General features: G+C 35.9%; 1 protein-coding gene across 2 annotated transcripts; it reads right to left on the reverse strand.

Moving 5' to 3' along the window:
* Positions 1-13,539: 13,539 nt before the first annotated feature.
* On the reverse strand, positions 13,540-57,399 carry LOC108971583 (LIM/homeobox protein Awh). 2 transcript variants are annotated; one of them, XM_018937753.1, is made up of 6 exons: positions 56,991-57,399; positions 25,715-25,896; positions 21,614-21,831; positions 17,796-18,017; positions 16,243-16,368; positions 13,540-15,145 (listed from the first exon to the last, which is right to left on the reverse strand). In XM_018937753.1, the coding sequence occupies exons 1-6, from the start codon at positions 56,994-56,996 to the stop codon at positions 15,084-15,086; spliced, it is 816 nt and encodes a 271-aa protein (XP_018793298.1). In that variant the 5' UTR covers positions 56,997-57,399; the 3' UTR covers positions 13,540-15,083. The 2 variants fall into 2 exon arrangements, with proteins under 2 accessions (XP_018793298.1, XP_018793297.1); XM_018937752.1 differs by having other exon boundaries at positions 17,784-18,017.
* Between the last annotated feature and the right edge of the window lie 14,690 nt (positions 57,400-72,089).

A 72,089-nucleotide genomic window follows, 5' to 3' on the forward strand; every position in this document is an offset into this window, starting at 1 on the left:
CCTGAGATATTTATGACTTGAGACCCAGCAGTTTATCAAGCCTACAAATTAATTCTGACAAACTAAGAATGGCGCAGTGCTTCCACGTGCAACATTTGTGAAGACATGCAGCAGTACGGTAATAAATGCGCACAAGTAGTATTTATTTTGTTGCAACAACAACTGAATTATAGGCTTTTTGCATTTAGCAAGTGTCGAATTTACAACGACTCTTGCATACCGAATGAGTGGGCGCACCACAAGCAATACGGACAGACAAATAACTAGCAACAGCATGACCACCGCCGAACAGGCGAAAAACGCGGGGAAGAGGGAGACAGAGTTGGATGAGGGGTCAGCTGAGCGGTTGGGTAGCTGGATCGTGTCAAAAAGGTGTAACACTGGCAGAAATCGAATTGTAATGTCTGCAGCCGTTTGTTTAACTGTTTAACTGGATGAGCAGCTCCGCAACTGACATGTTGCAATCGCCAGCAGCAGCGGCAACAGCTACGACAGGTTCAGCTTCCTTGGGCTGGTGGGGCACGCATACTCGCATGAGTGCGGCCTTGGTGTTGATGTTGCCTGCTGTGCCGCTTCAGCTGTCGATTGCACCGGGTCATGGTAATCGAAGTGGTTGCAGGCGCACACATACACACGAGCAGGCCTTTCTGCTTTATTGCAAGCAATGATTCTTTTCGGACATCTCTTGTTATTGTTTTTGTAAGTATGTGTTTGGATGAGTGATATTTGCGAATCATTCGCATGCATGTCGTTCGCACTTGGTGCGCGCGATGACACGCACGCTGTGGCAGCCACACCATAAAACAACGACAACAACACAAACAGAAACAGAAACAGAAACAGCAACACTTTAGTCAACAACTTTCCAGCTTTTGATTTCTGTTCGCCAACTTTTGGTCATCACTGTGCCTGCCCGGTAGACGCCACTGCGTTCACATCCATGCCTCGACCAGCAGCGCCTCCACAACCCCAAACACCGGCAGCAGCAGCACCAACATTTGCATAATACTCACATGTTGGGGGTGGCTGAGGTGGAGAGCGAGCGCAGTGCGCTGGTAAACACGGCAGAAAACAGCGTGCAAATAAAGCAACACTACTTTATACATAAACCAACAACAACAACAACAATCAGCAACTGCTTGTACGGAAACAGCAACAACCTATACGCATGTTGGAGTGAATGTACGACAGCAACAGTAGCTGTGATCACTGGAAGTACAAAACATAAACAGCGACGCTTTGAAAGTACATCGTGCGCAATGGCTGGAACAGCGGGTCTGCTGAAGACACTCAAAAAGTGTGGTAGTCCTCGCAACACGTTACTGTAGTACTCAATGATGAGAGCCCAGCTTTATTGGCATCAAGGATGTTTAGAGTTACCAGCCTATAGGACATGTTCCTGTATAGCATTTACGAATGGGGATGGCGTGATTTTGATAGCTTGTGGCGTCCATATTTGTTTAAGGATTAACGGGATTCCTACTCAACGAGCTGTTTCGCCGGTTTCGGACCATAGGAATAAAGAGGTTAAGGGGGGTGTTATGGTAGCATGTGGATCAGCAGAAATCTGTAATGGGCAGGGGTACGGTATTTTGGCAGGTTTGTATCTTCCTCATTTGCGCCCTACTGCATCCAGGCGACCATATAGGGGCGTGTTTTTTAGCCTGCTGCCGTCTCTTTGTCTTTACCCCAAGTGCTACCGGCCACATTTTGAGCGTCTTGTTGCGGTTCTGTACTGTCTAAACTAAGAAATGACAATTTTCATTAATTTACTTTATGTTATTTTAATTTATTGCAATTGGCGATGCAACAATTGTTGCAGGCTGCAGTATGCTGCTGTCCTTCGCAGCCACACGAGTATTGCTGACGTCTGCCACATTTTTACCTAAACTTCCGACAGCAAATTTTCCTCCTGCACTGCTTGTCTGTTGCCGTATTGACGCCCCGCAAGCATTTGTTTCAACACGAGCTCGCAAATGAGACGACATGTGGCGAAGAATTAACAACGTGTTGTTGTAATGCAACTGCAATGCCAACAGCAACAAATAGTCAGTTGCTATATTGCAGCGTATTTTGCTTAACATTTTGTAATATTTTTCGCAGAGAGTGGCCCTGCAGGAAATGACGCGAAATTGAAGCATCCCAAAAATATATAATGCGACTTCGATAGCCTGAGTTGCGTAACAGGAAGTTTATAATACCCGGAATCAAACTCCGATACCCACAATGTTCAGCATAATGAGATCAGTCGATTTCCATTTTCCATCTGACTGTCTGTCTGTACGCTAACTTAAATTTTGTAAATGTCATTTTCCCAGGCTACTCTCCACCTCATTTGTAGGGGAGGCCAATAGTTGCTATGCAAACTGATCAATCAAATGAAAGTCCTTGTACGCAAAACTTTTTTATTTGACACGATATGTATATTAACAACGCTACAATTTTATAAGAAATTGTTTGCAACGGCCTACTATGGCATATAGCTGTCATACATACGGACCGATAAAAATCTAGACAAAGACCTCGTTACATCTTCTAATACAATACGAAATGCACCTGCGAAGGGTATTAAAGATTTTGTGTAGCCCAAGTTAAAGGCCGCATTCAGACACTTTTCCGTCTTAAGAGGTTAGTTGATCAACCTCAAAGTCGCAACATGCAGACGTGTTTCCTGTTGGGCCACACTATGTACCTGGGTGTTTAAGTTTTGAGTTAGTGTCTGCTGCAAAACTCCTTGACATCACAACAACAACAACAAAGAAGGACAGAATGTTTGGCTATTAAATTAATCATGCCGTGGCAAGTACTTACTTCATACGCACCACATCAGCATGCGTGTGTATGTGTATTTGTTGCAATAATCTCGAGCATGTGGCACAACCGAAAATTTGTTTGCTTATAGGATATTACAGCAGCCAACAATATGGTTAGCAGCAACAACAACAACAAAATTGCCAAGCGCGTTCTAGACTACATTTATCGCATTTTTATGGGCAATATTATTACGTTTTGTTTTTTAGTTTTTATTTATATTATTTACAGTTTTTCCCCAGTTTGTGGCCAATAAAGCACGTCGCGCCTGGCGACTGAACGCCAACGTCTGCTGCAACACGTACGCATGCGGCAATTTAATTTTAATTAACGCGTCCAATAACACTCTACGCTAAGCGCGCATGCACACAAAAATACACTCAAACGCACACGTTCATACAGGCATGCAAATTGAAGGTATTTGGGAGGCGCAGGAAAAATGCGCGAAACATGTTGCAAGGTGTTAATTGGCGAAATTTCCATGTTGCAAACCGCAGTGAGCAGTCAGCAGCCGGCGGTAGCCAGCAGTCAGTGGTCAATAAAGTATCGGCTGAGAGAAATAAAAATAAAATTTAACAACATTAAGATATGCCGATGCAATAACCAAAAGCTTACTGGAGTATTGCGGCTATGTTAGTTGTTGTTACGTTTTACATTTCCTTTTAATGCTCGTTTTTTATTGTTGTTGTTACTTTTTATTGACTTCACTGCATGTCTGCTGCCGCCGCTGTTTGTCGCCTTGAAGGTTGTCAACAAGATTTGCTTTATTAGCCTCTTTCGGGTGGCTCCACATGTTTCATATGCAGATGCGTCTCCCACAAATACAAGGCGAAAACGAATATATTCCGGCTACACCTACAAAACATTAAAGTTTTTGCGTTGTGTTTGTGTTGTTTCTGCCTTTAATGCCACCTCTGCTGTTGTTTGGCATCTTGACACTTTGGTTCGCCCTTGTTTCTCTTTAGTTGGTGTTGTTGTGGTATTTTGTAAACACTGCCACTTCGATTGGTGTTTTGGTTGCGGACACTTTTAATGAGTGCCAAAGTTAAGCTCCTTTTTGGCAGTTGCAACAAGCTGCCACACATCGCCACGCAGCGCCCCTTAATTGGGTAATTAAGCATTCGAGCAATTGGTTTGAGCTTCTAGCGTTTTGTTGTTGCTGCTAGTGGCTAAATCGAAGCATAAACACACAATTAGGTATAAACATTTACCATTTATAAATATTATTTTGGCGGTTGATGTGGTTGAAGATGGATTTAAAATTTAATATCGCATATTGCTAAATTTCTAAGCTTTCTCAGTGTTTTGACCATTTATGATTTATAGTATATGGTTTGTTGATAAGGGTTCTTACCTTAATTTTACTGTGAACTTTACATTTTCGGTCGGCAAGAATGATCAACGTCACAAGCTGAGTCGATTTACTCATGTGAGGTTCGTAATCCCGTACCTAGTTATATGCTTGCTCTAGATTATTAGTCTATTGAGATATGGATCAGATATCGGACTACTATTGACTATAGCTGCCGTACGAATTGATCGATCAAAATTAAGTCCTTACACCGTACACTCGAGGTCCAGAAGGAATCACTTTTTCAACAATTGCTACTTTTGAACTGGAAGTACGGGTTTTTTACCACTGAAACTAATACTTTTTTCATCTCTAACTATATTCAGAGTTAATGACTAAATTTGGCCAGTTAGCTCTTCTTTGAGGTATTTGAAAATAATAAATATTCTAAGAAACATTTCGAAATTGGGAATACCATACCTAATAAGGCAAGAAAAGGTTTGGCTCGGTTTGTGTGCTACCTCATCACGTCGAGGAAGCGACGATTACATGAAAATATTTTCAGATCGCCCAGACCAGTCTTTGATGCGGTGATGTAAGCTTATGGCTTTTAGAAAAAAAGCTCTTCAAACAGTCTTAGATATCTTTCTAGTCTAAAAACATATTTGATCCATTTAACTCGTTAATACAAAATAAACCCATTCAAATTGAAATCGCCTATTCAGTATAAATTAAATTGCTTCATTTTGTAAACGGTTTTGTAATAAGCAGCTAACATGGAGTCTTTTTCAAAAGCTATGATAAAAATTAATCCAAAAGACACGCGTGCAATATGTAACTCCACGTTTTGCGTCCATTACTCATGTCCATATTAACGTCTAAAAAAGCTTTAGAAATTCATACACATATACATGCGTATGTATGCCATCTTAAACGCATGCGTGAACGCTTCTCCCTTTTTAAGTGGTACATAATCATTAAAGTATTAAAAGTAGGTTCGATTAATTTGACATAAATCACTTCTGACAAAGGACCGACCACGCCGTAATGCAAGCCAGCCATCAGGGTACATACATATATTATATATATACTTACATAAATGTATAGCAATGGACGAAGCGTGCGCAGCAAAAACAACAAATGATTAAAAGAGCCGAAGCAACAACCCACACACACGTGAGAATCAATAACGTTTTTCTGACTTTGTTTTTTGTGTTTGCTGCGCCGCCTTCCTACGGCGAGTATTATTCGTGCGCATGCGCTTCGGTCTTGCCTTAAACTGTTTGATCGATTCTTATGGTTTAGTTAGCTGATTGAGATTCCATACAAATGGAATGCGTTAAAATGCTGCGTGCGATTCGTGTGCCGTCATCCTCAAATCACTTAAAATTGTGTGAATATTTCTGCGTATGCGTGTTGTTGGGAGTGTTTGCAAGCCAACCTCAGCGCATGCCTGTCGAAAATTCAATAAATTTTCTTTCAACAAATTTTGCATGCCACACATGCGGATGATGGTCGTATCGACGTCTGTGCAAATCTGCAAATGAGTGAATTCCTGCAAAGTGCAAAGGTAAAATCCGTTGGCTCCGCTTTGTCTTCTGCAATTCGGCTCTTCTGCTTTGGTGTGTGCGCGCCTTATATGTTGAAAGCATATTTTCACACCGTTGACCTTATTTATGAAGCTTTTGTTGGCAATATTTGTTGTTGTTGCCTTTTTGTTGCATTTTTGCCTTTCAGTTTTTCTGTAATCGATCATTATCCACACAAAGCCATTCAATAAATTTTTCAGTTTCGTTTTCGGTGTTTGTGGGTAGGGTGTTAAGATGCATACATATGTACATATGTATATATACACATATGTGAATATTTGATTCGATTCCGCAGTGAATTGTTGCATGTCAAAGCAGGCGCGGCGGTTTATGATGAATTTATGACGTCACTTTGAAAAATCAAAAATGTCTTGCATGAAAAGTTTTGATTTAAGAAAGATATTTGGCAGATTCAAACTCTTGCCTGTCAGCTCTCAATATAAATTATTATATCATCGCTAATTAGCGCATCAATTGAGACTATTGTAAAAACTTGTACTATGAAATGATCGTCTATTTGAACTAATGTATATATCTTAAAATTGTATGATACTGGGTTGAAGAGAAAATACGAAGGATTGAAGATTTTATTTAAATTGTGATGAGTTGTTCGTTTAGTTTATGTAAAACGAATAAGTAGATGTTGCAAAATTCCTTGAATAAAATTAAATATACTATTTGATCAAATTTGACCCGGACGGTCCGGTTTTCAAACAATTTTTTCCTAGATTGGTTCTGTCATTGGAGGTTTAATCTTCATATCTCATTTAGTTTATGTTTGGCTACTGTTTGCTTACAATGCGAAAAGTTTGTCTGATGATCGTTTGGGCGGCAACACAAAGATAGCAGCGAATATCAGAATCTACTATGGATCGCCTTAACATATTTCGTTTAATATTTTAGGTATGAAGCGTGTCAGTGCCAAACCCGTGCCAAAAGAATTGAGTCTTTTGCAAAAACGACGACGAAGAGAATGGTAGCAAGGGAATGCTCATTAATTTTTTTTACAGCTGTATGGTATGTATGTATTTGCCACCGTATTTTGGGCACTGAAGGCCATCCATGTTTGACCCTTTAGACTTAATATTATTTTTTTTCTAAAATATTGTAAAAATATTCTTCAATAGCAACTCTTGTCGGTCTTAAGATTTCAACAGTTTAAGAAGATACGCAAGAATAACGAAAGAAATGAAAATGGCAGCCTTCATAAGCTCAGGAATAATAACTTTGTATATTCTAAGAGCTGTGAGTTACAAAGACACGTCTTTCGACACTCATTACTGAGCGCATCACTCATACCACTAGGCAAGCACATATTCACAAATTAACTGACTCGCAGTGACGGCGGTCATACTGTTCGTCAGTCGGTCAGTTAAGCATGCGGACGGGCACTCACTTGGCCAGCCAGCCAGTCAGTCCGATGAATTGAACACAAATCATGAATTATGAATCATTGCGTTGATGCAAAGTGTCGATGATTAAACATACAAATAAGCAATCGGACACAGATGCGTGGATGTGTGTGAAGCTGCTGCCAAAGCTGCAACAAATCGTTGTGAGCAGCATATTCACATACGCATATCAATAATAATCAACAACTTCATCGGCAACTTCAACTTCAACTTCAACATCGACAACAGCTTTGTGCATCTGCATATCCATTTCCATCTTCATATCGTCATATCTTCATTTGCCTCAGTTCGCAATCGCAGCATTTTGATATTGATCGTTTGTAGCGTGCGCAGCAGGGCCAATAAAAACACCAATGCTACATACTTATGGACCACGATGTATGTATGTACAACATGTACAACAATAACACATACAATTGAGGCAACAAAAACACTGTCAGCGACAGTTGCAGCGCTGGTAGCAGCAGTTTGTCTATGTGCAGCATGCTTAAACACTGGCATGCACAGCGATATTTTACTTATTTTTGTTGTTGCTCTTGCTGTTGCTGTTATGGACGGCATATAAATATTTTCGCTGTATTGTGAATACATCTCAATCGGTTAAGAAAATATTTAACAAGTGTTTGAATGATTTTGAAAAATTATGCACTTCGCCCTTTCACTCTTATTCACGCTTTATTTAGTTTCGACGAACGGTGGGCTGAAGACGACGAAAAGTAAGTTCTCGAAACTCAATAGGTTATTTATTTCCTAATTTTTACTAATCAGACATGGTTTTGAACCGAGTTAGCGGAAAAAAATAAAATTATGCCATAACACAGGAATGTTAAGTACTGACCTTTGAGATCATGGAATCACCAAACCTTGACTTTAATTTCGCAAGCCGCAAAACTATGAGAGAGACATGCGTTAGCAAAAGCTGCCACGGGAGAGTGCCATTGATCTTATGTATGGTGGCTCAGGGTTTGCAGGGAATGTTACTGGAGATTCTTACGGTCAGCACTAAACCTGCGTTCAATACTAGTTAAGGAGCTGCTAATGGCATCGTGTCACATTGTGATGAGTGGGATTCAAGACCATAAGGGAATCGCAGATCGCTTCGAGAGAGCTTGGCCAGTGCTACCATTAGTACAAACAGACCTACTTGCCCTTAAAGTCGACTTATAAGATCTGATTAATGCTTGAGATTATAATTTTTTTTTTATAATTTTTCAACTCCTTATTTAAATCGATATTTCCGCAGTAAACACATCTACTTACTATATAATTATGGGTTCTGTCAATAACTCACCAAGTCCTCTCTGAGTTTTTCGATTATAGAAGTCGAATGATGAAACCAAACTCATCCCACTGTCCCGCCAATGTCCGTGATCACTCATTTTTGAAAACGAAAACATAAAAAATAACAATCAAAAAGGGCGGACAGGTCTTCTCGCCAAGAAGTGAAGAAAATGTATGTACGTCTGTGTGTACAAAGAAGTAGTAGAAGAGCAAGCAGTTGATATGAAGCGCTTTGACATGTAAATAAAAAAGCAGATGAAGATGTTGATAGGAAGATGTGGACAATGTCGCATTCCCGTGACCGTAAACACACATCCGATTGGCAAATATAACACATCATTCATAATTCTCCAGCACATTCAGCAGGCACCATATGCGAGAATTTTATAAATTAACGCATACTGCCAGTGCAACAACAAAGTGATCAGTACAAACATAGCGCGATCGGTAAACGTAATAATTTTTAACTAAGTGGAAGCCGAGAAGTAACAACATCAGACACTTTTCTAAGCAAGTCATTTCCAATGAAATATTGCAAATATCTGTGGCGGAGATTTCAGAAATACATACACACATACTCACACTCTCAAATAAGACGAATGATCGTGTCTGTGGCTGCTAGTGAGAAGATCGTCATATCTTGCTGGCGATCATTATTAATGACGGCGATTTGTTTGGTGTGCTTACGAAGCTTGGAAGCGATTGCAATGCACGCAGATAGTTTACTTTTATGAAATGTCTTGCTTTGCAAGAATACAAGTTTTTGTTTTTGAAATCATCAAATAAAATATAAGATATTCGAGAGATATTTCTCTAGAAAGGAAAACCCGAAAAACAAATGATATCATATTGTGTAGTCGAATAAGTCTTTTCGTATTTCTAATCAAACTTCAACTTATTTTCTCTGTGGAAAACTGCGTCAAGTACTTTTCACATGCTTCCCTTGAAGCCAACCTTACTCTATATAGGGAGTTATGTATTGACCAAAACAAATGGTAGTCCGATGGTGCAAGGTCAGGGCAAGGGTAGATTCATCAAAAATTCCCAGCCAAGCTCTCCCAGTTTTTGCCGATTCATTAAAGATGTGTGTCCTGATGGAAGATGAAGTCCTTTCTGTTCATCAGTTTTGGTCGTTTTTTAGATTGCTTGCTGTAGTTGACAGTAAAATGTAGAATCAATCGATCGACCAGGCTGGTGCAGCTCATAGTGGATGATTTCTTTCCAATAACATTTTTAGGCGTCAATACTAGCTTTGCGATCATTTGTTGAGCTTCACCAGGCTTGGACCATGATTTTTTTCGTACATTACATTCGCTTCAGAAATGTTTAAATTTTTGGCAAACAATTCATGTGGTACCCAATCATCGAACGACTATGTTTGACGGAAAGGGGAATTGAGTCGATGAAGCTACAAAAAGTTACAATTTCCCTTCCATTTGTTGGTATTTACAGCCAGTAAGGTTGTCGGGGCGGTCAGTCAGGCGAACACTTCGCCTAGTAAGCTGCTCGCTTGGTTAAGCATCAGATTATATCAAGCGCATGTCCTGTCCGCCACGGTTGCAACTGTGTTGTACTGTGTCACGCGATGTGAGCACGAGGTAGCACAGCAAACATGGATATTGCTACTTAACGCTGGCACAGTGCCGGCACTTTATACCCTTTAGAACCTTTTTACTTGCGGAGATTTCAGACATACATTAAAAGAGGAGGTCGTGCCAAATTTCAAGTCGATCGGTCAAATCGTTTTGAAGAAATTTTCCTTCGATTAATTAGGTTAAGAGCCTATCACAAATTGTTGAGCCGGCTAATGTCACTTTCGGCTAAATATTCTGGTTCACCGAGGGTAAAACTAGCGAGATGTTTCAGCAACGGTCTTGCAAAGGCTGAACAATGCAGGCAATAGTGCCTGGATATTTACATCTCATCCTCCTCTATACAATTTGCCAATTTGCGTTCGATTGTGTCAAGTAAGAGCTCCGACAATTGCGTGTGGTAGTAAGTGCTGTTGCTGGTGTAGCCCGTACTGCAACTTCAGTGAGAATCTCCTCCATTTCCCTATAAGGTCGAAAAAAAGCAACCGATGATTTCTTTAGCTTTCTATCAAGGATAAGCTCTTTTTATTACTGCCTTTAAAACAGCGTTTCAAGACAAACACATTTGAAGTTTTGGGTTAAGATACATGATGTCAACAGGTTTTGTAAATTACCAGATTAACTCGTTCAATATATCGCCTGTTGGGGTATCCTGTTCGGGTAGTTGTAGGAGGTAATACTCAAGGTCGCTGTGTACAATCATAACACAACTGCAAATGTACAAGACCATATTAAGGATATTAAAGGCATCATATTCATATAGGGCATAAGCTCAGCGATCATTTGTGCTGTTTACACAACTCGAATAATCATTGGATCATTGATGTCGCAAACAGTTGACGGTCGTAGCAGTCGAGCTCATCGTCGTTATTGGACGCAATGATCATTGATCAATAATATTGAAGTTTATGATTGTGCTTTTCACAAATTGATTCACATGCCCGTTCGGCTATATCCAAACCAACAAAACAAGACTACACACAAACCTTTCCGTCACACATATGTATTTGCTTACTCACGACCAGAGGTACGCAGAGCTTTGCCGCAATTGCCAGCCCCATAAAGTTGCTGTTATTGAAAATCACTTGGCGCAACGCGCAGCGTTTGAGTTTACCGTGTAACACTCTTCTCACTGCTTCTACATCTTCTGGCCCATCTACTCATTCGTGAGTAAGCGTGCAGTTTGCCGGTGATCGCACAACCAGTTGGACACACAGCAGGAAATCTTCGCATAATCTAGGCTTATAATTCAATTAAAATAAAATAAATACCGACCGCCGTTGTTGCTTTAACGCGCCGCATTGAATGCGGGAACATCGTAGTTGATCGTGTTGTTGAGTACATTAGAATTCGTCCGCATGACTTGCAACCTAAGAGATACTTTTATTTAACCATTTTTATAAGCTGAGAATGAAGACACCAAGTCTACGTTGTTTAAAGGCTACAACGAGTGCAGTTGGTCATTGCATTTGTTGTTGTTTGTTGTAACCGACATAAAGTAATGATGACTCAATAAAAAATAAATGCTATAAAAAATTATGTTGTACGCAAGCAATGTTACCAATATTCGTGCGCACCTTCGACCGGAAATGAACTGAATTTTATTCGAAATGTCAAATCGACGAACAAAAGTTGTCTATTTAGGGCAATTCCTTTACAGGCAATCTATCAATGAAGTCGGTAAAAAAAATGAAAAAAAATTCTTTCTGTGAGAAAAACTGAGTTTCAGATATAAATGAATGATGAAATAAAAGTACAAATGTTAAATCGAAAATTTATAAAAATAAACTTTATATAAAGTTCAGTTCTTCGTTCCCAGCTTACATAGTAAATATTTCAGGAATTGGATTGGAACAAGGATCTAAGCCAAATACATTCTGACAAGAAAGTATCGGAAATTTTTATTTACCTGTCTTCAACGATTGGAATTTAAGTGTGCTTTGAATAATCCACAAATATTGGGATAAACCTTCTCGACAAAGCCCACCGTCAACAAACTGATTGAATTTTATCAGTTTGGCTTTAGACTTGGGAAATCTGCAACTGACCAGATTTTCACAAGGAAAGGACCTTTCCGAGCCGTTCGATACCCAACGAGGTTTCAGACAAGGCGACTTCTTCAACCTACTTTTGGAGGAAACCATTCGAGCTGCAGAACTAAATAGAGAAGGTACCATCTTCTAGAAGCTGCTGGCGAAGCAACAGTGTCTGGTGGTGAACGAGGCCAAGACGACAGTCATAACTTCAAAGTCGTAGAAAATTTCGTGTATCTTGGAACCAGCATCAACACACCAACGTCAGCCTCGAACGCATAATATCTCTAGAAAACAGGTGCCAGTTTATTATTCCCGTCCTGCTAAATGGTGCAGAGTCATGGACGATTACAACATCTGATAAGTCGACGTTGCAAGTTTTCGAAAGAAAAGTTCTGCGAAGGATTTGTGGCCTTTGCGCGTTGGCCACGGTGAATATTGCATTCGATGGAACGATGTGCTGCATGAGATATACGACGACATTGACATAGTTCAGCGGATGAAAAGGCAGCAGCTACGCTGGCTAGGTCATGTCATCCGAATGGACGAAAGCGGAGGGAATGCAGAGGAAGAGGAGACCTCCACTCTTGGAAACACCAGGTGGAGAAAGACCTGGCTTCGCCTGGAATCTCCAATTGGCGACACCTTGCGAAAATAAGAAACGACTGGTGCGCTGTTATTAACGCTCATAAACCGAGTAAGCGGTTTCGACGATAGTAAAGCAGAAGAAGAAGATTAGATATATGGGGGCTAATGGAAGTATTGACCCTGTCTCTTATACACATCTAGATGTGTATAAGAGACAGGTTATTAACGCTCATAAACCGAGTAAGCGGTTTCGACGATAGTAAAGCAGAAGAAGAAGATTAGATATATGGGGGCTAATGGAAGTATTGACCTGTTCATCCATATGAATTGGGGTCCACATATTAGGAATGTGGGGCTTGAACAGGTGTGGTCCGATTTTGGCAATGTTTAGACTCGTGCTGGTGTACCTCAAAGGCACAATTTGTGTCGCTTGATTTCGTGTTTATTCATCCGCATATATTCACTGCCCCATGATTTATGTAATGGAAAGTGAAAACAAAAAACAGATGGAATTTAAAGTTGTGTTATATGGAGAGTAGGCGTTGTTATATGTCAGGATAGTGTTATGTGAATTTGGTTTAAATTGGTTGAGTAGGTCAGGAGATATATTAGTTCAGTTAAATGTCGGCAGTGTCGCGCCCATCGTCCATTGTTAACCCCGACATATATGTGAAATTAAATGCCTCTGAAGTATTTATTTATTGATTTATCGCCCTCTTAAAAGAGTTAGTAATATGAAGCAAACAGTAGCTACAACACCAAAAGTATAGTGCCTAGGTGCCTCTACCTCTCACATTTGACAGCTTGAGGTTATGCCGGATTTGAGATTAATACCAACAACAAAACCTAGAATAATCCACGAAAAAATATATCTTTATAAATTAATGAAATCACATGTGTTAAATTTTTCTTTTAAAAATTCTTTTAATATTTTTTCTGTATTTAATTTCATATTTTATAATTTGTGTTAACTAGCTGTTAGATTCCTTATAATTTGTTTAGTTTTAATATTGGCAAGTATACTCAATTTACAATTTATGCTTCTTTTTTACATTTCTGTAATTTAGTTCCACTGCAAGAAATATAAGTTAGAGTGTATATTTATTTGTTTACAAATTTAAAAAACAAGAAATAAACAATAACAATTCCTAATAATACAATATAAGCAATTAACATACACGTCTAAGTAAGTAGAGTATGTATGTATGTACATTAAATATTTTACAATAGCTTAAGTTATATTTCAGAAAGGCGATACAAAGCTTCAATACATTCAAACGTACAAGAGTAGGATGTGTGAGTCAAAGTGATTATGCATAAGGTACATACACAGATTTAATACATACACATACATAAATAAATGTAAAACATTTTATTGAGGAAATATTGATTTCTTTTTATTAACTAATATTAGGCGTTTTAACTAATACTAGCTCAAATTTATATACAAACCTAAACGTACGCCGGTGATAATTGTGTTTGTGTGTGTGAATATTTTTTTAAATTTTTTTATGATTTTTTTCAGGTGCAAACGAGGTCTTATATACAGGACTTTAGTTATTAATATGTACATATGCAATTCTATATACTTGTATGTGTTTACTCTTTGTTGGCTTGTTTGTTTTGCTAAACTTAACAGTTATAATTGATTTAAAGTAAATGCTAGTGAAATCTTAAATTACAATTAAGGAATGTTAGAGTTAATGCAAGTTAACTTTTTTACATGGAAATGACAACGCTGCGCCGGCGCGAGTATGCGAGTATACACTGGCACGCTTTGAGCGTGCACGCAGCGCCGACAGGAGTGGCCTTCAATTGAACTTGTTTCGTCACAATAATTACTAGTTTTATCTTTTTGATTTATAAATATTTAGTGTTTTTGCTAAGCCTAAAGTTAGTATTGATTTGCGTTGCTCTTCAAGGTTGACATTCACGATTTTTGAATTTTCGAAACTAATGTGAAATTGTATTTAAATATTTTTTGTCCCAAGTGTTGACTATTTTAAATACATTTTTTGCACCAAATTTGAATTTTAATAAATGTGAATTTTTTATTATAGTGAAAAAGTCCAAACTCATTTACTGCTAGTTTCGAAAAAATAATGAAATATATTCACGTTTAATACTGGCCGCTGGGCAGAAGAGCTGCTTGGCGTAGATTTTTGCTGTTTGTTCGCCATTTGCTTTTATCCATTTTTTTGGACGTTTTTCGATTGCCGCATTTAATTTGTTTGCAATAACATTTTGTTTTCATAATTTTGACTAGGTTGGGACGTTTTTAGATTTTTATATGTATAACTGGGTTTAACTTTTCGAATATTTGTGCCTTTGTACACAAAACTCGGATGAAATGTGATTTCCTAAGTTCGCACTTAAGTGTATGTTTGAGCGCATGTGTAGGTGTGTAACTTTATCTCCGATGCCACCAATAGTTTAGAACATATGTATGGTATATGTCTCCTTTAATGGTGGTTCAAATGCTCCAGTCACACTTCACTTTGCATGCAATGCACACTCGAGTCCTGCGAAAGTTCATCCATGGACGATTCTAAAATGAGAGTTGAAAATAAAAGAAGTGGGTTATAAGCAAAGTTAATGTAAAATGTAACGTATAGAAAATTTGTACTACTTCTGAAACTTTACAACAATTGTTAAAGTTAAATTTTTTCATCGAATTCGATGTTATTGAAAAGTTATTATATTTCGATTCTTTACTAAATGAAAGACATAAATCAAAAACATCAAAAGCCGGAAATACTTCAATTTATTCATTTTATGCAGACTAATGGCAAATAAATTAAATAATCCACTAACCAGGGTTCAATTTATAGCTTTATGATATTAGCGGTATTCAGACCAGCTTTGTTAATTCGTTAGTCGTTGCTCGGTAGTTATTTACATGGGTTTTGTTTTTGTAAAATTAACAGATCATTGTTTTACCGAGTAACGAAGTACCAGACTGCCAAACAGGATCGTTTTTTCGTTACTTGGTAACATCACTGAGCTGCTTTGTTTGCGTTGTTGCCTCAAAAGTGAACTTAATTCATTGCGAAAACATACATTTGCTGTCTACTACAAATTAGTTCTGACAAATTTTTCAAAAGTAAGTACTTAATAGAATATAATTGAATCAGCCGAAACAAAATTTACACCCACTACTGATGTACAGCAAAACGTATGTTCACAGTTAAGTGTTTTAACGAAGTATCAACTAACTACTTCGATCTGAATACCCCCATTGTAATACAGCTGGAACAAACTTTACTTTTTTGTTCACTTCACCTAAATGTTGAAGTTATTTGAAAAAAAGTTTATACGCAAAAGTTATAGACCTGTTCATTACCTATAATATTGCCATATAACATTTCTTTATAGGAGCCGTAAATTTACTGAAAATCGAGATACACCTTTCTTAACCATTAAAATCTCGACCTTTCCCCACCTGTTTCTTTTCCCTACCACGGATCGCACGTAAACTATTTTTACCTTCTTCTTTTGTTTCCGACCGGTTTCATCCCACCATGAAATTTTTTTTTCAACAATTATCTGCCTATTCCTCTTATAGAATTATTTTTTGCAAATACATTTATATCTTAGTAATTACATTAAGATTATTATTACATTAATATTAAATTTTTGACTTACCATGCGTTGGATATAATCCCTTTGAGTTGCCGTTCAGGTGCATAGCATTCTGGGCATTATTCTGAAATGAATACGTTAACTGCAGGTTAATATGGCGGGCAAATGAGCTTCCTTCGGGTTCACGCACTGCAAATAGAAATGAAGATAAAATATAAGAAATCTGGATTTTGAAGCTTTTAATTTAAGTATATTAGTAAAGGGTAAATATTTTGAAAACAAATGCATTGCAACAATATTTCATGCAGGTGTATGTAAGTATTTAAACTATGACGCTAATAAAATATATGCTCTACAATACAACATTTTTTGTTATGAAAATAGGAGTGGTTATTGAAGTGTTTACTCTACTTGATATATATTAATAAATTGAATTATTTCGTTTCCATCATTGCATTCCTTTCTAAAATCTTAAATGTAAAGTTCTTTATAATATAAGCTTATTCTTCTGCAAGCTTAATAATCCTACTTATTACATCATTCTGTCAGCTTAGTCTATTCGCTCCCTGCTCTTTGCAGTCTCCCAGTGAGAAGGGAAATAAAATTCACCGCAGCTACCGCTACCAAGTGTCATAAGTTCCCGTGGCGCCTTAACAAGATTGCATCATTGCTCGTTTAGCCGCACCGACACCGCTGTCCACACATGATTACACTTTATGTTTATATTATATTAATTAATATTTTAAAATCGCCTAAAGGCTCCGTCGGCTTTGCATATTTTCTAATTTAAACGATAACCAAAATTACTGGCGCCGTACTTCTAGAAATAGTTAGCCAAGATTCTCGCCAAAAGTCAAGTAAAAAAAGATAGTCGTAATAGTACTAAAATGCTGTAGGAGGAATTTTATTTGTGAGTATTCTTCTTCTGTGATTATTAGTGTTCAAATGAAAACTAGGTACATTTCGACCAAATTGCAATTCAGTCAAATGGAACGGTTTTTGATTTAGCTTAGTTTTGTAAATTTGAAATTTTAACTTTTTGGATGTCAATTTAAATTTCCCTTAAATTCCAGATATAACATTTTGTTTTAGAACTTGTTGTGGTGTAAGGTGACTTTCGAAAAACTTATGTCAGAAATGTTGCAAAAATAAGCTGCAATAATGATTCTGAGAATGTGTAGTTAACAAATGGTTTATATTCTTCAGTTAATGCACAAATGTTATGGAGCTAAGGAAAGTCTTAATAATGAATGACTTATTTCCAACAATTGTACATCATTTCCTAATCTAAAGAGATAAAGTTAATTCCATATAATACATATACACTATATCCTTCATATTTCATATGCAAAAACATATTTCTGGCTTAAAAGGAAAGTTGGGCAACTAACTACTCTTAAAACTCTTGAACTGTGTCATTTCTACTGCTGGGCCTACTTCACTTATGTGGTGTCAACGCTTAAGTCGGCTATTAGCCATTTCTAAGGTAAGTACCAACCATAGCCAAAAGAAACAGGCATACAGGTACATGCAAATGCACACCTTAGGATTACTTTTACTAAACAACAACTACGACTACGACTACAACTACAACAACTACTTACTTTTATTCTTACCAGCATGAATGTGTTTTTTCTGTCGCGCTCGCGAATTCTGAAACCAAACTTGCGTCACACGCTTACTGAGACCGGTTACCGAGGCGATGCGCTCCAAATCCTGTCCATCCGGATTACTGTCGATCTGAAAGTTGGCCTGCAGCACCTGCAGTTGCTCCTCGGTGAAGGTGGTGCGTACACGTTTCGTTTTACTTTTATGATAGCCATCACCATCACAGCCGTCTAATGCGTTGAATGGGTGATGCAACAAAAATTGTGTTGTTATTATTGTTGTTGATGTGCGTGCGTGTGTAGATTGAAGCGCCAGCGCCAATATAATCAAGTTAATCGATAGAGATATCAGCGAGAGCAACATCGCCAGCATCGTTATTAGTATTGTAGAATGCCCGAAAATGCGGTGACAGAGTGCAGATTAACGGTAAAAGAAATAAATGGTAAAGAGGAATTGTTATTAGTGCGATTCGATGATTGCAAATATTCGAAGAATTCAAATAAAAAATATTTTTTGTGTTCTTGTTATTACATACTAGGTTTTTACTGAAATTTGACCAGCCTTGGAATTCTATGAAGATTGTTTGTACAAATAAATGGTATTGGTGGCGCCATGTTAACATGTTTTTGGAAGATGGAAAATTTAACTTGATTATGCAGAAGTACACAAATGAGACGAAAATGTTTTAGAATTTGACACAAATACGGCCATGTCTTGACATTCTTATGAAGATCTCTTCGGACAATGACCTTAACCAGATTACATTATAAAACAGGCATGAGGAATACCACTGATGCAATATAATCAGAACTGACTCGGACTCGTCCATTCAAAGCGAGCACGCAAACCTAGTCGATACACATTTTTTTATAGATTCGTATCATAAGTATTTGATTGAAGTCGTGAAGTCACCGAAAACTTGCTTCACATGTCGATCGACGTCGATTAAGAGAGCGTCATTAACTATAACATCGAAAAGTGAAAGAATAGTGTTGGAAAATCAGCGTATTAACATTACAGAAACAACAGAGGATCACATTATTATTATTTTTTTTTTTTGATTGGCTCAATACATTTCAGTTAATGTTTTGGGTTTGAAATGTAACAATGCCAGACTCGCGCTTAGAAGTTGCAAATGAGATGCTTCACAACATAGCTGAGAACCATAAATGCATCAAACTGCTCATTACTGATGATGAGGTGTGGGTTGCTAAATATGGGTTGGAAACTGTTCAACAGTGTAATGAATTGGCTCTCCAATAATGAGCCGAAAAAGGAAAACAAAATGAAGGCACTAAAGGCCATCCCAGCCGAGACTTATTAAGTTTAAGTATATGGAAAAAGTGAGGTTTATTTAAAGCCGATAATAAGGCTTTGTAACTTTGAAAATATTGCCAGTCCGGTCAAATTTGATCACATAGCATATTTGGCATCCTTTTTTCCCAATAATTAAATAGTCCAATTTAGCTCTTACTCCAAATGTCATATCTTATATCCTTCTAGGAGATATTATTTTAATTCTATGCCAATATCAGCTGAAACTATAGATAGAGTTTAGGAATGGGAAGATTAATTTGACAATTGGTAATACGCAATAGAACTTTTTTTTGTTTAATTCTGACTTAAAATGCATAGCTTTATAGTGTTCTAACACTTTAGCTTCTACTCTTCAAAGCTACTAAAGACTTAAAGTCTCTACAGAGAACCATTTAAAAGTGTATTTAAGCACTCCAGTTGCCGTAGGGCATTTAAGGACACCATGCGTTGCACGTTGCAGAGTTTAAAACGAAAATGATTGCACACACCAGCAAAATGACAAAGTGCAATAGAAGCAAATGCCATAAAACTGGCACTTTTAAGCTTTTGTAGGCCTCACCGTTGGCCCGCATTGCAAACAAATATGATAACACGAGTGACTAAGTATATGGCAGAGGATACTAATCTGCTGCGCTATTAAGTAATGTGTGTATTAGAAGGCCCCACCACATGCATACATATATACACACTAGGACTTGGGGTTGAGCAAACTGTAGACAAAGTTGACACAAACGGTTGTAGCCTTCAAAATGCGCACACACATGTATTTATGCATATATTCTCGGGTATGTACATACATATGTATATTTGTGACAATATTGTTTTTTGAGTGTTTTAGTTGCTTTTTTTTTGCCTGCTGAAAGCCATGCGATCGCATGCGTTTTAGGGCTTAAAAGTGAGCGGCACACAAACGCAAAAGTGGCTGTGCAAAGCTGCCAGCTTGTGGGAGTTGCATAAACACCGAGAGTGTAGCGCTGCCCCTCTGTGGACCACAGCAAAAACCACGGCTACCGGCGCATGCATATTCCATAGCAGACATGTTAATGCTGGAGCTCATAAAACAAATGAATACGTGGGTGTGAACACGTGTGTGTAGATGTGTATGTATATACTTGGATGTCAACGTTTTCAACCGTTAGCTTGTTTGTGACGTCACATTTGACATGCGTTGTTTTGACATGGTTCTTATTAGTCAAACGTGGCGGCCAACGAGTGCAGAAGCCAGCAAATAAACAAACGCACTGACACACAGCACATGCACGAACACATACGAGTACATACATATTTTGGCCATATTTTGCTTCCAAGCCGCATGTATGTGCGTATAAAAGTGTGTGGCGCGCAGTCAGCGAGGCAATTCTTCTTGCCAGGGATGCCAGCTGCCATGTTGCCATCCTAAATATACGGACGTGTCTGAAATGTGCAACTGTTTTGCATGCCACAGCCGACGTCACCCACCCAGGCGGTCTAAATACTCAACTGCAGTTCGGTCTATTTTTTTCTTTGTGATGGTAGTGGCTTTTCTAGGCATTCAAACCGAATTCGCCACGGCTAGGTTTTGAGCTTTTCGAATTGTTTTGTTGGTGTTTCATATTTTGTTCTAGGGTGTCTGCACTTTTGTCATTGTTACAATAAGTCGGTCTCAATAATCGTTGCATGAATTACTGTCTACTTTGGCAAGTGGTGCAAGTCGTGTCGGAGCTTACCGCTTTCTAAGCCTTAAAGTGAGCGCGCACTTGTGTGACAATAATGCCGATTATGCCGTGGAACTATTTTAGCTGAACATTTACTGGCTTAAAATACATTTTAAAGATGCTATAAATACTTTAGTCTAGCATAGGTGTTTCTTCATGAAGAACATCGGTAATCCTTACCATTTTTTGAGTATCTAATTAATCATTACTATTCTTCAAATTGTATTATCAAATGTTATAAGATTGAAAAGAGTTTGTGAAGTATATTCAGTTCTTCAGTGACTAGCCAAAGTCAGACGAAAGACTGGGATGTTGACAGAAGACTTTCTTAAAACCAATTTGACCTCAATATGAACTATTTTATAATGTTTACTTAATTATAGAAAGCTGAAGCTTTACTTACGGATTTCTGTGAATTACAAAAATATATAAATTTTTTTAAATATATTGAATGTACTTATATTTGAGAAAGTTCACCGGAAATTTGAAATTGATCTGACATATTTTCGAAGATTTGGACGTACTTGTAAGAATTTTTCCCACAAAAAACGCCTTATGGTTGGAAAGCCGCCTTATTGTCAGAAATCAAAATTATGGACTAGCCATCATAACTTGCATTCATCTTTATAAAAATATTTTTTTTTTTTTTGAATTTTAGATCATCTTCAGCAATCTCGATGGATTTTTGATTATAATAATACAAGTTTTCCGAGTATTCGAATACCAAATTAATCCAACTAATATAATTAATTAGACCAACCGAAATGAACATCAAAACTAGCTTTTCCAATAATTCTGCAAGTGGTCGCACTTACCGTCACTTGATGTGGTGCCACCTTCTACCGTTTCCAGGTAATGCGCCTTACACAGCACCCGATCGTCTATCAGAGCAAATTGTTCGCCGGTAGAAAGTTGTCGTCCGCACTGATCGCACGCAAAACACGCCAAGTGGAAGACGAGGTCCCGTGCGCGACGCACCCAATCCGTCGCCGAGATGCCACGACAACACTTTGAGCATTTTGCGCCGAAACGTCTGAAATTAAAGAAATGAAAGAAAAAATAAATATAGATATGTAGGAGTACAAATAAAATGCTAGTGACACAGTAAAACTATTTTAGGTGGAACCTAATTTGAGGCATTAAGACGCGGATTAAATTCAATGCACGCCATTAAGTGCTTTTGGTGTAAAAGTTAAAGTGTTTAAGCAGCAACGTAAAGCGCAAGTGGCTGTGCATTTGTATAACAGCAGTTATGTATATGTGTAGGTGTGCCGCATTTGAGATTCAGCAAATCCTGTCGCAGCATTCAAATCAGGCTGACTGATGCGCAAAGTGCGCGCACTTGTCACCGGAAGTAGCATGAGTGAGTGCGCTGGATTGTGCCTTTGTGTGTGTGTGTGTGTGTGCATAAGCCTGTGTCTGTATTGACATTTTGGCTTACAACACGCACACTCACACACGCGTTTTTATTTTCATCGCAGTTCGCCTCGTCACACTTCTTCAATTGACACTTTTCGAAATGAGTCTGCAGTTTGCAACGCGCCGATCCGGATTCGGCAGCGCACACCTCGCCTGCCAGATACACGCGAAGGTGCGTGTGTGTGCGCTCAATCGCTTTGGCGACATCTGCATCAATGACTCGATTGTGTATCTTACAGATAAAAGTTGAGAAAAAGAAACTAAAATTAAAGCAACAATATTTATGCTGTGTTATTCTTAGTTGGTCGCTTGTTTGGTGCGACTGGCACGTTTGTGTAACAACAACAACAACAACTAAAGCAACACGATCGATATCAGCAATGCGAATGACAACAACAATCAACTTAAAATTCTTAGCTTGGAAAATAAATATTTTTACAACCGCATCAGTCATTTTCGTTTCATCTCTTTCAACACACAACAACAACAAGCATGCACTGCTTTGAGCATTGCCTTCCTGCCTTGGCCCAGCAGTCAATTCTGCCACGTATTTATCTTTACACATACAAATAAATGTGTGTATGTGTGTGCGCGTCTGCTCGGTCGTAGCCAACAAGTCCATGGGGGCATTACTGATGTAAAGGCCGCAGCAGAGGCGCAGCCGCCGTCTTTGGGGACACCTTCCGCGACGGAAAGCAATTGTACCGACTCATGCCACTCAATGGAATTGAAAATCCAAAGTGACAGTAGATAGATAGTGTGTGAAAAAACACGAAAATAAAGTTAAATAAACATGCTTAAATAATACAAAAACAATAATAAACAAGAAAAGAAATACCCTTCACAGGTGTATTTCTATTAGTAAGTATGTGTTCAGTTTGTATGGAAGCTATATGCTATATTTATTCGTTCTGAATATTTTTTTTGGATATATTGTTACCTTAAGCAGTAATACATGCCAAATTTCGTGAAGATACCAGGTCAAATGCGAAAGTTTTCCATACAAGCCCTTGACTCCGATCGTTCGGTTTGTATAGTAGCTATGGGCTGCAGTAATCCGATCTGAACAGTTTCTTCTGATATTACATTATTTCTATAAACAGTAACTCATACCAAATTTCGAGAAGGTATGTATATCGTCAAATGAGAAAGCATTTGATTCCGATCGTTCGGTTTGTATGGCCGCTATATGTCATAGTGGTCCGATATCGGCAGTTCCGATAAATGAGCAGCTTATTGAAAAGAAAATGTCGTTTGCAAAATTCAAAACGATGTCTTAGAAACTGAGGGACTAGTTCGTATATATACAGAGAGACGGACAGACAGACAGACGGACATGGCTAAATCGACACAACTCGATATATTGGTCATTTATATATGTATATGCTTTATAGGGTCTCCGGAACTTCCTTCTTGGTGTTAAAAACTTAATATACCCTGTTCAGGGTATAACAAGCACACATAGTAGTGGAGCGAGTGGAAGGCAAATCGAAGCGAAAATCTACTTTATAAACATTACTAGCTTTGCATTTAATATTATTTTGTTTTTGTTGCCTTTACGCTTACACACACAAACGCATGCGTGTACCTACATATGCACATATGTATGTAGTTTACCGTGTTTATTTTATTTCTTTGCGTTTTCATGTTTGAACTTTTTTATTTATTTTTCAGCTTAAAGTGTTGAATCAAATGCTCTTAGCTGCCTTACATTTAAAAGTTTAGAAAATATTTTCATATCATACTTTTGACTTCGTTTATATTTTGGGAGTGTGGGAAAATATTTATTCGACACCTGAATATATGGTTTCCATTATAGGTGACATAAATACAAATGTATACAAATATTCCAAACAATGACAATTATTGAATGCTATCTTTTTTGTAGTTGTTGTTTCTTATAAATTTGTCCAGCCAGTTATGAAAACAGATACCAATTGAAGCATAAATATGGCGAGCTGAAGTGAAATTTTACCGAAAGCTTAACAACAAAAAAAAAACAAATCCAAAACAGAAATTTAACTTTCGAAATCTTGATATCACGAAAATTGTACAATTAAAATGTTTGAGAAAATAGTTGTACAATTATACATGATCGTTTTTAAGTCTAAGTTCACAACAAGGATTTTTAAACATTCTTTAATCGGGCAAATGGAAATTTTTTACAAATTTCTTTTCTAGTAAAAAAATATCTTTAGTTTTCCATGTAATTGAAGGTTTTATAGAGTACAATTAAAATGATCCCATTGGGGTCAAATATTTGTTCAAAAAATCCAGGCTTGGCCTCCGTTTGACACGGCTCAACGCGATTCGACCCCATTCATTATCGCCAGACGTTGACTTACATAAGTGCCCCACTTTTTAATACGAGAAACCATACGTTTTAGAAATGGCCCGATTTTATTGCGATTCACAGATGGATACTCGGTTAATGAAGTTTTTTTTTTCGATTAACTCATGTTTCATCCATACGACAAGCTTCTTTTTGTATCCGGTTCGACGCGAAGATTTTCAATTGGCCTTTCGTACCATAGTATAATAAACCACGTTTTCAGCCACCTGGTTCAGGGTTCAATCAAGTCGTATGTCACGAATACTACGTCCAATATTGCCTTTGAATAGGGTATGGTTTATTGCTAAAAACTAATGACTTTAAATCACTTCATAAGAAGTAGTAAAATGTTGTTAAATCACAACTTCTTGGAGGCCATTCAAATCTCTCGAATCGAATCTTCAAACTTTTCTTGCAATGTTTGGGTTGTTGCACGTCCTGTGTGTGTTAGTTATTGTCGATCAATACCTCTCTACATTGACAGTAACGATGTCACCAGCTTCATTTCGAAAGCAGTACGGACCGATGACTCCACCAAACCAAAAACCACACAAAACAATAAAAAACCTTCAAAGACATTTTGGTGAATGTAATGGATGTTCATCGGTAATTAGCATGGTTTCTTCCACACTACTAAACTAAAGTGAGCCTCATCGGAAAAAATAATTTTCTTAAAAAACTGTTATCGTTTTCAAGTTATTCCAAGCAGAATCCGTAAGTATACGGATGCAAAGCCTTCGGGTGGAAACTCGCCATGGAACCAATGTAACTAACTAGCCTTATGTAGTAGAAGTTACTCCCTGGCTTTAAACTTTGCAAGTTGCAAGAGTATGAAATGTTCGGTTATACCCGAAAATAGATCTTCTTTGCTTGTTTTGACTATAAAATTGAATAATTTGTGAACTTTGTTCTAGTTACAGATAACGACATATTAATGTTGTCGAAATGACACTTGGAAATCATATCATCTGTGAACTAACCACAATTTTTTTCACATTATTCTTTATTATCATTGATATTCTGCCTTAATAAATTCACACACAACACAGTTACATATTATTTAGCACACACATGCAAATTCATTACATTTACATGCATACTCACTGATATCCCTACATGTTTTAAGTATGTGTTCTGCTCTCTCGCATTGCCGGTTAATACTTACTTGCCATAGTCTGCTTTACAATAGACTTGCCGTTCGCGGATGAAACACGATTGCTGTCGGTCGAGCGGGCATTGACAGATGCAACAGCGCAAACAGGTGGCATGCCACGAACAACCGCCAACCTCGAGAAAAAACCGATCCGAGATTGGCTCCCCACATGCCGCGCATGAACGCAGCTCAGTCTGTAAGGAGAATATGAAAATGTATATGTTAGTAAATTATTGAGCAGTAAAAATATAGGAAAATCTAAATTATTTGTAAATGTAGGCTCTTTAAGGAATGGGGTAGTATGTGAAAATGACATTAATCTATAATGAAGTCTCTAAATGAGAGATGTAAGTCCACCTAACAATGTGGAAAATCAGGAGAAAAGTATGTTATAACCAAAAACGATAGAAATACAGATTTAAATACGTTCTTCCCGTTACTTTTTTGAAATGCTATCGGCAGAAATAAGGTGAGGACTTTTAATACAATTACGTTTATTTAGACAAATTCGTTACACTAACAGAAACTCTATGCATAATATAAATAGAATTAACAGTTTTACAAAACAAGTAAGGAAGGGCTGTCACCGAACATTTTATACTCTCGCATGATAAAGTGATAATCGAGATTTCAGGCGTGGTTGTCAACCGATTTCACCCATTCGTACATGTCATCAGGGTGTTAAGAAAATATTATACACCGAATTTCATTGAAATCGGTCGAGTACTTCCTGAGATATAGTTTTTGGTCCATAAGTGGGCGACGCCACGCCCATTTTCAATTTTAAAAAAAAGCCTGGATGCAGCTTCCTTCTGACATTTCTTCCATAAAATTTAGTATTTCTCACGTTTTTTGTTAGTCGGTTAACGCACTTTTAGTGATTTTCAACATAGCCTTTGTATAGGAGGTGGGCGTGGTTATTATCCGATTTCTTCCATTTTTGAACTGTATATGGAAATGCCTAAAAGAAACGATTCTATACAGTTTGATTGACATAGCTATAGTAGTTTTCGAGATATGTACAAAAAAGTTAGTAGGGGTCGGGGCCACGCCCACTTTTCCAAAAAAATTACGTGTAAATATGCCTCTTCCTAATGCGATCCTTTGTGCCAAATTTCATTTTAATATCTTTATTTATGGCTTAGTTATGACATTTTATAAGTTTTCGGTTTCCGCCATTTTGTGGGCGTGGCAGTGGGCCGATTTTGCCCATCTTCGAACTTAACCTTCTTATGGAGCCAAGAAATACGTGTACCAAGTTTCATCATGATATCTCAATTTTTACTCAGGTTACAGCTTGCACGGACGGACGGACAGACAGACATCCGGATTTCAATTCTACTCGTCACCCTGATCACTTTTAGCAACTTTGTTGCGAGAGTATAAAAATGTCAAATCCACTATAAAGTAACTCCCGACTGACTGAACAACTTTTTACCATTAATTAACCAAACTCAATTCTGCTAGATCCCCTAAGTTAAGAAATACGCGAATTTTATGTTAAACATTGGTGTAGCAACTGTCATAAATTTGAGGTTTCAGCAATAGAAAAAGAGAACGAGAGAGAGCAAAGACATAAATGTATGCTATAACTGTGGAATCATTGCATATTCATTAGAACGTTGGCATTTAGCCGTCGGCAGCGTTCGTGATTTTTATGTGGCATGTGAAGTCGGCAAAGTAGTTGGTTCCTCATTTATTTGTTGTTTATGGTATGGAAGAGCTTCTTTATTAACTTCATAAAGCGTTACGAATATTTATGAAGCGACTAAGTGTTGCACAAACTTGGCTAAACAAACGAAAATGTTAATCTAGAGAAATGTAGATTTGTGCATGTAAAACCGTAATATGTCAAATATAAGTAACGCGGTTATGCGTATAATCCGAAGGTGGTAAAACGAAGAACATTAAACAATTTGCGCAAAGTAACGGTAGTTATTTGGAAAACTGAAGCATAAATCCAGCGTGTTCAATGCCTCTGTTATGCAATTATGATCGGCTAATGAATAGAATATACATATATGTATGCATATTTTAACAGTTACTCTGGCAATTCCTATACGAAAACACAAACTCAAACCTTCTCCCGTCTTTCCCATAAATTAGGGCAACAATAGGCTTTTGGCTTTAAACATTTCACTAAATTCAAATTAAAACATAAATTCAAGACTTTTTAAGTTAATTACATTTGGAAATGTTGTTGACTTCTACAAAATATAATATTTTATATTTAAAAGCTTTAGACGAATTTTGTTTTATCAACACAAATTTCAAGTAGCAAATGCAGTCGTAAATATTCAAATTTCTCGTGGGCTATAAGTTCGTGTGTATTTTTTGAGTTGTCTTTGAAATTTTCATTTAATTCTTTTTTTTTATTATTTATTTTTATTTTTTTATTTTTATTATGGGCACCTAAAGTTAATTACGATGTCTCGGCCATTAGCCAAACGGCCTTGTAAATATTTCAAATTGTGTTTTATGTGTAGCATTTTACGAATATTTTAGAACAATTTAAATTTGATAAACATTTATATGATGTATAGATAGTATTCCATGATATTAAAAAATATATTAGAATATTTCTTCCTTCATTAACTTTTTAATTAGGTTAGTTTCATTCATCTTCTAGAAAAACTGTTAAGAACCCTTGCGCTTTGACCAAAAAACTGTTAGTGACATCGATACTAAATTTCACGTCAAAATATTTATTAGTATTTGAGATAGACGTCGTTTTGTGAGGCTCTAAAAGTTAATTCTTCGATTTTTACTATAACTGATTTAGTTGAACAAAGAAGTGTGATAATGCACCACACCAACTCATACTGCATTGGTTATTCGTGATTATTTCGCCACATTTTCAGCTAATACCGTGCCGCAACCACCGCATTCGTCTGATTTACCTTCGTCTAACTTCTGGCTATTCAGCAAATTCACGAAGACTCCGAGAACACCGTTTTGACTCAATTGAGAATATAAAAGCTGAATCGAAGAAGGCTCTGATGACCATCACGACGGAGGATTTTTCCAAGTGATATGGAGACTGAAAAATTCATTGGCATAAGTATATTGCAGGGGGAAGTAATCCCCAATTTGAATGAGATGAAATGGACAAAACCTACCCTTCAATTTGATCACTGTAATATGTAATATCAGAAGGAAAAAGTAGGCACAGAAACCTGAAATTTTTTTTATAAATAATACTAACCACAACGATATTAGATGTACATAAGTGACTGAGGCCATTGTGCTGAACCCCACAACATTTGACAATATTGAAATGAGCAGAGTGACGAGGATGTAACGTATCGAAGTGTGAACTCGATTGTAAGTATGTACATACACGTATATACATAGGTATGCGTATTGCGGACTCTGAATTAGTTGACGTCCACCATGTTCTCGGGTGACACTTAATATTTTCATGTATTTGTATTTTTATTGCCACTACTTTATGTATGATCGCGTGTTTTTGATAAAGCACACACTGGTTTTTGAGCTAACAGACCCTCCGGTACCTAAAAGTATTCGCGGCCACACATAGTCAGAAAACAAATAGGCTGCACAGTGACTCAAAATATTAATCACACAAAGTACTTTTAGGCTGTGGGTTTTGAAAACAAAATTTAACAGCAAATTTAAAACGTTTCATATGAGGAATACTTTTCTACTGACTAAGAAAATATTTTATAGGACAATACGAGATACTAAAATACTTTTTATAATCTTGCAACCAGTTGCTACGGAGTATTACAGTTCTGATCACCTAACGGTTGTGGCCACTACTGTGTTCATCGGTTTGCTGCCATCCGCCATCCTGCCTACTTCCCTTTTTTATCCTGTGTGACATTAAAGAGCCAGCAATGCTGTGAGTTGGAAATTTTTATTACCTTTATATGTTTGCTCGTTGGTTTTGTTTCTGGTGTCTGCGTTTAGTTGTTGCTTTTGCCAAGGGGTCGCCTCAAACGGCTTGGGTTTGTGATGTTATAAATAATTTTGACATGTTTGGTGGGCATAGAAGCATGACTTTTGCATTGCCAACGGCATTGTCTCTATCGCCATTTGTTAGTTTATCTCGCCTGTGCGTGCGTTTGTGAATGCGTTTATGGCTGCCAGCCGCATGCGCACTCATGGCGCCGTGCTATGTTAGTAATACTAATTGAAAAACCATTTTGTATATGACAATTCGTAAATTGTTGCTTTTACTGCTGTAAGTACATATGTTTTTCGTTTTTTTTTTTTTTTTTTTTTTTTTTTTTTTTTTTTTTTTTTTTTTTTTTTTTTTTTTTTTTTTTTTTTTTTTTTTTTTTTTTTTTTGATGGTGTTGTGTTGTCCTGCGTGTAAACAGGAGCGATTTGCTGCGGTTGCTGGCTGCGGTGAGCTCGAACCCTCCGCACTTAAGCGCGTACTACAAAATACACACACACACACATACATTCACATACATATTTATGTATATATGTGCGCCGCTACGTTTAAAAATTATTCATATGCTTGTACCCTCGCATTGTGATGCTAAACAGCACTTGTGCGAGTGGTGACTTCACCATATTGCCGCTGTCAAAAATGATTTGTGCAAAAAAGAAAAATGAAATGATATGAAATTGGCTGCCTCCCCTCTCCGCATGCGCTGCTGACTCGTTTGCGGCGGGTAAAATCGGAAAAGACGTTTCGTCACAGATATTTTAACAGTTGTTTTCACATCAGTGCAAACGCCCAACAATTCAGCTGCAACCTCAAAAGTCATCTCGTGCCTTGCCTCACACATACAAACAAGCGCATACTCATTTAAACTTCTGCTTCTAGATTCTACAGCCACTCACCTTAAATTCGTTGGGCTACGTTGCCATTTCATACATATTTATCATGTTATGTGTTTGTTCTTATCTTATTGTTATTGTTGTTGCTATGTTATCTCTATTTATTATTATTGTTTAGCTTTTCGGGAGCCACAAAGTAGCATCGATTAAGTAAGGCGTCGCTGTAGTTATCGCTGCTTAATCCAATACCGTTGTTCTCCGCGTCATCGGTGCGGCTTTTTCTTCGCTTTTTTCGTTTTTGGTCGATTTGAAATGGTTTTTTGATCTTTGCCGCTCGCCATTGTTTACTTTAGCAGTTATTCACGTTCGGCGGTAAACAGTAAAAATTTGTCAGTTTAACAACAAATACGTGTACTAAGTAACCGACTTAGCTGCCGACACACTCTCACATACACTTAAATATGTTTATTGGCTTGCATTTCTCTGTAGCTCAACATCAAAGCTTCGCTCTCGTTCAAGTAACCTATTTGAACAGGTTCTACTGTGTGTCACTGTGCTTTGCCGAAGCGGGCGTGTTGGGTAATGTCCAACACACTTTTATTATATTATACGGTTGAGTAAAATTGAAGATGAAGTTGGGATCTAACGGAACTCATAATTTTTCAAAACTTTTTCTTAATTTAAGAATCAAAAAACGTACTGATTAAGAATTTTGTTTAGAGAAGACTACGTTGCTAATTTGGCAATTAAGAATTGAGTTTACAAGAATTTCGAACATATGGGAAAATGGTCACGGGTGTTAAAATGCTCCGAAGTTTGAAAAAAAATCTGTCGATGTTTATGGGTATTGATAAATTAAGTGCTTAAGTAAGCTTTTTTGTTTATAAATTGCTTGCTTTAAATTAGCGCCAATTTACTGTTTATGTGCCTTCTCATAAATGTCTATATTTTTGTATGTTAAAATATTTTCTGCTTTTTTTTTAGATATATGTACACAGATATAGATATAGATAAAGACATTTTCGTTTCAATTTGGTTCATTTTTGAATCAATGCCTTGTGAAAAATTTTGCAGATAGTATTTCATCTTTTCATTTAGAAGGTTTGTCGAAGTGAAGAGTGTCCTGTCATAGTGTCTTAGACACGTTTCGACTAATCAACATGACCGCTTTTTTGAGCGATTGGCAAATTGTGTAAGATCCAAAATGAACACATTCTGTTTACAGTCAAATGTTCAAACAATATTGTATGTATGCTAGTTCCACTAGAGCCTATAGTTATCTCTATCTCTCGTAAATAGGTAACATGACTATCTTGCAATATCAATTTTCTTAGAGCGTCAAGAGTTTCCAAAGCAGGAACTGGCTTGGACGATCTTCATTCATCTTGCAGTGATCTACAACCTCCATTGAATTAACCATACCATCGATAAATATGAGTTATTGATGGAGCTTCATTGCCAAGCATTGAGTTAAGCACATCGATGCACAGTTGTTGTGTTAATCCTCGTCGAAAGTTGTAAAAACTAATTACGCTAAATTTTTGGTGATTTGATTCCGCATTTTGGCTAAGATGAATTTTTTGAGTTACTATAAGCAACTCAAATAGCGCTCGCGCTGTGATATACACAGTGTCCTGAGTATGTAGAACGTCACGAATGTTAAGCTTTACGACACGTACCCAACTGAGTCTCTCCGGAGCTATTAACAAGCAATTGGCACCTTTATTGTTTCCATTAGACTGCAAAGATTTAATCATAATATACCACTGAGTACAAAGAGGTCTGTTCTGGAACAATATTTTCGAAATATGTGAAATATAAACAGAGACTTCCATGCAATTGTCATTAGAAGCAAAAAAGCGCAAGGAAAAAGAGAGCTTCCTATAAAATTTATGGGAGCAAGCATTTATTTGCACATTTTCAGAATTCACACTTTAAGGATTCAAGATAAAATTAATTTTTTCTGAAGAAAAAAGAGAGCGTACGTTTATCTTTCACATGATATTGCATTCCCACGCTATGCTAGATAGCAAAAAATAAAGCATATACACTGCATGGCCTTGACCTTTGTAACTCAAAATGTACATATGTGTGAGTGTAAACATAAATATTGTTAATAAAAATTATAAAAAATGAAGTGTAAACATACAAATTGTACCTTGTAGCTAATAAAATGTATAAATGTCTGTGAATACAAAGATCTTGCACCAAGAGCCTTCACTGAATTTACAGCCATGTTATTGCAGCAGATTTTCTACCTGCGTGTATGTGTGTGTGCCTGCTTTCTCGCACTTCAATAAAACTGACTTTACTAAGGTACAACTAATGAAATATAAACTTATCGAAGGTGTAATAAAATTGACAAGTCACACACGCACACCTGTACATATGTATGAATATATTGATGCATGTATGCACCTATGTAACTATTTATATAATCTTCATCGTACATGGAAATCTATAAAAAACAACTTCAGTGCAAGTGTAATAAAATGAAATTTTATAAATGTTATAAAAACAGCAAGCGCAAAAGTAATGAATAAATTAGAGAATACAATGAAGGAAAAGATGTTCTGAGAAGGCCATAAAGACAAGAGCGCGAATGAAACAAACATGGAAATACTAGCATTACATAAATCCACAGTTTTATTATCTAATAAAAGTTTAAACAATACAATAAAAAATGTGAATATACATATCTACAGCGTATTTGTATATGAATACTTGCAGGAATTTTCTTGTGCTGAATAAAGCCATGAATACATTATGCAATATTTTATTTTCTAAATAATATTAATTTATAGACCTAAGAGATGTTTTTCCGATTGTTAAAAATATTTTGAAGTGGTACCTGCACCGTCAACTGGAATTTCGAGGGTTTTAGATTTAATAAATATTTCTTTCTTGATTTATTACCCCCGTTAGTTTGTTGGAGAAACATAAAAAGGCGCTAGTGGCATATGTCTAAAGAAACTAAACAGACTCGGGACTTTTACAGAGTTCGGAACTTAAAGTTAGCGCTGGGTCTGGCTAGTAGAGCTAAGAACGTTGGTACTTTGCTATCCCTAAGACTAGTCTAGTTGAGCTTTGAGTTTACCAATAATTTGTTAAGGTTGCTCAATTTTAGCGTTTTTTCCAGGTTCCCCGAAGATGTGTCTCCTGCCTAGATGATTCCACAATACATTTCTATACAGTTTTGAATATTTGGGTCTGAAAAGATACGTGTATGTAATCTCACCGCATGTGAGTATCTTGAACATTGTCTTGTCTCAGGCAGAACAGTTCAGAGGATCCCTTACGTTGACTTTGAGCCAGAAGGATTGGTTTTCCCGCCTCAATAACGTTTTCCAAATTCTCTAGTCATTATTTTTCAAATTAGTGGTTCCTGCATTGGTCAAAATAATCCGTTAAACATTAACAAGACAATTCAGTTTAATATCAAACAGTTCCGAAAATCAATATTATTTGCAATAAATGATTCTAGTGGCGATCTTCGAGTTGTAGAGAGCGTCCTGACAATCAACAGTTTTTTTTCTTAGAAATTGGGTCAATCTCTAATAGCGGTCACTTCACTGAAAACGATAGAGTGCATTTTTGCCATGAAAGATAATCTCAAAAGCTTACTAACCATTCGGAGACGGCTTAAAATTTGTCGGTCCTTTTATAACATACAGCAGAAAAAGCTGGGCCTAACATCCATTACATATCAAAGCAGAAAAGTACAATTATATGTGTGATTATACGCACTCAATATAATATCTTAGATGCTATTTGATAGATCCGTACAGTAGTATCGGTTAAATTCATAAAACTGAAAGTCCTCTTATAAGTCTCAATTTTATTTTGTTTTCTTTCTTTGCCACATTGGGCTACTTTAGTATCAATCGTGTTTTTTTCAATGAACAACTGTCATTCAGTTCCGATCATTTTATTACCTTGTAAGCACTTTTCCTAATGCTGTGAGAATTGAAAGCTAAATGTTGCTGTTTTGAAACTTTTCTTTATTCAGTGGTCGGCAGAAGAATGCTTCACGGCATAACAAAGCGCACATGATCAGTAGAAATTTCCACTGTGAAATAAATACGAATTAGTGTCGCTGCTTTGTTACGCACTCTCGAGCCTACCGGCTTTGTTGAGTACTGGGATTTTGTACGCCTATTTTCCATAGTCGCGCCAACTAGTTGCTCAGATTTCAAAGCAAAGCAAAATGTCAAGGAAGTGGAACATATATACATATACACATCCAAATGAATATTAAAATGTGTGTGTGTGTGTGTGAACTACATTTTAAACGAAAGATTGATTATTAAACACACGATGTACAGACTGTCTCTTATACACATCTAGATGTGTATAAGAGACAGCATATATACATATACACATCCAAATGAATATTAAAATGTGTGTGTGTGTGTGTGAACTACATTTTAAACGAAAGATTGATTATTAAACACACGATGTACAGATGTAAGTATGTAGTTGTGTAAAAGTGCAGCTCAACGGTCTGCTTACGGTTCGGAATTGATGACATCCCCCCGGCAGATGACATACCATTGCGCAAATTGAGTGATCATCAATAATGACAACGCGATTCGTCATCAATATTGAACACTGTCACACAGTGAAGATATCCGCCCGAGGCAGTAGCATCAAATGGCTTGAGGTTACACGCGCATTGTGCTTCTAAAGATAATAAAAACCATTTTATCAAAAATCCACGCGTCATGCAATGCCCAGCCGAGGCGATCACTTCATTTTTAGAGGTCCGGTTGTTGTTGGGTGTCGTCGTCGTTACATTTTGGCCGCATATATAAATTGGTTTGCTTGTAGGTGAGTGTGGATATGTGTGTTGCAGCAAAATAATTTCAGATTTTCATGAGCCAAGCGCTGAATGTGATTGCGGCGACAAGCTTTAATCGCATTTCAGATTTCTATTTTTATTTACGATTATTAATTGGAGTGCCGTAAGTACCAGATCTCAAGAGAGCGTGAGAATATGGTTTGTCTGGTAATATCCACTTGTTCTCAAAAGTAAAGTGAATATTTTTAGCGGGTATTAAATTTGTAACGATTTAGAGAAATATTACAAATGAATTGCAGACGGTGTTTATTTCAGACATGGTAAACTTAATTTCTATTCACTTATCAGATTATATGTAGTATTGCTGAGATATTATTTTTCTTTTCTGCCCCACTTTATGATTTATATCGATTTTTTATTTTTTGTATCCTGAACAAGGTATATTCAGTTTGCCAGGAAGTTTATGAAACCCAGAAGGAGATGTCACACAATCTATAAAATGTATATATAAATAAACAACATGATGAATTGATTAGGATGTCCATCTGTCTTTCTGTATAAAGGCTAACTGATCCCTGAGTTTTTGAGTTGAGTTTCAAACACCTCCCTTTTTCTTCTCCACCTCTCTTCCTCCAACACGACACTCATTTGTCGGAAACGGTCATATCGGAACACTTTATAGTTGCCCTAAAAAATCCTTGCACGTGAAACTTTTTTATTTGACAAGCTACTTTCATGAAATTTTGCATTGATTATTATCCAAGTCAGTCCTACCATCTTCGTAGGAATTATTCAGATGAAACTAATATAGCACATAGCTACCACATAAACTGAGATCGAGATATAGATTTTTTGTATAACCTTTTAAGCTATAATAAATGTATCGTGGAAGATATCATGACCCTGGTGCATTTAAAATTTAGATTTTTTCGTATTTATTTCCACTTTCGTCTTCAAAATTTACAATATATTTAAAAAATAAGATTTACGCCCTCAAATGGTATATGTACATATGTATGTAGGTAGACAAATGCATGTATCTACATACATACATATATCTATTATTGATTTCGACCCACTAAATATTTCTTATTTTATGGTATTTTTGTTGTTGCGATTTTATGGCAAGTTTATTATTATTTTGTGTACTAAATATAAGTTTTAACAGCATAAATAAAAAAACGCTAAAAAGCAAAGTCAATAACAAAGATTATATTTTTGTAATAAAAATAATGAAGCGTAAAATCGCTAACAATAGTTAAGCATAGCGCCAATGTCGCTTTCACGGGCGAATTTTAATTCAATTTATCTTCCTCCATTTTTGTGACAAGCGATGGAGGCCATTTTTTACTGATGCCTGTAAGCGATTTTGCAACATTTCACACTTTTTATTAAACTTTGTTTAAGACTTGGCTTTTTCGCAGCTAAAGTTACTTATGTGTATGCAAAATACATATACATATACACATGTATATAGTATTTTTTTTTTTTTAATTTGTATGCATAACTTTGCTTAATTCGAATTTATTTTTCTTTGTTTACTTCTCACCATTATGTTTCGCCATAAATATACATAATTAATTTATATATATTTTTTGCAATTGGATTTTGTGTAAATACGCAAAACCATTCAATTAATTTTAATTACTCCCTCCGAGCAATGTGAAATTAGGGCTCTGCGTTCGCCTTTACAAACATGCCTTCCCCATGTTCCCAAACACATAAAGTCCTCCAAACTCCAACAAAATATCCCTCTCCGTTAATTCAAATGGTCAATATGATTTTCTCTCCTCTATTTCGTGATTTTTATGCTCACTTGTTTACTTTTTGTTTTTGTTTTTTTTTTACTTTGTATCGCTACATCGACAATGCACGCATTAATTATGTTTTGTAGAATAAGCAAAAATGTTTAGATAATTTATTGTGGCAAATATTTAGGCGACACTTTGCGGCGCCATTAACGCATAGCGACGCAACAACGCAGCAGCGCAACAACCAATAGCCAAACAGACAACGCACTGCTGCTTTCGGCCAATCGCAAGCCAGCTGAGCATTGTAGGCAGTTATTTTTACGAGTGTGTGCACACTCCAATAGCTGTGTATTAACACAGTTGTTTCTGTGCACTGACTGTGGAAAAAATCGTTTGCATGGAAAATGTCCAATAATTAAAAATATTATAAATAAGTCTCACATTGGCTTCAGCATTGCGCAAAGTGGTTTGATATTGACCACACCGTCACTAGTTCTAGACTTATTTTATACCGAACCATATTATGTACATAAAGTTATGATCAATGGCATTGTTTGGATGTTAACGATTATTTGGGTTTTTAGTCATTGCTGAATCTAAAAGCCGAATCACCCAGGAAAGTTCCAGGCGAAGGTGTTTGACTCAAAGCGAGGAAAATTAGATTAAAAGATCAGAAAATTATTATAAAAAAACTATGTTACTTTGTTTTTTTCGCGCTCTATATTTCACTTTTTGAAAAAATATCTCCAGATTCGAGATTTTCCAATTACTTCATTTTATAATTTTTCCGCTGCTCCATTTCTATAATTAATCAATTAGTTTCTGAGGAAACATCTATACAACGGTTTTTTTTTTTAGATTTTTGGATGTCGATCTAAGTAGATGAGTCTGCGGCAATTGACTTCACTAGTGGTCGAAAATTGGGCCTTTCGGCTAGAATTTATTCCTGCCAGCCGCTGAGGTCACTTCTGCGAAAGCATTTTAATTTTTTTCAAATTATGTTCACTTTAGTAATTACAATACAGATCCCTCAACCAATAACTGTAATGGAGATACATTAATGGAGAATAAAGACGATTTTGAGTGGAATATTACATTCCAATATTGCAACTAGTTAGAAGTCCGCGAAATTTAACCCGTTTTGCAATATACAGAATTAAGTACCTTTTTTAGAGAACTCAATATTGAGACCTACGTAAGTCCCTTTTAAGCGAACACTCAAACATTCGAGAGTTTCCATCAATCAAAACGCTAATGAATGGCACCTGACTCTGAAAGGCCACCGAACCAGAAGAGTTCCTACGTCCTTATTTAGTTCAATAACCGTAGTAATGTCTACATCCAAATAAAAACATATGCATCTACGTATATGCAAATAAAAGTGAAGCAAAAATATAATAACAATAATGAAACTGAATGAATGGCAGCAGAGCGCAGAAAACGCTCGAGAGCGATAAAGAAGTTTTGTCGTTGACATAAAATGATAAAAACAAAGTTTTTTCGCCAGCTTCTGCCGCCACGAACATTGTAGAGCCCATGGCGTTGCCGTAAAGAGAACTGGAAAGGGCATAGCTACAAAGCAGCGTAGAGGAACTGCTTAATTACCGATTAATGTCAAAGTGTGCAGCATGTTTTCGCAAAATTTATCTGCAATATTAATTTTTATCGCTGAAAATGCAACAACAACAATAATGAGTGTGTTTAGTAGTTACGAGCGCAAAGGGACACCGGGTACTGCAAGGCTGCGTAGCGCTACAACAACTACTATTTACATAATTTTACGGCGCTGCCGTGGCATAGTTGACAGGTTTAGGGAAATTAATATTCGCAAATGCCAAGGCGCAAGCAGACGAACACATTCGCTACGGGCCGCTAGGCAAATATTATGATGGCAGTCTGTCGCACGAAATGGGCGATCTTTGATAGCAACAAAAAAAAACAACAAAAAATTGCAAGAAAACCGCTTGCAAAAAGTAAGTGGCAGCGTGTCTGCGTTGCCAACTGTCGATGAGTGGCCCATAAAAATATTTTACAGTTTTGCGAGTCGCGACAGGCGACGGCATACACATCTGCATTTGGTGCAATGTCCACGGAGCCGCAATGCAACGGTTGGTGGACACACTTTTTTTATTTTTTTTGGAGCCTCCTCACTCATTGACGCTTTCAACAAGTGATTCCAGAAATCATTTTGCGGATAATTTATGTTATGCACAACAATGCCGAAATGCGCAAAAGTCATACGCCAATAAACGATTGCTTGGCAAGTTGAAGATTTTGTGGCGCTCGGTACATTCTCAGGCCAAGTAACGCTGCGTTTGTCGCACTCGGTTTTATAAAAGAAAAATTAAATTAAAAAAATAAAATAATAATAAAATAAGTAATAAAAAAAGTATAAATTAAAATTGATATGTTTATTTGTTATGTATACAAACATGCATACAGATACAGATTTCTTGCACCAGTTTTATGAAACCGCTGCACTCATAACTTAGTACGCCAGTTCACAGCGGCTAAAACGTGCGAAGCCAGGCGGTAAGCAAAAAATAATTATTGAAAAACGAGTTAAGATCGCTTTCAGTTTTTTGACGCTTTCGCCTGCGCTTTCTGCTCGTCCAGCACCCCCAGAAATCGGCATTAAATTAAAATGTAAATTATTTTTGTTTTAGCAACGCGCGTTAAGATAAATTTTACGACTATAGCACTCGCTCCCGGTCACCTCTCGAAAAGTCACATAAAATGCCCAGACGCAGTCGCAGTCGCAGCTGTGGTATCTCACGACGATTGCCCGCTCGTATATTTCGTAATTTATAACAGTGTCAGCAAGTAGATGCTGAAAGTGTCAAAAGCAGCCACACAAATAAAAACAAAAACTACAACAAAAGAAAAGCACAAAAGCTTAATATAATCGCAGCCGCATCGGCGATTGAATCTAGGATCAGCGCACGCATACGCACATACACACACGCCACCACTAAAGCCACAAAGCTGAAACAGTAGGTAGGTGCTTGGACATTTTAATGGACACATTTGGTCGACTGTGTTGACATGTTATGGCCTCCACAAATAATACTGATCTCCGAGCACTGACGATGCTGTCGATCGCGTTGCATAACACGTACATACGCACGCATATACAGCTACACTGCGCGCTTGGAGTATGGTACTTAAAAAATATTACACCAGTATTTATGTCTCGTCGCGCATGCAAACGCGTTGCATTATTGCTCACTTTAGTGATACAGTGTAACTACCGATACCATACCATTGAAAAGATTACAGCACACACACACATACACACAGTTACCGCTATTCAATTGATTTTCGGTCAGTTGCACGGTGGCTCGGCCACTCAAACAAGCGCATGCGTCGCCCGCTCATTCACAGCAGCCCAGAATTTATGTACCGCGTCATCTTTTCACCGAATACCCGACTGTAACTTATCCGATTTTTATTACCGCACACTTTTTTGTGATGTTGTACTCGTATCTTTCTTTCATGATATTCATACAACAAGCGCTACTTTCCAGCCATTCTTTACTTTCGAAATTAGCATATTTTTTTCTGCTGTTGTTCTCGTGAGACTTTTTCCCACCAAACTTGCCGTTTACGTCAACTCTTCGTACATCTAAGCACCGTATCGCAATTGGTACCATTATTTCTGTTTCTGTTGCTATGGTTCTTGTTGTTGTTGCTGTTTATTGTGCTTGATCGATGTAGTAACCGCGTTTGAGATGGTCGCAATCACTTTTCCTTGTAGCGACTAGAAGAAATGAGTGCCGCAGAGAGGCCTTAAGTAAGGCATCAGAGCTTGGAAGTTGAGTTTCGGAATTTCAATAATAAATTTCAGAAATCAGGTGCCTTTCTTTTTACACTTATATTGTGACTTGCAACTAAGTTAAGAGTGATATATTTTAAGTAATGGATAAAGGATTATTTTATAATTCCGGGATTCCGAATTTTTCTACACAATCATTTAATTTTCAAAATATCACGACTCGCTTATACTAGGCCACTTTCAGAACTAACACTCAATGGCATTACATATTCATACTGAAACTACACTAGACTATGATATCAATCTCAGTACATCGGCTATAATTTGCTATCACAGCCTAATATAATACTGTGAATAGTGGATAAAAAATAAATTTTTATTTCGGGATCCCGAAGCATGTGTGTTAAAAATTCATAACCCTGTATATCAACACTTGTTTCCAGCTGCGTTATATAAACAGCACGTCAAGCTTAATCACTTTCTGAACTTTTACGTAAAGGTGTTGTCGGTGAGTTTATACTTAAGCAACTGTTGAATATGAAAACCCTCCGGAAGCATTTTTCACTTATAATACATTACAAACAATGTAAGCAAAAAATAATTTTTTTTCGAATTCCCGAATTAGTGCACACAATAATTTCGGGATCCCGAAATAACGAAACCAACACTAGTTTGTAGCTGCGTTATATGAATACCACCCCATGTTTGGCTACTTTCTGAACTATCTTTGTGCACGTTCTCCCCGCACAAACAGGTGGCAACACTCATTTGCATAAACAACTTTTCGATATTAAATTTCAAATAGATATCCATTATGTATTTTCTCTCACTTATTTATGCATCTTTCGACCAATGTTTCTAATCTTTCACCAATGTCTTTCTAGTCTTCTCACAGTTTTCTTAGTGGTTGCCTTGTTTTTTATCATAGACTTGTAGCGGCAGCGGCTGCGTCATTCAAGCCGAAAAGCCACAAAAATCTAAACAAAAAATGCATATTTGTATTTGTTGTAAATGCGGTGAATGCATACATTAAAAGCGAGCATCTCGGCAGAAATTTGTACATTTTCGAACCACTGTTAAACTTCCATTTTTTGTTTTAACACATGCGATTATACTAGTGTGTATGCTTTATAGTGTGCTTCTTTATTTTATGTAAATGCTTTACATTTCAGTATTGTCTATTTGATCTGGCGCTTTTCGGCCGCCGTTTTCATTCCACTTCCTCGCTGCTGTGTTTGTGTGTGTGTGTGTTTTGTTGGTCACTGCTCCGTTAAATATGGGTGGATATGCATAGATTAAAAGATACTTGATGATAATTTACAAGCAGCTTCTCTGAGCGAGTGTGTGCGGCTATTTTGAATAATGTAGTAAATTAAATATTGTTTTTTTTTTAAATTTGTTTTTGGTATACATATGTATACATATGTGTTTGCGCCTGGTGGCCGTTGATTATTGTCATTTGTCACTTGCGTTGGCTACTTGGTGGCTACCAGTGGGCAACGAGGTCTTCCAGTTATGAAAATAAATTCATACCATACAGCAACAATAAACTATATGACTCTGTGTGTGTTTCAAATATATAACGGTTAACGGCAACTATTTTTCGAAAGATTTTAAATCAGAATTTGTAAACAAGATTTTAGGTATGTATGCATGGAAATCGTATTTCGGTATTCATTTTCGATCCTTCTGATTTCTTTACATACTTTCTGCTAAAAATGTTTATGAGAAGTCCTTACATGGTATATACTCCCGAAAGACCAGTCCGGATTAGTAGGTTGAACGAACTCCAAGGGCTCCTGCTCCTCGTAGTACCAGAATTAAGTCTCTGGTCAGACTTCAAAACCAAAACTACTACTAGTTAAGCTTCCACTGACTCTACCGCTTTGGACTCGGACCAGATTATAGACCCCATACGCATATTACACGCCACTCAAACAAGAAACAAACCTTACAACCCAGTTAAACCCCTTCGCTATCTAAACAATTCACGCGCAGATGACCCTGACTGTTCGGCATTCCGAACAGACAATATCTTCTGGTAGAAATCAAGTTTCAAGTTTGATTCTCGGAGAATATCGAAATTCTTTCAAAAGTGTAGTCCTTTGTTTCCCCGAGATCGCGCGTAACTCGTAAAATTTTAATCCGTTTTTTCACAAAAATTTTGTTGTGTATTCTAAAAATATGTAAAATGCTGTTTTCTCTACAAAGTTTAACAGCCGTTCAGTAAAAAAACAATAAATAATATTGAATAACTTAAAAAACCACCAGCAAATCAATTGACAAAAACTATTAAGCGAAAATACCGCATTAAAATTTGTTTATATATGGATGAAACAATGGGCTTTATAGCTCAACAATATATTTTATAGCAAATAAAAACGCTTACAGCACTCAATGGCATTAACTCATACAAAAACAGTTTTTGATGCAATTCACACAGAAAATAAAAAAATCGCGTGTACTTCAAAGATGCCATTCAACATGAGTGAATCACCTTGGTTTATTGAATTTAAATGCCAAAATCGGTTTTATAGCTCAATATTTATCGACTCGGACTTGTTGTAGAATTTATTTATGCGCATTTGGGTGAAATTGATGTGAGATGTTTTGCCTTTGAAAATCTTGGCATTTCGCTAGTATATACATGTGTATTTTATAGTACATATTGGTAGTTTTTGTACAGATTATAGGTAAAATTTTATTATGCGTTGTTTTTTGTGATTTAATGTTTATATTCATTGCGTTTGCAATTTAAATTTATGCGCATAGAAATTGCCGCTTCGGTGGATTAAATCTGATGTGGCTGATGGGAAATAAATTTTACTCAACTAAATGACAAATATACATACTTATGTATATGTATATCGACATTGGCGTAACTCAAAGCGAGCAACCAAAGAATAGGAAGAAACATGCATATGCATTAGGAGTAGCAATAGGGCAACACCAAAGCGATAGTTGATAGTGAGGTTTCAAGAATGTCTAAAACTTTCGTAATAAAAATTAAAAATTCATAACGCCAGATGTCTTTTTAAGGTATTATATTATTAATTATTATACTGTCGGTGGAGTAAGAAAAAACCTCACTCGGAAATGAAGCTAATATCTTTGAAACTCAATTTCTATTTCTACAATTTTTTTTCAACAGAATTTTTCATTTGATTATATTAACAGGAAGACGTGTCAACTACGAAGAACTAAAGCTCAGTTTGTACGGCAGTTTTACGACAAAGCGGTCCGACCTGAGAAATTATTCGCGGATTATACCGCTGCTTTAAAAAATATCAGTGCCAAATTTCGTGAAAATATCTCGTGAAAAAAACAATATTGTTAAATTTCCGATTGATCTCTCAAAAACACCCCAACCTCGAGACAAACTTATTGCATTCCGTTCAGGGTATAAAAATTAATAATTTTCTTCTTATAATTTCTTAAATGTCATTAATATCTTATAAAACATTACTAAAAGCATTTTTTATATTGTATACCAACTAATAATCAATGATATGAAGAAATATCATTCAAAAGTAAATATAATTTGAAAAATTATCACTTTTAAATTCTCAAAATTTATTTCCTTTTTACTCTTCCGCCATCGAAAATAGCAGCTGTTCAATTGCTTTTATTAATACGAATCAATAAATCAGCATTAATAATTTTTCAATAGTCCATCGGTATGTCGTGGCGTCACCTTTGGTCGCCGGTGTGCCTAAAACGCTAGTCTTCTTAAGAAGCTGGTGTTAAAAGCCGCCGCCGCACATATTTGATTTAATATAAATTGTTGTTTTAAGATGCGTTTCTTTTCAAACGCAAAACACCTTCAATACATACACACACACTTGCACTTAAAGGGGATTTTGTCTTGTGCGTTTGCGGCGGCATATTTCGTTGACTTCAATAAAGATTACATGGCATTATAACTAGTTAATCTGATTGAATTGTAAATGGTTATCGCTCGTTTGCACATTTTAAGCAAATCAAAGGTGAGCGACACATCAGCGCACTCTGATACATATCTCCAAACGAACGCATACGTAAATGCATACAACTATTATATTTACATACTATAATATTTGTAGCCATGAAAATTTTTGATATTCTTAGGCATTTTTATGTTCAAATCAAAATCAAGTTTGGTGCTTTAGTCTTTAGTATTTGAGTGTAAAATTCCAAAAAAAATTTAAAATTTGAAAATAGTTTTGTCTGTTTTATAAAATTTTAAAAGCCATTTAAAATTTCTTCTTATTTACAGCTGAAAAATATTTGGGAAATTAAATTAAATGTTAACGGAGATACCACAGCTTTTACTCCAAATATCGTATTTGGCTTGAAAAAATGTCGGTCGCAACATATCCATATTAAACCGTACATCAATTTGTAAGCCTCATTAAAAACATTTTTTACATTTGTTAATCAATATTAATGAAGTTTTATATGTAAGTTAATTTTTGGGGTAAGTTGTGTAATTCTCTCTCCTACAATTGTTCAAAAAACCAATGCAACTGTTATCCATATTGCAACATGTTGTAAGCAAACCAACACACACATACATATTTACGCACTTAAGATCTACCCCTTCTCATTTGCTAATTGACACATAAATAAATGAATTTACGATGGCGACAATTAAATAAATTGTTCATGACAGTTATAACACACATCTAATTCTGTTCTATTTATAATACAGAGGTCTGCATGCATCAATGCACAATAATCCAGTACATATCTAAAAACATTACATTTCCCTCTATAATGCAATATAAAGGATTTTAAAAATTAAATCATGTCATAACTACTCTTCATTATAGAATTTGAGAGGCATACCTAGACACCGGTGTAAAATAGTGCAATTTTACTCAAAGCTTTTGATTGCCTACATTGGCCATTGATTGATGGAACTCGAGAAATATTTAAAATATTACCTTACAATTCTAAAATGTAATTTTCAAAGGCTACGAATAAGTCTCTTATATGTAAAAATAAAAATAATTATTCTTCGAAGTTTCTTATTTGGTGTGCATATTAGACGGTTAAGGGGGCCGGGCCGCTGTCTTTTAATATTCAGAAAAATACTTCAACAAATTTTTTTAAAAGATAAAGAGTTGTAATAATCTGAATAACAATGAAATATATTAATTTTTACTCGAATACTCTTCAGTCTTTGAATTTGTCTTTTGTGCATCGTTTAGTTTGCTCGCTTACCAATGTCTACCATATCCCACTGGGAACAAATACTTTTACTTATCCAAATTTTCAAAAACTGTATTTAAAAACTCCAATTCGGGCAAAAATTCCTGCAAATTGTGTGAAAAGTGTACAAGATATGGGGAGAAGATGAGTTTTTTCTATGGCTTTTAATAAGATTTCTTGTAAATTTGTGAGAATTTTGGAACTTCAGAATTTGCATGGCTTCTAGTTCCTAAATTTTATATACTTAATATCGAAGATATTTTGTAAAAAATCACTTCTGTTCGACCCACCTCATGAAACTTATAGGTAGATAGATTAAGGGAGATGGCAGAACATCCTTGGCCCCGGGCGTCCGAAGTTGTAGCTACGCCACTGCCTTGAGTAGTAAAGTAAAAAAAATTGAATATAAGTGTCTCCCAAAAATATGCAATTGAACATAGTCGTACTCAGGTGCGGTTTTTGTTCCACATAACTTAAAATAACGCAAAATATGAACGACATTTTGATGAAAAACAAATTTCTCTCAATCAAAACGAATTCGTCTGATATATCAGCATCTGACTTTTCTCTTTTCAAAATTTTAATCCTGCATGAAAGAAACATTTTATGCTGAGATCCCTTTCTAAGCCCTTTTATTGAGTTTTATGAAACCTATTTTTAATAAATAATAACTTTCGAAGATAATGTAATGACCATTTTCTTCTATATTAAATGTTTTTATTTTTAGGACACACATTATACATAAATAAAATGAAATATTATTTATTAATTTATCACTTTACTATAACTGTAAAAAATTAAATGGTTTCTTTTAATTTTTAAGTTTTCCCAAACAAGAAAACCCTATAGTTATACATATATAAAGGCTAGACCTTATTGATATTTTTTCCTAATAAAAGATTCTTCATATATTCAATAATTAAAAACAAAAAAAAATAAAATTAGAAATATTACTTATTAGTAATATAGAGCTTAATCATGATATTTTGCTTAGAAATATTCTAAAAATGTTTAAAAATAAATGTATACATGCACATTCTTGCTTTCTATAGCTGTATAAAACTATAAATTTGTAACTGCAATTCTCAAAAATCGACCGTTTTGCGAGTGATTGTTTCATGTGAAAATATATCAACTCACTTATACATATAAGGTATATTATAGGGAAAAGGCACATGAAGAGTCCCACTTAACAACTACTTATTTAAATGTGTAGGGACTCACTGGCGCCATCGCAACTGCCAATTACCACTGCGCTGAAGCTTCCTCTCGACAGAGCCTTAGCTCACAATCGCCATTCATACTCACCCCTAATTTTGCCATAAATATGGCTTATCAACTTTTGTATCATCAGCCTATGCAACAATTGATGTCAATGATATTTTAGAGTCAAGTAAAACTGCTGGAAATTCAAAAATCTATTGAAATCTATTTGCACATACTCACAAATAGACCCTTTTAATGGCAGGTCTGCATGCAAAGGTGTGAGTAGTTTTTTGGGGCTTAAGCGCATTACCGATTTGTTTGTGTTGTCACTATAAATTGTGTATGTGTTTGTTAGTATGTGTTTACGTGTGTTGAATGGTCAGCCTTGGTTTGGTTAAGGCATGCCAATTGTTGAATTGTAACTTAGAGTAATGCGCACAATCAATTGTTTAGGTACAAATGTAAATTCATATAAAGGAATTTGTGTGAAACCTACCCTGTCGGAAAGGTTTAAACTATATTTAGCAAAAATTAACAATACAATTTCCTAGTTCTCCTATTACAGGAGAATTTGGATTTTTGAAAAAAAAAAAATTTAAAAAAGAATATAATTATTTTATAAAATCTTCACTTAAAAAAAGTTAAAAAAAAACACAAAATAAAATTTTTTTTTAATTTTGTATAAAAATTGTATGTAAAAAGTTTTTCGAACAAAAAATATTTTCAAATTTCTCATACTAATCTTAACTAATTTTCAATTTTTAAAATATTATAATTCTTTGTAAATTACTTCAGAATAGCATTTTTGCGTCCCATAATATCGTATGCAATACATTGCAATTTCCACCAACTCAACTTACAAAGTCAGCTATTCTAATGCGTGTGTATGTATGTATTTAAGTGAGTATACAGACACATTTGCAGTCATCTAATGATTTGTAGGCTTCGTTGACACATACAGATTTGCACGCACTCGACTCAATCTATTTGTATGACAAGGGAGACAGCAAAGCAGATTAGTGTTGCCTATAAGTATATTTTTATGCTGCAAAATATATTTTACATCTACAAATGTATGTAGTTATGTGTGTGAGAGTATTTTTTGCCATGTCGATGACTTTCTCGCAACGCATGCATCATTTGTATCCCATCTAAGTATCCTTAAAGGCTATTTTGCGGATTTTCATGCTTCAATGCACACCACACACACAAATGCAAGTACGTGTAGCACAAATTTGTTGCACACACAAAAGGCCACTTCAAAGGTCCTTTGTTGGTTGCCACAAACACACACACGCACTCGAGTCTCACTGGGTGAGAGTGTGAATTATTGTCATGCTTGTGTGCCTCTATATTTACAAGGCTTTGCGGTGGGTTTGATTTTGGTTAGCATTGCTATTGTATTTTATTGTTGTTGTCACTGTTGTTAAGTCACGTGTTTTGCAGTTTCACAACTTACTACCCTTCAGCCTCCCCTCTCGACACTGCAACGCGCATTTTTTCTGGGTTTTACTAGATTTTTGTGGAAATTTCACAATTACCTGCTAAAAATCATGCTGACTTTGAAGATGCGCCCCGGTGCGCTGGCGGCAAAGCATGCATACAGCCAGCCAGCCGTTCACTGCTCACGCCGTCCATCTGTGCGCACGGATTTTTTGTTAAATTTTTTCTTATATGACTTTTATTGTTGTTGTTGCATATTTATTTACTGTACGTATTTATTTTAGCTGCCGCATAGCGCAAGAATTGAAGGCGCATGCGCATGCGCAACCAACCCACCAAGCAAGCAAGCGTTCTCGCTGACCGATCACACGCTGCAGTCATATTGACAGCCACCGTAAGAAAGGTGTGATTTTTCTTGCCGCTTATCGATACTGCCAATTGACTCGAGTCAAGATGTTTGTTTTTCCTTTCATTCTTTGCTGATGTGCTTTGCAGGATAACACAAACATATCTACAAGTCCGTCTTTATCTGTTCGAGTGCTCCTTTATGCCATTGTCACATTGGTTTTTTGTGTGTGCCTGCCAAAGAGTATATGTGCGACAACAAAAGTAAAACAAAGGAAGTATTCAAAAATCTGTTGAAAATTAGAAAATCAGTATTGAGTATCCGTGCGGCGTAAAGCCGATTGTTGCTTGACGGCTGCTCTTTACCCCATTGCTTGACCATTTGGCATGACTTATTGTGCGTGACTGTGTGTGTGTGTGTATGTGTTCTGTTTGCCGCATTTTGAGTGCAGTTGCCTTTGCCTCAATTACGAAATGTTTGTTGTCCTTTGTTTGAAAATCGGTTTATTAACCGTATATATGCGTTGTGGTCTCCTAACCATGCGGAAGAGGAAAGGACAGCTGGACAAGCTGTTATGCGTACTGTGTAAAAATGTGTAACTGTCATTGGATTCGTATGACCGTCGGTGGCACGCGCAGCATATTGGCAATTGTCTCCAACAAGGAGGCGTTTGTTTTGTGGCCAACGGTGCGCAGATTTAAAGATGTTTTGTGGAAAGAAAGGTGATTATTATTTTCTTTTTAACAAAGAATGACAAGGCGATACGCAGCCTATTTCCCATCTGTTGATGGTTTTCTAATGGAAATTTCGTCATAATTAGCGCCAGCGCCTTCAAAAGTCAAATATAAAATTTCTATTAAAACCTTGATGATATGATCTATAGCAAATAATTTCATGGCCTAAGCTTTTGATTTTCTGACTTATATTCTTCAAGAACAGTTCAAAACGATTATATTTATTTTCTCAGAAGCTGAAATATGCTGAGCTTATTTTGAGACTTGAGAAAACATATTAAAAACATATCCAAATTTCAGCAGAACCAGAAGTATTCTTACTTTGACCGCTTGAGGAAGCTATCGTGTCGCCGGATTGTAGAAAAATTAGGAAGACAATATCGGTCGGTGGTCTTTTCTTGGAAGCGAGAAGTTCTCCCTGACAGTAAAATTGATATGTTCGTAAAGCAATACTTTTAAGTCTGCTCTGAAAAGATAGGAATTCATAAAGTTCTGAAAAAGTAAATGCATAGTGTCAGTACTCCTTCAAAAATCAAACATTACCGGATTTTCTTTTCAGCAAAAACAGTAATGATATTATCCCTGCAAGCCAACTATCGGTTAAATCACCGGTTAAGTACCTAAGAGCGCTGCTAGAGAATTAAAGTTAAAGTTGCTATAAGACTTAATTGAAAATTCAAACTCAAATTGAAAGTACAAAATTTAAAGCTTTTTACTTGACTAATATCTTACTCTAAAATACAAAAAAAAAAAAAAAAAAAATTAGCAAAAATACAGTTTTGTGAGATAAAGAAAATTTGTTCATATTTTTAGTATGGCCGACATGTCGCCATATTTCTATTAATTTTAAAGAAACATAAAATGCATAATTTATTTATAAACCAAACAACGTCAGCCACTTGGAAAGCAGCCCAAAAGCTGTTACGCCCGCTCACAAAGATTTCTCTCCGTAAATGGGCATGTCAACGCCTCCGAAAATGTGCTCGCCACAACCCCTTGCCTTTGCCTACCACACCGAATCGATGAAATGTTACCACGACGCCACACATATGCATATGTACATTTGTATGTACGTAGGAACAGCATTAAATTTGTTAATTTCAAAACACCAATTCGAGTTGGATATTTAGTGTGCGTTACAAATTTGAAATCAACATTTCTTCCTAAATAACAACATGCCAAATAAATTTCGTCTTTCGGTAAGCAGTTAGCAGCCCACTACTGCAAGCCCTGGTGGCACAGGCGACAAATGGATGAGGAGCATGCGGTGCACACACATCATAACCTGGCTATGTATGAGTGCATGTGGGCCTGCTGTTAAATTTGCATATGTCACAAGCGCACTGATAATTGTATGCGCCAGTTAAGCGCCCAGTATGTCGATATATGGTATACATACATATGTATGTGAGCATGTGTGTGTCTCTGTATGCAGTTTGGTTCCAAGCTAGGTGCTCCTGTGAGCAACAGTTGTTTTCGCTCATGTGGTTTGGCCATAATGATACCAACTATGGATACCGATATACTTTTTGATTTTGATTCAGTTGTTGTTGTTGGTTTAGTTGTTATTTTTGGGCTAGTTGTTGTTTTTGGTTCAGTTGCTTTTTTAGTTTAGTTTTATTGGCGCTACTTTTGTTCAGCTAAACGGCATAATTCGAAAAACACAACACAAAAGACAAAAATATGGCAGCAAAAGAGCAAGCTGTGAACGGCTAGAAAATTTGAATGCCATAAATTCGATCGAGTGCTCTAATATAAATATTCATAGCAATATGCAGGCTACTTATACGGTTGCAGCAGCCTTATATGGCATATGACGCCACGATTAATAAAATATTTATGAATTTAATAATGAATATTCAAGCACTAACTCCACCAGCTGGGCACCAGCAGTAGGAGAGCCGGCTAAGTTACCTTTGAACGTCACAAAAATGCGATGAAGTAGTAAAATTTTGGATTTTGTGTTCTCTCTGGGAGCTTATGTCGGCGCATGCGACCACATGTGTTTAAGTGCATTTTTAGCTCTACCACATCTCTGAATATTCATTTCGATTACAAAGTACCAATATATGTTCGTGTATCTATGCGCTTATGATCCACACACCATATCCACCAGGGAAGTCAACCAGTGGCTACACTATTCTGCCCAAATACTCCGACTTCTTTTATTGATCGGTTAACACAAGTTTGCTATAATCTTGAGCGCGATAGTGCTGATGGCTGCAGACAAAGTTAACGATTGGTTTCCAGCTGGTTTATAGCTGTCTTTAAGGTTGGCGCATGCAATGAACTTGGAAATATATAGTTTCCGCATGATTGAGCTTTTGCAAGCACCGCTGAAGAGATGTGCTCATATTTTGGTGGATATTTTTGAACTAATTTACTCTCTAATAGACAAAAATATATTTTGTGCTTAAATTTAAAGAGACGAATCAAGGCTATTAATCCCACTAATGGTAGATATTCCAACCATACCAACCATTTCTTTCGAAAATATTACGCTCTTTTGAAAACGATTTGAACATTTACGAAATGTATCAAATAATCGGCGAATATTTTAAAAAATGGATTCATACAGGATAAAGTACCCGATGTCCTGGAGGACATCTAACAAGGCGCCCAAGAACTTAAAACAATATTACTACTAAACTACTGCTAAATGAATACAGGTAAGGATGACTGATCTTACAACCATATAAATATTACATTTTAAAAGTCGTATTTGTGAAAAAGTTTACCCTTCAAACTTATTATTAACTAGCTCCATATTATATCTAAAAAGTCATGGGAAAATTTCATTCGGTTTCTTTCGGTTAAGCCATTTCGTCTAGAGATAAACTTGGTTTAAGTTTGAGAACCGATTACGCTAAGTTCAAAAATTCTTAAATATACGCCCATATCTTTGAAACCATTTGCCTAATAAACTTAAAATGTTCGAAGAATATGGTATTCTCGAATATGTATATGCAGACTTGATTTATGAAAAAATGTTTTTGAAAATCATTACTTTATAGAACTTCTCAAATAACTAACAAGGCTCAAGTTTTTTTATTTTCACCGAATCTTGGACCCCTGAAAACGTTTGATAACTAAATTGGGACGTATGCGCTGACAATTTCATGGATTAGGATGTGCCTTTCTATAGTTCGAACAGACTTAGATTGTTCATAACATCTATGAGTTTTTGTAGGGTAATCAGGCAGTTTATAGATTCATAAGAATGGCACTGAAATTTCTGGATATAATAATTCCAAAAAATGTTCGTACAATGATTGACGTGATTACTCCCAATCGTTAAAAGACATATGTAGTCGTAATAAGAATTCACTATTGCGCGGAAGAACAACGCTGGGTTGATTCATCACGATATTGCACCATGTCATATCGCATTAGTTGCGACTGTTTTGCCGAAAACTCGATTTATGTCGTTGCGCAAACTCCATATTCGCCTAATTTGGCTCCGTGTGACTTTTGGCTATTTAAAAAGCTAACATCAATAACAACAATGCGGAGTGCGAAAACCGATTAGATGATGTTCTTGTAGGCTACACTGAAAAAAGACTATTCCGACGGTTTTGAGGAAGAGAAAAGTGCGTTTTATCGGTTAGGGATTACTTTGAAGGGGATGAAATTGATTTGAATTCACCTTACTTTTCGATAACATTGGTGTATAGAAGTGGCTCAATGCATTACAAAACCAGAAATTGCGCGAGCAAGATTAATTGAAAATCGCATTAGCTGTTGATATAAATTGATACAAGTGACTTGCGCGCCCTCACACCGAGCTAATAAAATAAAAACTCTAAAAGATTACAACAAAGGCACCTTAGCACAATATAAACATAAAACTGCAACATGAAAGCGATATTGGAAATTTGTTTATGAAAATTGTCTACCCGCTGAGCAGACAGACATACTACAGAACGAACAGTGTGCGTCCAAACGCGGCGGGATGTGCAAAACGCGCTTCAGCGCCGACGCTTGTAGCACAAGCATATCGATATGTGCATTAACCCAGTAGGGAAAGAATGGGTTGGTGTTTCAAATTATAGTAGTAATATTTTTTATAATTTTTGAAAATTTTGTTGTCATATTTTTTTTCCGGAAAACAGACATTCTTTATTTCAGATTAATTTTCTGTAAAATTTGTATTATTATTTATTATTAGATGTCATTTTCAACACAAATAGGGGGATCTAAAAAAAATCGACTTAAAAAATTTTAGAGTCCTTGAAATAATATTGAAAATTTGGAGCTAAGATAGAAAAATCTAAAATCGAAACTTTTAACTGCACACCTGTTCCTTACGACTTCACATAATTATTTAAGCACGGGTTACCACTGGGTTCAATCGATGAGTGAATTCTGTTACATTATCGCTTATGTATGTATGTAGATATTTTTGAGAACAAGGGCAAGGTGATGAAAACATGAAATATTTATTAGGCAGATAAGTGTAAGAAGTAAAAATACTAACAACTCGCAGACAATGAGGATGATGCTGCAGCTTCTATAGATAGTTGAAGGCGAGTGCAACGCAGTGTTGCTGAGATCCGTTGTCGACGCCAGTTCAATTTGACTGAGCAGTTGGTAACTTTGAAGACGTTTATTCGCACTTTTAAAGGCAGTGAACAGAAGATGCCGCCAAAAGCCTAACAGCGAAGGTAACGACAGCCGGTTGACTGATTGAAAGCCAAAAGAAATAAAACCAAACCCCAGTCATGAAAAAAATTTAATTATGTGCGAAAAATACACATTTATATAGCAATTATAAAATTTATGGAGATGCATTTTTTCCTAAAAACTTTTGTCTTAGAATGTTGTCTGTCCATTTTTGTTTGATACGTACGTTTCCAGACCTATATCAGCGGGATCAACTTTACCAATCTCTATCACTATCTATTCATGTCAATGTAAATTAAAGATGTTTTCTCTTACTAAGATCGATGCTGGGCAGCCTATCATTGAAAAAGTCTTGCAAACCCATTCGTATGCCACACTTCAAAGCCCTCTAACCACCAAAGGACCCCCTCAAGCCAATTTAACTCTAAGCTTTGCTGCAATTAAAAAGCGTGAAATATTCAATCGATATAATATCTAACAAATGATTGAATGAGTATTAATATTAAAAGAGGAATGAATCCAAAAAAAGTGTTGTGAAAAATTTTGTATGGATTTCGTGCGTTTAATCGATTTTCTTGTTCGATGATATTTTCGCTTAAATACATCGATATCCCGCTGCGCCATTTCTGTTGTTTTCAGTTTTCGGGTTTTTTTGTGTTTCAACGATTCTTTACGCTCGGCTTTGGGCGTATTGGTGCTTTTGCCTTTTTTACAACAATCATCTTTTTGTGACTCGGCTGCTTTTTTACACATCGCGGTCTGTTAGTATATAAGTACATGTGATTGTTGTTGTTGTCTGCCACCCACAACAAAGTATCGCCCTCATTTGTTTTGCTTAAATGCTCGGCATTACTTTGTATAGTTAACGCCGAGATAAAACGCTCAACAAAGCGGGTTTATGAGATTTACGACTACGCCAGAGACTTGCGACTGAAGTTTAGTCGTGGCTGCTTCTTACCATTTCGGCGTTGGGGCATGAGGCGCGCGTTGTGCATTGAAAAACTTGGCTGCCCTCTCGGTTGGCGTCTATTGTTGAGATACCTTTTCTAATATTTCATTACCATAGCAAATTAGGCGAGGTGCTGACGGCTATTTGTGGCCTATAAATGGGTTGCCCAAAATGTAAATTAAGATTTATTTAGGAATTTATGTGGGGGAATTGTGCATGAAGTTTACACATTTCGGTTTTTATCAGAATATTTAGTAGTGATTCTAAGGCTCATTGATTATTGACTTTTTGTGCGCTAAACAATTGAAGTCACATATAAATATGGAGCTTCATCTTGCAGGCTATTGTGTATTTCAGTCGCATACTTTAGTATTATATTAATATTTGTTCCGTTAGCTTTTTAGGAAAAATAATAAAAAATCGATTGAAAAATGATTTAGCATTAGTGACTCGTACTGTGTTTAGTTAATCACCGTTTGAAAAATATGTGAAAACCTTTCATTACAATTTTATGTTTTTCTTTAAAACTTTGAAAATTTGTTTATTGCAATTTATTTTCAATATGATTTTGTAATCTTGAACTTATATTTTTCTATATCTACTTATTATCAACTGCCAGCAACTGAAGAGATTTGATTTTTTATATCAAATATGCCTTTTATACTGAATAGAACATTGGGAACAATATATTTTTCAAATTTTTATACTAATTCAAACAATATACAAAACATTTTAAAATCAAATTATCAACTTAGCTTTTTCAACTTCGGCGATACTATTTATACCAAGAAATTTGAAATTAAAAACCTTAATTTATAATAGAATATCCTTTAATAAGTGATACTAGTGATATAGCTCATAATAATTAAGTTGAACAGTGTGAAGAGTTGAGGCGGTTTAGCCATGTCCGTCCTTCGTCAGTGGGCTACTCCCTCAGTTTTTTAGATGTCGATTTGTAATTTTGCATAACTTTTTTTCTCTCAAAGAAGCTGCTCGGTTGCCAGAACTACCGATATTGGACTATTGTAGGATATAGCTTCCTTACAAAGTGATCGATCAAGATGCAGTTTTTTTGTGAGAAACTTTACTGGCATTATGCCTAAACAAGGCTACAATCTCCAATTGGTCAGATTACCATGGTATAAAGCTGCCACATATAATGCTCGATCAAAATCAAGATAAAGATCTTTCAATACCCTTTTATGAACGTGTAAAATGTATTATAGCTTCGGTGAAGCCGTTAATTCCTATTTTATATAAATGTTGGGGTTCAAACGAGAAGCATATTTTATGAAGTACCGCAAATATAATCTAAAGCTATGAAATACGTACAGGATTTTTTTTATTAAAGGTTATTAAGGAGACATTAAATGCCGACGGAATAAATTTTTTTTGTTAGATTTGCCGTGCATGCATTAAACCGACGGTTTTACTAGAAGTTGGTTATGTTTCTTCAACTTTCATTTTGTTTTACATAGTTCGCGAATCCAACAGCTTTAGCTTTCATAAAATGCACAGTTGAATATTTTTAATATCTAGTAACCTATAAATAAACAACATAACTTTTGTCAAGGTTTGGTGTGAAATTTTTTCAAGCACTGCATTTACAATTCGAACTAGATTTCTGCTAAGAAGTAGAGCGTTTTTAATGTTTGTATGTACTCTTCAAGATAATTATAACTATTTTAGTTATTTTTAAACTTCATTTACCTTCATTTTAAGTGCCTCCACAATTTTGGCGGTTTGTAATCCCAGCCTGAGAAAGAAATGTAAATTTTGGGCCCACAACTCTGCGGAGCGCCTAGCTGCGAAACTGTGAGAGTTGTGGGTTAAGCAGGAATAAGTGCGGAATGGTTTGTGTTAACAACACGCACTTGTACATATATTGTATTTGTTTGTTATATTCTTGTCAATTAGCTAAAAGCACTTTGGACTATATCTAAGCAAGAGGAGATAGTTGTATAATTTCTCTATTGGATTATTATTACTTTTGCCTTTGTTTATTATTGATCGAATTTTAGTGTTTGAAAGTATTTAACACAGTGCAGACATTTTATTATTACTTGTTAATTATTTTTAGCACACTATTCAAGCACTATTCTGTATTTTTTCTTTATTACCAAACATCAGATTCTCGCAATTTCTTTTTTCATCACCATTTTTTGTTTATCTTCAATTGAATTTGACTAAAAATTTCCAATTGTCAGTTTGATGCACACACTTGCACATATTTACAATGCTTAAAAGTGAAAATAATATTTTGGCGATGTGTAAGTACTCCCGTTAATTTGCACACGCTGTCTGCAGTTACGTGTGTTTGTGCGCCTGAGAGACGCGAGCTTGCAGCTTTCCGTCACAATTGGTTATCAACACAACAGCCATAGCTGATAAGCGGCCATCTCACGAGCCGTCGGCAGGTGAATTACTTGTGTGCATTCATCTGTTTAGTGAAAATTAAACACGGCAATGTAAAATAAGAACAAAAACAAAACTATCAATACGTAATCCGAGCGCAAATTGAGCAAGGAAGCAAACGACGGAAGCGTCAATATCAACGGCGAAACGGCACAGCACGTTGTCACACCGCAAGACCGCACGATAAACTGATGTGATGCCGTCGCAATAGCCCGTATTGAGTGACGACGCAAAGCGGAGCTGCACTTAGCTCTGACGCCGCCACAGCAGATCGAGTTTCAGAGTTTCAAGACGAGTTCTTGAGTGAACATCGTGGTAGCACTCTGTCAAAGTAACGAAGCAGAGCAATTTTGACTGTGAAGCAACCGGCAAGGCACCTATGCGTGCTACTAGTAGCCGGCCAGTCAATCTAACAGCACAACTACACACACACACCCTTCCACATGCATTCAAATACGCATATCCACACAAACGAGGGGTGTCGAGGGCGCGAGCGCTTTATAATATGGTTGAATATGAGAAGCCAATTCAGCCAACAACAACACTACGAACAAGGGAGCGGGCAAAAGGTATGAAAACAAACACAGAAACGCGAACAGCAAACTGGCTGCAAGGCATACCCACCCAGCTTCCACCATTGCAGGCACCACCACTACAGCGATCGCTGTTACAGTCAGCATTTGCCAACAGAAATGTGAGTCAGTGTGTGAGTGAAACCTTTTATTTTTAATTTTCACTCATTCTTCTTATTAACAGTTGGGCAGTTGGTCCAACTGGTTTGCAACGCGCAGCCTTAGGCACCCTGTACGCATTTGAAGTTTAGTGTTGGGGTATGGTGATTGGTTGCCATGGCTGCCAACGTTGGTAACGCCCCGTTGAAGCCAGAGAGTGCGAGCGCGAGAGTTGAACAATTTATGTCTGTTTTTACTGGCTTTGAGAGCATGGTTTCTGCTACGTTTCCACTTCATATATGAGTGCATGTGTGTGTGTGCCTATTTCTTATACATTTCGCCCATTTTGAGTGCGAGCTGCATAGATAGCAACTCAATGTGTGGCTGTGTGTTTTTATGTGCGTCGTGTTGAGTGCAGTCTATGCGTCGGCGCGTGCCAAGTATCACTCCATTGTATACCAACAACATCAAAAATCATTCAACAGCGGCAGCAGGTGGCGCTCAGCTACTCAGCTGTCGCGTACAGGCGTGGGGGTTGTGAGGTGTCGCAAACGCCCTCTTCTTTCTCATATTTCAGGCGGCGTGAGGAAGAACGCGCACTGGCTCCCATATGCTGAGACGCAAATATTTTGGCGAGTGTTGGAGTGAGTTAGCAACAGTTGCAATTGATAAGAGTGTAAATTTCTCAAATGCAAGAGTTAAGTGAGGCGTTGAAAATCGTCAGAGCAATGGAGTCCGAACGGCGCAGATACATCGCGGTAGCCCAGCGGCAACAATGGCGCGCTTCTTCGCTTACTCAAATAAGCTTGTACGTGCTTAGCTAGCAGATAGCAGTTTACAAGTTGGTTGCAACACTTTAAGCGTTTAAACTTCTACAATCTTCTTATTTGCAGTGTTTGCTTTATTACCTCATTTTTTCCTTCTTAGTAATACTTTTAGTGCCGCTGTATTGTGTGTAATCATTTGTCTGAATGTGTGTGGAGTTTAGCGCCGCCCAGCCAACTTCAGTGCCAACTAACTACAAATGCAGATTCAACTACGAACTTATACATACATATGTACATATGAATATACATACATATGTAGTACAGACAATGTTCTCGACTTCTAGAAGTGATATTTTATATTTTTATTTAGTTTTGCAATTATTTTTTGACATTATATTTATTTTGTTTCTTCGTTAAAGTCATTCCGTATGCACTGCGTTGCTAAAGACAGAGAGAGAGAGAGTGATGTTTTGCCTTGTTTGCTGCTCACACTTATATAACAATTGGTGTGAATGGGTTAAAAAGTAGCAGTTTAAGCTGCCTGCTGCCAATTCAGCAATGCCTTCACACAAACATAACTCATATTCACGTATGTGTATGTGTGTACATGTAGTCTGCAGCGCTTAAAGGCATAATGAGACCGCCTTCGCACCTTTTCCTTGAATCGAATACCATTTTTGTTGTACTTGTTGCAATGTATTGGATTGCGCGACTTTAAATGGTGTTTTACTATCTCAGCAATTATTGTTGTTGTATATTGTATTGTTGATGTCGTATATGTTCGCGTGACGCTTGTTGCTTTCTCTTTAAAGGGTTGCATAGTCAACAGTTGAATTTTATTTAGTGAATGGTTAACGGCATGCAGTTATGTATGAGCTTACATATTTGTGTAATCATAATTATAAAGACTTATGCGCATTTACTGTATGTATATTTTGGCTTGCGAGGCTTTAGTGTTTCCTTTAAGGGGTTATATCCACTTTGAAGTCAGAAAACAAGAGGTTTTTTTTGAGTTTATTTTGACAGTAATTTTTTAAATAAATACATAAAAAAATTTAATTTTTATAGAATTCCATGTACTTTGATAATCTTGATTCATTTTGAAAAAATTGGGAATCCCTTGACACCATAGCCGACCTGGAGTAGCGTAATTATTATAAGAAGTTTCTTAAGCTTAAAGTGAGTCTACATTATCGATAAGACTGAGCCCAAAATATGCCATTGTAAGCATTTTAGGCTTAAATAAATGAGAAAATTTGAAAATATCGTTGATGTCTAGCCAAAAAAAAAACATTTCCTTATGTGTACAGCGAAGGAGAAATGGGGAGATCGGGGACAATTCCTCCTATGCCCGGAGGGTCCCGTGCTTAACGACAATTTTTTGCAGCTCTTTTTCTGCAATAATTCACCACAACAAATTCCGGGCTCCTGTTTTCTCTCTAAGGCCCTGTATATGTATAATAAATGAAACTGATTTGTAATTAAATCAGGGTCCCAAATTTCTAGCCTCGCTAAGGCACCGAAGTACAATGGTTTCAACCTCCCCTGAACCACACCTTCCCAATTTATGGGTTATGTTACTCTTTTTGAATTTCAATTATTTTATTTGGACTTTTATATTTCTTTATTTGTCAATTTTATAATAATCAAAATTAATTTCGTCATTCACAATTTTACAGTAAGTATTTTAGAGTTGGTATAGAATTTTTTACATCTCTTCATATTTAATATATAACGAGTTTTTTTTAACTTTTTAACAATCTTTTCAAATTCCAATAACCTAAAAAGAAAATGTCTCACTCACTAAAACATAAAATAGATGAAATATTTTCTTCAAAGCTAACATAAATTAGTCGATTCGTGTAACCGGAAATCGAAATTTATTACGCTAAAACGAAGCACTACCGTCGAACAGCAGCCAAACCAATTGACTATTGATTTCTTTTAATCCGGGCAAATGTAAATGTCTATTAAAATGAATAATGTTCGACATGTTTGGCGACATTTTAAATTTATGCGGGAGCATTTTACTTAAAGCTCATTTGCATTTACAACAATTTTAAGCGCGGGTCGGCAAACAAGAAAGAAGAAGAACACACACAGAAGCCTTTGTGGATACACACACATACATACATACACACGAATTGATTTCACTCAAAAATCCAAAAGAGGAATAGAGTTGGAGCAGAAAGACAAGAAAATATAAAGAAAAGACAGTGTCAACGCCAAAGCGCAAGCAGACCTCCAGCGTAGATCTTCAACTGTACATGCATATGAATGTAACTTTCTGAGTGAAAATATTATGTATTTGAACATTAAATCCATTTTTATTGGAAATAAATGAAAATTTAATAACATCTTTAAATGTTATCTCAATATATATTTTTTTTATTTATTTAGCTATATAAAATTTGATTAAGAGTGTTTATGTCAGTCCGGGTCAAATTTGAGCAGATGGTAAGTACAATTTGTATAATTTTGAAATGTTTGTATTGCTCAGGAATCGCTTTTGAAGTCAATAACAAATATTCGTGTTGATCGTTTTTTCAGTTCATGTCAATTTTGGTCAGACAGTATATAAGTTTGTATTTAGCGTTAGCATACTTGTATTGACTTAGAAGTTCATTTTGAAGTTGATAATAAAGATACGTATTAAAATACGTCAAAATTTAGAATCTTTGTCAATCCGGATCAGTTTTGATCAGATGCAAATATGCCCTGCCAATAAATTATATCCAATTGATGATGGACCTGAAAGTCGAACTTAATCTAATACTTTTAGCTATAAATATTCATGACAAGCAAACAATTCATTTAAATTTCAAAAATATTTGAAAATTGTGTAAAACAAATACCAAGTACCATTACTAATTCTACCATACCTATTTGCCTAACATATGCACATATAAAGAAAAGACATCGAAAAAAGGTAATTTAAATGAAAAGGCAGCTAAAGGTGTATAAGGACGACCGAATGACATTTAAATGCTATAATTTAGAGAAAAGTGTCACTATGTCACAATTTAGGAGTTTCGATGTTGGCTCGCTGCAGCGGCGTAGCCACACAAGCGCATACCAAGTGCCACACATGAGAATCTGAAGGTGCACATAAAGTAGGCGTAAACCCGTATTTTCTGCGCTTGTTTTCCACCCGATAAGCGGACGGACAGTTTAACTAACTGGTTGACGGTTTGTACTGAACACTTGTTGCTGCCACCGACTACTGGCTACCGATCGAATAGGCCGGCGCACCTGATCTTTTTTTCACAATTATATCTACCTTTCAAATGCTACCACAAACAAATAGGAAGGGGCAAATGCTCGGTTGACCCAAGGCAGCAACAGCAGAGCCACTTGTCAGACTCACTGTGGATGCGCTCGCCTTTTCTTGTATTTGGAGGTGATGAAGGCATTTTTGGTTAACTTGCTCCCTGAATCTCTTTTTACATCTTGTTAGTTGTTGTTGCTGCTGCAGCGGCTTTCTATCTCTATGTCAGCAAGGCAATTTGGTTGAAAGGTCAGCAGGTTCAATTACAGACACACATATTTTCTATCTACTCTTGAACAAATACCATGTGTACATATGTGCGTGCATGTGTGTGTGAGCACTAGCATCACAGCATGTGCAACAATTTTTCCTTTATGCCACATGTGTACCTGTGGTTTATGTGGCACATATTATCTGTTGTACTTTAGTGTTTCGTAGATATATTTTATTGATATGTTCTTTTTCTATTACTTGCTTGCTTACAAGCAATCAGCGAATAAATTAAGCCATCGTTTTCTAGCTAACGGCGCTTCCTTAAGCACTTGCGGCAGCATTTATAGATGTATTTTTGTATCTTGCTTTCAATTATTATTTATTTACAAATGTACATATATATATACATATATGTAGATTATATTGATGTTTTTCGTAATTTTTCCTCAAGGTTTATGTGTCTAGCTCTGGAGTGCTATGATTAGTTTTGCACATATGTATGTATGTACCCTCATATATGTAGTATGAGTATATATACAGTTGAACTTCCCTAACTCGAATCACTGCAATCCAGAAGAAAACTTCGAGTTAGAGAGTTATGGAAGCTCAACTGTATTTGTTAAATATATTGCCTTGAAAGTTGATTTGAAGACGAATTTTTGTGGCCATGGCCATTCATTTAAATTTATAAATGCTACTTTACTCATTAACTAAGTGTTGAAAACATGAATATTATTTTATCTTAATTATAACGTGTGAACTGGGGAAATTCGAATCATTAAATGTATGGACTTTTTATATTTTTTCCTTTTATTTTAAAATAAAAGCTGTAAATATGTTATTTAAATTATTTGCATATTTCAGATATTTTTGGTAATACTTAGAGATATCAAAGTGTAAAAAAATCGATTTTTTGCTTGTGTATCGACTGTACATTAGTATATTTAAAAATATTCTGCGAAAATTTGAAGCATATTTTAGTTTAGTGTATTCGGCTTCCAAAAAATTCTACCCGTTTTTCGAAAATGTGACTACTCTTCGATCAGTTCCTTAATTCTTCTATTTTAGTAACCCATATCTTGGCACTTTGATTTGGAACTTTTTTCAACAGAATTACATATCTTCTCCATCACCAGACAGCCTTTTTCGGAGGTAATCCCAGATATCGGCTCTGGGAACAAGGGAATCTAAAAAGTTTTAAAAATGGTTCCCCGAATATTAAAGTCCATTTTGCCCGGGAAAAGTCAGACTTTCATATAAAACTCACTATTAGGACCAATTTAAAAAATCATCCGTGCAAAAATATAATAAATTCGACTATCCGAGACGTGAGAATTAACATGGTATTATATATGCACACATACTTTACTCTTAAAAGGGACTAACCAAAAATATTCTGAGAATGGTAAAATAATAAAAAAAATTAAATTTTGCGTCCAGTTTGAGGAAATCATTTTCTAGTGCTGTGTACAATTTTAAACTCATAAAGAGTAAATGAGGTTTGCACCGCGACCTTGTTGAACATGTTCTAACATGAACCTGTATTTTGGTATGGAATTTTATTTGCAAAAAAAAGTTTATAATTACAAAATAAAATATTGTTTAAAAAAGTCTGCATAATTTTATTAACATATTAAATTCACAAAGCCATATTTACATCATTTAATGCTAGCCCTTTTTACGTTTAAGGAAAACATTTTCACTTTAATTTCATTAAAATATCTCTTATATTGACGGATATGTTCGGAATAAAGTCAATCAGAGTGTTAGAAAGGAAATAAAAGAATAAGAAAAACCTTTAACTTCGGTTGCACCGAAGCTATAATACCTTTCACAAATACAAAAGATTTCTCATAGCAACTTTGATCAGTCAATTTGGTCGACAGTTTTATAATACAATAACTCGATCTGAACAATTTTCTTGGAGATTGCACTTCTGGTTTAAGCCTTAAGCTGAAACGACTCAGCTCGTCATGCTGATCTCCTACATACGTAGTGGATAGTTTAATAGTGTACCCTGTTCAGTGTATAAAAAGTCCATACCAGTTTCCTCTCTGTTTCATAATAACAAAATTAAAAGTAATTCACGGATCGATTCCATTCGATTTCGACGAGAATCAAGATAATAGATTGGGGGTAAGGGAATGATTGAACATTTTTAATCTAATTTTAGCGATAGACCAGAGATTGAACATATTTAGGAACATAATTAACTTAATTTGATAAACATAACTAAATATTATTATCATGTTAGACTTTGGTCTTTACAAACATATATTCGTCGAAGGATATTTCTCTGCCGCGCAGAAATATATAAATTCAGAAAAGTAAAGCCCTGAACAAAATAAATACGAAACACGCTGTGTTCGAAATCAATAAAAAAGACTCCAAATATTTTTGCTGCCAATTCGACATGTTATTGGGTTCGAAATGAGCGCTACAAATTCCACCTTATTAGAAATTAAACACAAATTTTTTATTACCAAAAATGTTTTTCTAGGCTTTGGCTGGTGTGTTAAATTGGTTTCTGTGTAATAACCGAAAAGAACACATACCACTGCAAAATGTTTTTATAGCCATAAAATATGAGCAATAATTTTTCATTGTTCGCTGATGAGACTGGAGAAACACATACATATACATGTATAGACACAACGATATATGCATATACAGGCAACATCTATATTAGTAGACGATCACATGCCCAAAGCATCACTTACTGTTTGCGGTGGTTCATTTTGCCAGTGCCGCTCATCTCATTTTTGACTTATAACATCGACTAATTGCCCGACAGCTAGCCAAGCAGCCAGCCAGTCTAACTCTTATGCGTCTAACTGCCAGCGCCACAAAAAACGAACGAAATAAAACACAAGGAAAAATTACCTGCTGCACAGACATTATTTCCTCTGCTGTTGGTTGTGTGTGTGTACGAGTGTGTGTCTATTCCACCTTCCTGAACACTCGAGCATGTTACCGCAATAAAGATGTTTAGCCAAGTGACGTTTTGATGGCTCAATTCCCATAAATAATCTGCACTCGAACATTTGTTTTATTTTCATTATCACTGTATTTGCTTTTGTTGTTGGCTACAGGTTTTGTAGCTCTGTTGTTCTCCTCATGGCACTGCATAATAATTCAATTTTTCAGCTTAGCGCCCCATGAATTGCTGAGGTCTTTCCTTTTTGTTTTTTGTGGTAGTTTTTGTTTTTGTTTTCAATATTTTTCGGTTTATTTTCTTAGCAATGGCTCATTTGCGTGCTCTTTTGGGGGCAAGTTATGTTTGTATTTCCCAGCATAAGCTCCACATATCACGCTAAAGCAGGCATTAAGCATATTTTTCTTTCAGTATTGACTTGGCGTACTTCTTTTATGGCCATTTCAGCCTTCAAGGCAACACGCACATTCATCACACGTACATATACGAGTACATATGTATGTATGTATGTATGTATGTATGTACATAAGTGTAAACATATGGGATGGGACGGGCGTTAGTAGGCTTTAGGCTATGGTGCTACTCATTGGTTTGACAGAAATATTTATTATTGTTGTTGGAATTAATAAAATCGCCTCAAATGAAAATTTCTCTATGCTTGTGCATATTGCCTAAAAAAATTGAAATTAAAAGCAAATTTAAAACAAAATTTCAAAAAAGTAGCACATGTTACATTACGAAAATAAATTTAAAACAAATTGCCAATATGACTGCATCAGCCACTGAGCCAATAACACATACCCTCACACACACACACACACACCCCCATATGTACGTGCATACTCACAAACCGCATTTACATTGTTGCCTAATGCCATTTCATTGGCTCGTAAATCATTCGCTCGCTTATAACCTCAATTCGTTGTGTTTACGTGCGTATTTATTGTTATTGGTAGCGTTGTAGTACATTTTTATATTTGCTTAACGACTTTTGCACACACATATATACATACATATTAAAATATGTATTTTTGTCATATTTTTTATTTAGTCGCTCAGTTCTGCTCGTGTTTTACCAGCTTGTTTATTTGCTGGTTTGTTTTTCTGCTCGATCGACCGTCTCTGTTGGCTCATTATATACAAAATTAATATGTGTACTTATTTACTCGCGCCACAATATCATGTGCTCATATATGTGTGTATGTATACACATTTATTTGCATACATTTGGCCGGTAGCTACTTGTCCGATGTTATCTTTTATTTTATATGCCTAATTGGACGTCATAATTTGTCAGTCAACCGTCTCAATTACTGTTATGCGGTTGTTTATTGAATAGGAGCAAAACATACTGTATCCGAGTCATTAGAGCAGCTAAATATAGATGGGTTTAGAGGTAGTATATTCTCCAATAGATACTTGGAAAGATAGAAAGGTATGCATGGCCTTATAAAAAGCGTTTAAGGATATTTGTAATGAATAGATAAACGCATAAGGCTGGGATTTCTTCTGTTTTTTTATTTAAATGCCATGAAAATATCATCCGAAACGACGAAAAACAAGAAAAAAATTTAACTTCGGTAGCAATAAAGCTATATTCCCCATCACCAGTATAAAATATTCGCTACAAGAACCTTATTCCGATCGTTCAGTTTGTACGGCAATTGTGTGCTATAATTATTCGATCTAAACACTTTCTAATAAATTATTGTATTAGACAATACACCAGGCCAAATTTCGTGAAAATATTTAGTCATATAAAACTGTTTTTCATACAAGCGATCGTTCAGTTTGTATATGATTGGGTGCAGAGTTTCAGATCGATGTCTCAAAAATCGAAAGATTTGAAATATGCCAATGACAGCTTATCATTGTAGGATATTCAAAGATCTAGTAAGATTTGTGAACTTATTCAAAAGTTATTCGAGGTCAAAGTTCAATCTTCATTCGTAAAAGAAAATTTTTAATAGTTTTATACTCTTGCAATATGTTGCTGCACCTTCACCTAAGCGAGAGTGATATTAGGTTATATATGTATAAATGATCAGGTAAACGAGATGAGTTGATAGACCGTCTGTCCGTCTGTGTAAGTGTAAAAATTCAGATATGTGCATCGTTTAAAACGGGCTAATAGGTACTTGCCACCATATACCTAATATAAAGATTTTGAACTTCCGGGTGACTTTATACCGCATGCATCAGCCAATATGTGAGTTATCTTAATAAAATTGAGAGAGCGTATTTTTTTAAAAGGTGTATATTTGGCTTAGAATTAATACAATCGGGTGAAAACTCGTACTACACCCCCTATAAGTAACAGGCATATGCCTTATGTACCTGACGACTTACCTAGCTCTTACTTGTTTATAAAATATCTCACAAAATAATGCCACAAATCGAAAAATTTGTGTGGTCTATAGACTTCAATTGTATTCAAATACAAAAATAACGTATCATCAAAAATCGTAAAAAATTCTTAATTGAGTGTCATATTGATTACGCTTCACTATTTCAAATTACATACATAATATTACATATGTTCAACATTTTCAGGCTTTGCGCTCACATATAAATCAGTTTTAACCAATATTAAAAAATTATTTCAGTCATGTTCCATTTTATTTCGTGTTTCATTCATGCCCCTGTAAATTTGAGAAAATGTTGTTACGTTATTTTGCATTTCATGTGACGATATGTATATTCATTGCCAATGATAAATACATGAATATACACATTTCAAAGCATACTCACAGGCGCAGTAAATGTTCCTTGCAATTGCCCTGCAATTTGAAGTAAGCAAACCAGAAACAGATAGTTTCAGAAACGTTATTAATTATGAAGTTTGCAACAGAGATTATAGTGAGATGTCTTTGGAAAGTGTTAGAGTTCTATGAGAAAGTGACAAATGACGTGTGTGCTGAAAATAACGGAAATTTTTAAATTTAATACTTTGCGGGTTTGGAAAGTCAAATTCTCAAAAAAAAATTTTTTTTTGTTGACATACATGACACTTAAGGGCACAGTAGACCTAAGGTCGCGGCGAAGCCAAAGGTTTGATGTGTTTGTATGAGCTTGGTTTTTGCCCCAGCCTCCATATTCGTTAGCGATGACTTCGTGTGATTTCTTCCAATTCTATAAATGAAGGGAACCCTAAAGAGCCGTCGGTTTAGAAGATAGATGAAATGAAATGCGTGAGACGCTATCGCATAAATCCAGTTGGAGAAGTGTTTCGACGGTTGGAAGAAGCGCTGGCAGAAGGGGTTTTTTATAAGACATGAACATAAATATTGATAAATGAATAACTACTTTTCAAAAAGCGAAATTCGAACGCAAGTAGGATTTAGCTGTCGTTAGTTGAAATTGGTTTATGATTTATAGAAGGCTATAGAAACCAGCCCAATTTTTAAAAGAAATCGTAAGTTCAAACATAAGCAAATCGCTAATCTAAATTATCTAACAAATGCTCTTGAGGTGTGACACTTCTTCCAACTATAATAAGTGTTCAGAGTATTCGATAATATACACACGACGACTCAATTGCCTGCAGCAGGTAAACGATATTCTCTCCTAAAGCAGAAATTGGTATTCTGTCGACGAACGGCAGCTCGATTTAGATATTTTAATAGTTTATTATATAAGATTAATTATATAGTAGTTCTACCTAACCTCGTCTTCATCGCTCACTTTTTTACCCAAAAGTAATTAAACGCAATTTAAAATTCACTTAATTAATATATATATATTTTTTTATCTCTCTAGTGTATATAAATTAAAATAAATAATTACATTATATTCAATATTTTTTAGATATATGTTCATTTTGTTTTTGCTTTTTATTCTTTTATGTAATAATTTTTACCTTTTTATAATTAATTGTCATTATAAGTTGTTGTGTTGTTTTGTTTTTGTTTGCATTATGAATAGCTTTAATTGCATACTTCTTCACTGCCATTATTATTTGTATTTTATATTATTTCCATATACTGTTATTAAGTTATTGCTCATTATGCTCCAATGAGATGATTCCCTTTATTTCTCACATTAGTTTTCTTGGTTTTAAGTATATTGCAGTTATGTAATTGTGTGTATATACTTGATTTAGGTTCTTATATACGTAAGTATGTACTCATATGTTTATGTGTGTATAAGCCCAACCGTTGCTCCCTTCACTTGCCTTTGCCTTGATACTAATTTACTTATAATAATTTTTTCCTTCCGAATTTTCTCATTCACTTCTTTAGTTGCTTCTTAGCTTCATCACTTCTTCGCTACGTCCTAAACATCCTAAACATCCGTCTACATATACATACATACATTCATCAATCACTTAATAACTTATTCAATAGCTACAATATTAAGGTTTATTATTTATTTCTTCTTAGTTAGATAGCAAGGTTAATTAATTAACAGAAAATTTTAGATAATTAACGAGAACAAAAACAGAAAGGTGCTAACAGTGTGGAATATTTATTTCGATTTGAGTATTCAGTAGTAACTTGACGCCGAGTCACACATACATAGAGACTCGCAGTCACATGTACTCATGTATGCGTGTGCGTAACAATCACTGCCATTTAATTGAAACTTCCGTTGGCATCCATCCATTCTGTGTGGATAGGCAGTTTTTTGTTTGGTTACTTTGTGGAAGGCCCTCAGGGTGGCGAAGGCATAAGATCCCTATAATTTGTGATATCTTCGTCTTTTTCACTGCCAATATCGGTTTAGTTATTGTGTTAACGGTTTAACGGCAACTTAAAATTGGCTATGGTTGCATTTTGATTCAATTCGGTTTTATTCTCTTTCTCTCCCTCTCTCTCACACTTACTCATTCACGGTTTGCTGTTGTTAATTTTTGTATTGCTCGTAGTTTGCATGGCAATTTGTCATAAGAATCGTAAATTGTTTAGAAGTAGAAGATTATGGAGAAAAATGTGTGTACTCTTAAGTATTGTTCGTTAGTTAGAAATTCGGTAAGCTTACGTTCCACATGGGATTTATTGACTTTCAATATGTATGTGGTATTATGTTCTATGCTACAATTTTCAAATAAGAGTTAAAATCATTATGGAATTTTATTTTTGTTGCTTTGGTTCGTATGATATTAATAATTGATATATCATAGCTTTTTTATTTTTGTATTTCTGGCTAAGTGAATACGTTCCTCTAGTGTGCTTTTGTATACCTTCCATGCATTTCGCGTTGTTTCCACTTAATATTGTACATACATACATTTCTGCTATTTATTTATTAACATATACTACATATGTACTTGGCTTGTAGGTAACTGTACGAGTATGTAAATTATTGTATTTACATTTAGACATACATAGATTATGTACAATGCATACGTACATACATTATACACTGATTTATGCAGGATTTGGGGTGCGTGCTGCGTCACCAAGCGTGTTTCAATACATGCCGGGTTTCAGAAAATCATGAGACGATTGTTTGTGCGAAGGAGGCAAATGAAAGTAAAATTAATTGAAAGATTGGAACCGAGAAAAAGAATTTTAGCTCAGATTATTTTCGACTTAAGCATTAGAACTGAGTAAAAATTAAATTTAATTAATTCGGTTTTAATTTTTCGATTAATTTATTTTAAATGTCATATATTTTAAATAAATTTAGGAAATACATATACATATACGAAATTGTAAATTATTACACTTAAGAAATGTTTAGAATTCTAGAATAAATCCGAAATTCTTAAATCTTTTTACATTGTTGTTAATTGTGAAATTTTCATATACATACGAGGTGTGTTCAAAAAGTATCGCGAATTTCGTGTTTTTTTTTTCAAAAAATATTTATTTATTCATGAATATCTATTTTGTTCGTCAAGAGAAGCGTAACGTCGTCCTTTCATGGGCCTCTTCAGTTTAGGGAACAAGAAAAGGTGTGACCAGATCTGGGGAATACGGTGGCTGCGGATTCATTAGTGTGTTCTTTTTGGCCAAAAAGTCGCGCACGAGCAGCGATGTGTGAGCAGGGACGTTATCGTGGTGCAAAAGCCAATTTTTGTCCCATCTTCTCGGCCTTCTGCGAACATTTTGTACCACCGATAAACGTTGCTTCGGTCCAAGGTAGCTTCTCCGTATGCCACAGTCAACATTCGGAATGCATCCGCGCACTTAATTTCGTGTTTACATAAAATTTGATACAGGTTCTTTGATCCATTTTTTTGAATAGGTAAAAATGGAAGACGATCCAAAACACGTGCAAGCAAAGCAGCTGTCAGCAATGAAATAAACATTCAAAATGGCCGAGCTTGTCGGCATAAGTGAGAGACATGAGTACCAACAAAACGCCACAAAAAATTCGAAATTCGAATATATGTAAGCCGCGTGCTTTTTGAACACACCCCGTACATATATATTAGTTAGGGTAAGGAAGAAGAGAAGGAACTTTTTAACTAGAAAATGTTTAAATTCTCTGTTTTCAATACAGATTTGAGATTTGAATATGTAGTTTTTTATTTAATTACATAATCGGAATTAAAAAATTAAAACTTAATGTTTATAATTTGATTTTTAATTC

The sequence above is a fragment of the Bactrocera latifrons genome, unplaced genomic scaffold (assembly GCF_001853355.1).
Source record: "Bactrocera latifrons isolate USDA-ARS-PBARC rearing strain unplaced genomic scaffold, ASM185335v1 scaffold_35, whole genome shotgun sequence".
Lineage (NCBI taxonomy): Eukaryota > Metazoa > Arthropoda > Insecta > Diptera > Tephritidae > Bactrocera > Bactrocera latifrons.

What these genes read in the sequence shown, in the direction of transcription:
- LOC108971583 (XM_018937752.1), bottom strand. An exon ending in TGTAAAGCAGACTATGGCAA is followed by an intron (nt 21,832 to 25,714) that starts GTAAGTATTAAC and finishes CTTTAATTTCAG; the next exon opens with ACGTTTCGGCGCAAAATGCT. An exon ending in GGGATTATATCCAACGCATG is followed by an intron (nt 15,146 to 16,242) that starts GTAAGTCAAAAA and finishes CTCTCATTTTAG; the next exon opens with AATCGTCCATGGATGAACTT.